This window comes from Erinaceus europaeus, unplaced genomic scaffold, assembly GCF_950295315.1.
Source record: "Erinaceus europaeus unplaced genomic scaffold, mEriEur2.1 scaffold_288, whole genome shotgun sequence".
Taxonomy (NCBI): domain Eukaryota; kingdom Metazoa; phylum Chordata; class Mammalia; order Eulipotyphla; family Erinaceidae; genus Erinaceus; species Erinaceus europaeus.
In genome coordinates, this window is record NW_026647501.1 from 52292 (window position 1) to 123946 (window position 71655).

Genomic DNA, 71655 nt, shown 5'->3' on the forward strand with positions numbered 1-71655 from the left:
TCCAGGGCTTTGTTCTACAGAATCAGTGTTGTTTTCTCAGGGAGACTATATAAGGATATGTATATACATACCCATGTATGCATGTATAGTGTGTATTTGCTTCTGTTTCAGTTGTGCTATTTTTACTTCAGTGGCACTGGTATGGGGTGTATAGTGAATTTATTTTATCAAAGAATATCGAACAGGCCATGGCCGGTGCGCCACTATGTTCCATCGCTGGGGAGCCAGAGACGACCCGAACTGCCCCTGCGGCTACAGACAGACTATGACCCACATAGTCAATGACTGCCACCTCTCCAGATTCAAAGGAGGTCTCGAAACTTTACATCAGGCTCAACCTGACGCTGTTGACTGGCTACGGAAGAAGGGCAAATGCTAGAAGAAGATCAAAGAATATCTGTCACCCCTACTTGTTTACATTATTTATTTATTTTTGGAGAGAGGCAGAAAAATTGAGGGGGAAGAGGGAGAGAGGAAGAGATGAAGAAAGACTGCTGTAGCACTGTTCTACCCTCCTGAAGCTTTGTCCCAGCAGGTGGGAGTCAGAGGCTTGAACACTGGGTCCTTACACACTGTAATGTGTGCACTCAACCAGGTTCTCCAGCACCCAGCCTGGCCCTGCACATTTTATTCTCCTTTCATCTTTAGTAATAGTGGATTTACTCCTGCCATATAAATGCTACTGTTCACATTTGAGTTTTGCTTTTATTATTGTTGCCTTCATCTTCTCTGTATTATTTTCTATCACTGGTCCTTTTTTGTTGTTCAGTTAATTCTATTTATAAATTAATAACTGAATTATTTTACTTTTTCAAGATTGGTTTATTTTATGAGAGAGAAAAACCAGAACACCACCCTGCTCTGGCATGTACAGTGGCAGATCACCCCAGGACTTGCAGAGCATGTGTTATACCCACTGAGCAATTTTCCTGGCCACATTGAGTGGAATGTTAAAAATCTAAAACATAGGGTCAGATAGTGGTGCACCCAGTTGACTGCACACATTAACATGCAGAAGGACTCAGGTTCAAGTCCCTGGCCCCCACCTTCATGGGGGGAGAAGCTTCAGGAGCAGGAAAGGTCTCACCTGAGTAATGAAGCTTAAGGGTGAACATTCCACGCTTGACGTCTCTGGACACAGTCTGAAGTGAAGCATGCTGAGGTGGTACTCGCTGAGTTGATTAGGTTGGGATCAGCAGATGCAATATCATTTGGTATGAATTGAGAAAAACATGCAAGAAAGTGAGCCCACCCTAGAGATTCCAAACCTGGGGGAAATACAGGCTCTAAGGAGGAAGAAGGAGGTTCCTGCTGTCTTAGAGTTTAAGAAGACAATAGATAGTTATTACTGTAATCAAACTATTTGGCAATTGGGTTAACTTTGAAAATTCTTTTTGTTAGGATTTGCTGTATCATACACAACATCACAATAATTTATGTCCTTTGACATTATTTGTATATATAATACAAATATATAGCTGTGTCTTATAGAGTGATGCCACCAGTTGCTTCTGTTCTCCCTGGTCTAAGCTTTTAAGAGAGTCAACATTTCAAAGACTCAGCCTATGTTCTGTGCATTAAAAATTTTGAGACATTCAATCAATTTTCCCCTCTCATATTAATTAAATAGTGATTCATATGACTACAAGTTAATAGGAGTGTACATAAACACCATTCCCACCACCGAAAGACTGTGTCCCATTCCATCCCTCACACCCACCCCCACAGTAAAGCCGAACATCCACCTTCACCCTCAATCCAGAGATGTTTACTTTGGTGCCCTGCTCCGAACTCAGTCAAATCCTGCTTTGAGTTTCCCTTTCTGTTCTTCTTTCTCAGCTTCTGTTTATGAGTGGGATCATCCCATACTTGTCTTTGTATTTCTGACTTAGCTCACTTAACACAATTCCTTCTAGCTTCATCCAAGATGGGTCAGAGAAGGTGGGTTCATTGTTCTTAATGGCTGCGTAGTATTCCATTGTGTATATATATTACAGCTTTCTCAGCCATTCATTAGTTGTTGGGCACCTGGGTTGCTTCCAGGTTTTAGCTATTACTTTCTATTACACTTCCCTCACTCACTCCAAAGCTAACCTTATCAAAGTAAGGACTGCAAAAGCTGAATAAAGGCAAGAGACTGGTATACTTTAATGATGACTCTTTAGTCACTATCAGGCCACCCCATCAGCTGGGGCCCTAGTCGGGGAGTCCTGAGATTCCCAAACAGACATGATGGGCCTAGACCTCAAATAAATCCCTTTGTCCATTGTTAACTTGTCATCTCTATCAGGAACAACACAATAGACCTCTTTATGGCCCCCCATAGGACCTTGCCCTCAACGTGAATCAACAACTGCAGAGAATGTTCCATCCTCTGAAGGGAGGCTAGACATCATACTCTATGTTCCATCTGAGGAAGATGGGTCCTGAAATTGGGCAGCTTGGACCGTTCCTATTCATGACCACAGAATATGAGCTCAGATCTATAGGGATGCAGAGGTCACATAGGCTCCTTAGCTGAATATGGGCCCCAGATCATATCAAATTGATGGGGTTTACAGTCAACAATATTATACACCTTTCCCATATTTGGGAGCTACTCTCTTCTCTGATCCAGCTTTTTGGTCCGTTTTCCAGCCATGACATCATCTACTCAGACAATAACTTGGATCCACCTGTGGCTTATCAGATGTTAGGTTCAGGAAAAAAAAAAACTTATATAGTCGTGGGCCCTTTGGAATATAACTAAAATAAGCTTACTAACTATCTACAAAATGGAGACCCCCCAACTCTTCATCTGAACTATTCCAGCCTTTAGGTTCATGATTAGTCAACAATTTCTTTGCCTTTATATGTTAACTCTTTTTTAGCCAGCAGGTTCCATATGCTACCATGACTTCCATATACAGGTTCCATATGCTACCAACCAGACTTCCTTGGGCAGACAACACCACCATTGTGCCCTGGAGCTCTGCTTCCCCAGGACCCTGTCCCTCTAGGGAAAAAGAGAGGCAGGCTGGGAGTATGAATCGACCTGACAATGCTCATGTTCAGAAGGGAAGCAATTATGGAAGCCAGACCTTCCACCTTCTGCATATCATAATGACCCTGGGTCCATACTCCCAGAGGGTTAAGTAACAGGAAAGCTACCAGAAGAGGGGGTGGGATACAGAGTTCTGGTGGTGGGAATTGTATGGACTTGTACCCCTCTTATCCGATAGTTTTTCTTCAGCTCCATCAGCACCCAGAGAGAGAGAGAACGAAAAGTAAAGGGACATATGGAGGTAATTATGATGTCATAAATGGCTTAGAGAAAGAAAGGAGTTAATCAGAAAAAGAAGGGGACAACTATGTATAAATGTGGACAGATAGTTGTAGAGAAGATGGTTGGCCCATGTCTAAAACTTTAGGGGAGCAGTGGTGGATTGCAGTGGGGAGCATGAGATTCAGAATTCTGGTGGTGGGAATGTTGTGAATTCAAACCCCCACCAACATGTAATTCTGTAATATAAAAATATAATAAATAAATTTAAAAAATAATTAATTAATTAATTAAAAAGAAAGAGAAATAATATGGAACAATTGACCACTGTTATGTCAATAGTTGTCCTGTCATATCCAAATAGCTGGCAAACGCTAGAAGAAGAAGATCCAAATAGCTCTAGGACTTGAGTGAATTTATTTCTTGTGCAAATTTTAGGTGTGACACTGCTCTAAATAGCAACTCATAGAAACAAGACTGATAGAGAATTAACTCTTGTGTAGCAACACCAAAAAGAACACAGGCAATCAGTTGTCACCATGAAAGAGGTAAGTGAACTTGATATTTGCATGTGGTGCATAAAAAGGCTTAGAGGGGTGTGGCAGTCCAGCTCTGCAAGGGTTCGAAGGAGGGGAAGGAAATGAAAACACACAGAGGCAATGAACCTTGGAGCCTTTCAAGGCATGGCCTTAGATGGAATGCTGAACACATTTATTGGGACATATATAAACAGCAAATTTTGGCAAACTTCCTCATGAATTGAATCCTTCACCCAATTATGAAATTATCTGTCTTACTGAATTTCAGACATTCTCTAATCTAGTAAGCAAATGGTGATGGCCTCTTCTGCATGTAACCTCGGAGATCTGTATGAGTTTCAGCACATAGCACACTGAATATTTCCTCAGAAAGCTGTTTCAACAGCACATATCCCCACGACACGTAGTGCATGGAGGTTTTGCCTCTGATAGCTGCACAGCTGTGCCACAGATTTGCCTCTGAAAGCTGATTCACAGTGTTCTCCTATGAGGCTTGTCTCAGTAAAGGTTTTCCACCATTTCTTCCTTAGGTTAGTATGACCTATCTCCTACAGAGGTGACTTATATCATCTCTATTGGGGTCCCATTGCTCATAACAGAGGACTATGTTAGGCTGAGAATGTGGACCCCCCCACCACTGTGAGCTCAGGAACTGGAAAACAGCAAGAATTTGACAATCATAGCGTGGTCTCTGACATCACTGGAATAGTAACTTTCCTGCATTAGCATTTTCAGACTTGATAAAAGAAGCACGTGGGGGGCCAGTCATTGATGCATGTGGTAGAGCAAACATGCTACAATGTGGAAGGACACAGATTCAATCCTCTATCCTCACTTGAAAAGGGACATTTTATGAGTGGTGAAGCAGTGCCACAAATGTTTCTCTTCCCTCTATCTTCCCCCTCCCTATGGATTTCTGTCTCTTTCAAATGAATAAGTAAATAAATAAATAAGAAGTTGTGATTTTTTTTTTAATATTGGGAAGGTATGGTGCTGCTGGGATATTCCCTAGCTCCCATTTTCTAGAAAAAGAGAGACAGACAAAAAGGAAGTTGTTCTAAAATGATGAAGCCCCAGCAATAGCAATAAATAAAATAAACACACACAAATACAGACATGTACATGTATGTTTAATATATGCATTTTAAACACCACAGACTTCTATCTGTCTGGGAAATTTAGAGAATAAATAGGGACTGAGCACTATTTCCCATAACTACCAAAACTTTCAGAACAGTTAAACAAAATTAGATGGAGCTAGATGGTGGCACAACTAGTAAGAGTGTACATGTGACCATGCCCGAAGACCCAGGCTCATTCACTGGGACTCAACCTACAGGTGTCTTTTTGTCTTTCTCCCCACTCCAATCTCTCTGTCTCACCATCTACTAAAAGAGAAATGAAAAAAATTCTGTGTGTTTGTCTTCTTTCTCTCTCCTTACTATGTAAGACAACAGAGAAATCATGTTCATCTACAAACAGAGTATTTCCTCAGGAACTGAATCTTTTGGCACTTTGATATTACACTTTCCAGCTGGTCAAAGTAAAAAAATATATGTAAAACTCACCTAGATTATAGAGTTTTTCAATGACAGTCTAAATAGAGTAAACACATGGTTTTGTCTCTCAACTCTAAGCAAACATCCCAGGGATTAGGCTACTAACAGCTTCTGCAAACTGGCAACCCACTACATAACCTTAAGGAGCAATTAGGAGATAGGTATAAGTGAGAGTTTCAAAAGGCATTCCACAGAAACTTTTCAATGAACTGAACTTATAGAAACAACTCCTTTTCACCATTCTTCAAAATTTACATAGAGCTCTAATTAGAGGTTGCTAGTATCTTTTTTTTTTTTTTTTTTTTTACATTTTCCTAATTACATTCAGCCCTGGCTGTTAATAGTACCCAGGTTGAGGCCTGCACAAAACAAAGGCAAAAGTATATGAATAGATAACCATTTTCTCCATGTCCCACAACTTAATTATACTTATAAAAAATACTCACAGACAAATCATGAGTGAAGACTGGCATATTTATCTCAGGAACCCTAGTACTAGTCTCAGTGTAAAAAGGAGAAAGAAATCAGAGGAAATAAAACAGAGGAGTCAATGAATGTCAGCAACAATCAACTACAATTTATTAAGATGAAATGTCTCCAAGTTTATGACTGGGTTAAGAAAGCTATAGACTACAACAGGCAATTTTAAAACACTGGAGATGAACGAGAATGAGTAAAACCAACAGGGCTCTCTGGGTTGTGGCTGCCTCCTTGCCATCATCTAACTTTTCTTATTTTTCCCATCATCTAACTTTGTGATTGTGGGGCTTTCTCAGGTGCCCAGGTAGAAGGAGCCTGGAGGGGCCTCTTGGAACTGGACCAGAACCCCTACTTCACCAGGCATGGCACTAGCCTGTCAGGGCTTGGGCCTTGGCCCTGGAGCCGGCTGCCCCTGCGCCTTGGCCCTGGAGCCAGCTGCGCCCTGTGCCTTGGCCCTGGAGCCAGCTGCACTCTGCGCCTTGCCCCTGGAGCCAGCTGCGCCCTGCGCCTTGGCCTTGGAGCCAGCTGCGCCCTGCGCCTTGGCCTTGGAGCCAGCTGCGCCCTGCGCCTTGGCCTTGGAGCCAGCTGCGCCCTGCGCCTTGGCCTTGGAGCCAGCTGCGCCCTGCGCCTTGGCCTTGGAGCCAGCTGCGCCCTGCACCTTGGCCCTGGAGCCAGCTGCGCCCTGGGCCTTGGCCTTGGAGCCAGCTGCGCCCTGCACCTTGGCCCTGGAGCCAGCTACTCTCCGGGCCAGGGCTCTCTCTGCCTGCTCACGCAGAGCCTCTTGGTACTGGGGTGAGAAGGAGCTGGGCACCGTGCCCTTGATCTTGGCCATGAACTGCAGCACGCTCATCTTGCTGGTCTCGGCATGGGCTTTGGGACCCCACAGGAACTGGTAGCGGGGGGGCTGAGTATGGGGCACCGGGCAGTACTCCAGGTACTGCAGCCTCACAAGATCCTTGGTGAGGAGCTTGCGGGGCTCCCCGTAGATGTTGTGCTTCCTGCCTGGGTACACCTGCATGGTGCCCAGCAGCTTCCAGATGTCGTCCTCGCTGGCGCAGTTGCCCTTCAGGAAGATCATGCCCAAGACATGCATGAGGAGCCCGGACTTGGGCAGCCCTCTGCCAGGGCACACCCTGCCCTGGTTGGGGAGCTTGAGATCGCCCACCAGGTCATAAGCTTGGGTCACTGAGTCCACTTCTTGCACGCGCACTGCAAACAGGGTCTCAATGCGCTCAGAGGCTTTCTTCAGCATCTCCAGGAAGTGGCTTTGGTACCTGAGGCCCAAGACCTTCAGCATTTCTGCCTTCAGGATGGGCTGCTTCATCTTGAACTTGTACAGCAGGAACTGCTCCAGCACAACCACCCTCTTGTTCATGGCGTCGGGGTCTGTGTGCAGAGGGCCATACTCAAACTTCTCCTCCACTTCCAACTTTGGGGCAGCTTCCTCAGTTCCACAGCTGGGTCTGCCCACAGGGGTGGTTTTGGGCTGTGGCTCTGCCTCATCTCCTTTGGGGCCAGAGGCTGCCCTGGCATCACTGGAGGTCTTGGTGCCAGCATTGCCCTGAGCATCCTGGGCATCATTGCCTTTTGCTGCTGTTGCTTCTGCAGCTGCTGCCTCTGCCATAGCCACTGCTGCTGCTGGGGTGTGCCCAGTGGCGCCATGACAAGTGTCAGCCTGGGCCTGGACCTGGGGCTGGTCCTGGGCCTTGGCCTTGGTCTTAGCTTGGGTCTTGTTCTGGGCTTTGGCCTTGGCCTGGGCCTCTGTGCTGGCCTGGGCCTGGTCCTGGTCCTGGGTATGGCGGGACTTCCCAGAGGAATGGCGCTTATTCTTGCGTCTGGGCATGATGTCACAACTCAGGGCACAGCTGGCCCACTGTACAAGGCTCGGGAGTTGCTGGGACCTGGAGGAATGAGAAGAACCTGAGTAAGCGCCTTCAGCAGGGTCTTCCTCTGGGCTTTACCCAAGACCCATTCTGACCATTCCTCAGGGCCCTGACCCAGGACCCTCCAGCCTCCTGTGCCCCCTGCTACATGGGCCCCCTAGAATGTTTGCCATCTGGGACAGGTCTTCCAGCTGCCAGCTGCCAGGCCTGGAGACAGCAGGCTTTAGTGAGAGGCTCTGTTCTGGGGGTTGTGCCCCTTTGCTCTCAAGCAGGACCATGGTGTGCACCCAGAGGAGGTCCTGGGCCCTCTGGCTGCTTCCCTGACTATTGTGAGCCCAACAGGAGTTCAGGACTATTAGCATATGAGTGAAGTCAGCCTGAGGCAGGACACACAGAGAAGGGAATGTATAAAAGGCATGAACTTGGAGCAGGTCACTCTCTTTGGCTTCTGCTTCTTCCCCTGGTCAGAAGCAACTCACAGAGGTGCTCCAGGTTTCCGCCATGGCTACTTCTCCTGGGAACTGAACACATGTGACTGTACTACCTGGTAAACTTTTAGACCTCTCTACAGCCGTGAGCAACTTTTACCAGAGCTGATAATTGTTTATCTTATGGGAGTAAACTTTTGATAGCTATACTCAGATTTTATGGACGTAGCATACCCTTAACCCTTGAATAATTGCTTATTTTGCCTTTTACTTGTTTCACCCTAATCAACCTTGTATTATTTAAACCAGTTCCCAGCTCTCCGCTGTGAATCCTTAAGCTCCAAGCCCCTACAACCCCCTTTTAAGTAAAGTTTCAACACCTGCCAGTACCAGTCCCACCAGAGCCAAGTACCTTCCCAAACCCCAGAGGGGAATGCAGAGATGCCTTTGGCTCTGTCCCACAGAGAGATCTGGAGATACCTCTTTCCTGAGTAGCTTGAGTCTTTCTTTCTCATTCAGGGCCCTGCTGGCATCCAGGAGGTGCCTGTGTCCCTCTGCTGAGCAGAAGTGAAGCTGCCCTTCACCTCAAGTTTGCCCCTCTTGGGTGAACAACAGTGAGGACTGGTTCCACCTAAGAGCTCAGCACACCCAGGGAAGCTCAGCCCTGTGGGACTCTTCAGTGGGGAGTGAGCTATCCTTGCCCTTAGGCTTGGACTCCTCACTTCCTGCTGCTTCTTCTGAGACTATCTGAGAGCCACCAGGGGTTTCCTCACCTGCTCATGGTCACCCAGGACTGAGATTGTGGGAGGGACTATTAACTTAGGCTGTTTACTGAACATCACCATTGTGATTTACACAGTGGGGAGCTTCACACACACATGTAATCAGGAGGGCTGCCTAGGACCTCAGGCATGTGAATGTGTCTGTCCAAGAACCTCTTCCCACTGCTCAGCCTGGGGCCCATTCGAAATGAGCTGACCCTGGGGCTCCACAGAGCAGTGGAGGTGCTATGCCTCCACAGTGGGCCTATGGGGATCTCCTTGGTACTCCCTGGGGGGGAGGGGGATTAACTGTCCTCTTATGAGTTAACAGAATAATCTCCAATCCTAGAGGGTCAGCAGTGCCTTTAGTTGAACTCAGACTCACTCCCTTCCATACCTGCAATGTACTTTAGTGACACCAAAAGTTGTCAAAATTAGACATTTTGCTTTTACAAGATACCATATTAAGAGGGGAAAAAAACCAACAAATTAGAGACTGGAAAACATTATTTACATACCATGTATAAAAATACTCTGGATGGGGGAAGAGGATAGATTTTTAGCTTCACTATAGGGAGTGAGGGTGGGGGTGGGGACACAGACCTTTGGTGGTGGGAAAGGTGTTAATATACACTCCTACTAACTTATAAATTAATTCTTAAAAGACTGTTTTTAAATATCAAACTTCATAGTTCATAAAAATAAAAGAAATGATCTGGGGCCAGGTGGTGGTGCACCCAGGTGAATGCACATGTTACAATGTGCAAGGGCCTGGTTTCAAGCCCCTGCTCCCCACATGCAGTGCTCCAGGTGTCTCCCCTTCACTCTCCATTTCTATATTTCTGTCCCCTCTCAATTATTCTCTGTCCTATCAAAGAAAAAGAACAAATGTAACCTGCAGGAGCAGTGAATTTGTTGTGAAAGCAAAAATTTCCAGCAATAATCTTGCAGGCAGTCAAAGAAAATAAGAAAAAAATAATGATCTCATTAGAAAACTGGCAAAATATGTAGAGCAATTTGACCAAAAACCATATGCAGATAATATTTAAGCATGTGGGCAGATGTCCAATAACAGAAACAATTAGAGAAATGCAACTTAAGACTATTATGTGTTCCTACACACTTAGGAGAATGTTTATTTTCAGGAAAAAATTAAGTTATAAGAAAAACAAATGCTGATAAGACTAGAAAAGGAACTGTGTCACTCATACTATAATTGTGACAATGTCAAATGTCACATCATTATTAAAAACTCTTTGATGCTTGTTTTAAAAAGTTAAATATATGGAGTTGGGCAGTAGCACAGCAGGTTAAGTGCACATGGCGCGAAGCACAAGGACCGGCATAAGGATCCTGGTTCGAGCCCCAGGCTCCCCACCTGCAGGGGAGTCGCTTCACAGGCAGTGAAGCAGATCTGCAGGTATCTATCTTTCTCTCCCCCTCTCTGTCTTCCCCTGCTCTCTCCATTTCTCTGTCTGTCCAACAAGGACAACAATAACAACGACATCAATAACAACAAGAATAACTAAAACAATAAGAAACAGCAAGGGCAACAAAAGGAAAGATAAATAAATAAATATAAATAATTTTTAAGTTAAATCTATAACTGTCATACAGTCCACAGTTGTACACCTGGGCATTCCCCAGCCAAATGATAACTTGTGTTCAAACAAGCATGTGCTCATGAATGTGACAGCAGGTTTATTGCTACTAGACAAAAATTTCAAACAACTCTGATATTCTTGAAGAAGCCAGCCAATGGAGAAATAAATACAGGTTCTCCACACCATGGAAATCTATACAACAATGTAAGGCACTTGGAATGAGCTCTATAGAAACACAATGGGCGACCCAAGAGGTTGTACAGTGGAAAAAACCTTAGGACTCTCATGCATGAGGTCCCAAGTTCAATCCCTGGCTTTGCACATGTCTCGGTGATGCTCTAGGTCTGACTCTGACTCTCTCTCTCTCTCTCTCTCTCTTTCTCTTTCTCTCTGTCTCTCACTGATAAGTATAATAAAAATAAAATTACAAAACAGAATCACACTGGAAAAAGTCTAAGCCAAAATTTACATAGAAATATATGGCTCTATTTATATGGTGTTATGACATCTTAGAAATGACAAACTTATAGAAATGGAGACCATATTAATAGCTTGAAGGGAACGGAAAGGGAATAGGATAGGCAGAAGCAGACATGGAGCTATTAAAGGGTAACAAGATGAATTCTTGAGATTGAAGTGAACTTTTTGGATGATATCAAAGTCCAGATCCTGTATGTGATATTATATTAAAATTTGGGTTTATTTATTTATTTATTTTTGCACCCAAGGTTATGGCTGGGGCTTGGTGTCTGCACTGAGTCCACTGTTTTTGTGGCCATTTTTTGATTAATTTGGATAGTATAGAGAGAAATTGAGGGTGGAAGGGAAAATAGAGAGGGAGAGAGAAAGAGAGACACCTGAAGACCTGCTTCACCGCTTGTGAAGTGTCCCCAACCCCACCTGCGCAGATGCTGGTAGGGAGCTGGGGGCTGGAACCCAGATCCTTGTGTGGGTCTTTGTGCTACACAGTCTGTGTGCTTAACCCCATGCACCAACGCTGGGACCTAAGTGTTTATTTTCTGTATTATAAGTTTGATGGTGTTATCTATATAATGTCTTTGCAAGATACTACTTATTAATTAATTCTTTTAACCAGAGCACTGACTAACTCTGGCTTATGGTGGTGAGAGGGACTGAACCTGAGACTTTGAAGCCTCAGCATCAGAGTCTGTTTGCATAGCCATTATGCTATCTACCATGCAAGATACTGCTTTTGAGGAGAATTAGGTAAAACTAGGGGCTGGGTGGTGGGTACAGGTAGAGAACATACATAACCATGCATGAGGATCCTGGTTTAAGCCCCAAGTCTACACTGTAGGGGAGGAACCTTCACGACTGATGGAGTAGTGCTGAGAATGTCTTCTCTCCCATTTCTCCCCTTTCTCTTACTTTCAGTCTATTACCCTCTGTAAAAACTATGGCCACAGGAGTTAATTAGATCCCTGCAGGCACTGAGCCCCAGATAATTCTGACAGACAAAAAAGAAGGAAAGGGAAGGGAAGGGAAGGGAAGGGAAGGGAAGGGAAGGGAAGGGAAGGGAAGGGAAGGGAAGGGAAGGGAAGGGAAGGGAAAGGAAGGGAAAGGAAGGGAAAGGAAGGGAAAGGAAGGGAAAGGAAGGGAAAGGAAGGGAAGGGGCAGGAGTTGTGGTATATAAACTCAATGGGATACCATTCAGCTATTAAGAATAATGAACTCGGGAGTTGGGTGGTGGCGCAGAGGTTTAAGCGCAAGTGGCACAAAGCGCAAGGACCACCATAAGGATCTCGGTTGGAGCCCCGGGCTCCCCACCTGCAGGGGAGTCATTTCACAGGTGGTGAAGCAGGTAGGCAGGTGTCTGTCTTTCTCTCCCCCTTTCTGTCTTCCCCTCCTCTCTCCATTTCTCTCTGTCCTATCCAACAACGAACTATAACTACAACAATAAAACAACAAGGGCAACAAAAGGGAATAAATAAATAAATATTTATAAAAAAAGAATAATGAACTCAGCTTCTCTGACCCATCTTGTATGGAGCTAGAAGGAATCATATTAAGTGAGGTAAGTCAGAGAAAGACAAGTATGGGATGATCCCACTCATGAACAGATATTGAGAGAGAAGAACAGACAGGGAAAAATAATGTAGAAATTTACTAAGTTTGGAGTATCTCAACAAAGTAAAAAAATTCTGGGTGGTGTGAGAGGGTAGATTTATAGCTTCACTACAAGGGTGTGGAGGTTGGGGGACAGCCCTTTGGTGGTGGGAACGGTGTTAATATACACTCCTAATAACTTATAAATCACTATTTAATCAATTTAAAAAAGATTAGGACAAGAAAGGAAGGAAGGAAGAAAGAAAGAAAGAAAGAAAGAAAAAGGGTGACCAGGTGTCTTTCTCTCTCTCTCTCTTCCCTTACTCTCTTGATTTCTCTCTGTCCTGTCCAACAACAGCAATAACAATAATAACAACAAGGGCAATAAAAATGGAAAAAAAGTCCTCCAGAAGCAGTGGATTTGTAGTGCAGGCACCCAGCCCCAGCTATAACCCTGGAGGCAAAATAATAATAATAAAAGAAATAATGAAGGAAAGAAAGAAAAAGAAAGAGAGAAAGAAAGAAAAATTGGGGCCAGAGGTGGCACACGGAATGAAGGGCACATAGTATGAATTGCAAGGCACTGCTTAAGAATAGTGGTTCAAGGCCCGGGGATGCCATGTCTATGTGTGTTTGGAGTAGGGGTTGCTTCACAAGCCGTGAAGCAAGTCTGCGGCTGTCTCTCTTTCTCTCCCTCCTCTCAACCTCTCTCTCTCTCTCTCTCTCTCTCCATATATATATATATATATATATATATATATATATATATATATATATATATATATATATGAAAAAGGCTGCCAGGATCAGTGGACTCTTAGTGCTGACACCAAGCCACAACCATAACCCTGGAGGGGAAAAAAGGAAAAAGGAGAAAAAGAAAACTGGGTAGTCAGTTGTACCATAAGAAGAACAGGACCCTAGGCTGGCAGCAGGCTGGCCTTTCCTCCTGACTTCTACAGAGTCCTTCCTAGAGTCCGGGGTGCCAGGACCTCAGTCCTTTGAACATTTGAGGCTCCTTCCATCCCAACAAGAGCCTCAGAGCCCTGAGCCTCTCCTTGCAGAAGCCAGCCTGAATGCCCCCCACAATGCAATGGCCAGGTAGCAGGTGCAAGCCTGGTGCCCGTAACCCTTCTGGAGGGTTGGAGCCCCTCAGCTCTGTCCCAGTATTGACCTCGATTTCCTCCCAGACAGACATGGTTTCCTGCCCCTGATCCAGGCCTGAGTTTGCTGATGGATCTCAGAGGAAAGGAGGCTCCCTGCCCCCTTCCCGGCCTCCATGTTTGGGGCATCAAAGTACAAGCACTGCCTTGGTGGCTCCATCATCCTCTGCCTCTTCCCCTGACGCCTTTGAAGGGGCTTCCTGGCCCCTCTCTGAGACACTTAGGATCACCTCCAAATATCTCAGACCTAGGGCTCATCCTGAGCAGAGTTGGCTTGTGAGGAGGGTTCCCGGATTGGGGGAAAGAGAAAGTAGCACTAGGGGCTCCATTCAGAGGAAGGGGAGGAGAACAATGATGAGGGAAGTGGGGAGAGAGGAAGAGAGAACAGGGTTAGGGGTCTGAGGGCCCAGGGGCTTCCATGGCGGCAATGAGGCAGCAGGAAAGTGAGGGGAACGAGACTGAGGGAGGTCTTAGGTTCTCTTAGAGCTACTAAGAATTGTCTAGGTCTAACTTGGGGTCCTCACCCAGACTCTGGTGGGCTCAGAGCCTACCTCTGGTTGCCCTCAGGCCGCACACTTTCAGCTTCACACCTCGTGAGACCTGGATTCTCAGCGAAAAAGGAAGGCTCCTCCCACTCGCGCAAAGAAGGGGTCTCTTGGAAGTAGAGCAAGGGCGCATGTCTGGCGCCCCCTCTGTGCAGGGGTGGAGCCGCCCTTGGGGTTCACTCAGTGAACCTCAGTCTCACTCCTTTAGAGCCTTGGTCCCTGATGGTTCTTCAAGGCCCTCCCTTCCTGAAAGCTCCCTGAGCCCTGGTCTGGACTGTCTCAGTGGTCAGAGGGCTTGGGGAGGCCATGCAGGATGCCTAGTGGACCAGGGCGTGGCTTTGCTCTCAGCTGTCAATCATTCTGTCTCCACCCCTCCTGTCCCTATAAGGAATGGCTTGGGGGAAAATGCCATTTGCCTGCCAACCTGCTGTGGTCATTCTGCAAATCAAACACAGAAAGTGTCTGGGTCCCACTGCCCTGACAGATTGGCAGGATGAAAGTAAGAGGTCTGATGTTTCAAGGGAGACAACAAAGACAAAAAAACACTGATCAAATGCTTCTTTACCACCTAAGCTTACAGTCTTAAGTAACTCCCATTTGAAGTGATTTTATACCTGTGGAAACTGACTCACATCTCATTGAAGGAAGCCTTTTTCCTCTGATGTGTTTACATGTCCATATCTGTTTCTCGTGTCTCTTTCTCTCTGCCCTCTCTGCAAAGGCCAACCTGAGAGGTGATGCCTCAGAAATAACATTAGGAAAAGGTCACCTCTGAGGGCTGGCTGGCAGCACACCTGGTTAAGCCCCCATCGTATGAGACAAAAGGACCTGAACCCTTGGCTCCCCACCTGCGGGAAGGAAATTTCTCAAGCACTGAAGTGGGTCTGCAGGTTTCTACCTTTCTTTCCCCCTCTAACTACCCCTCCCCCTTCATTTCTCTCTGTGCCAGCCAATTAAAAAAAAAAAAGGAGAAATGGCTGCAAGGAGCAGTGGATTCCTAGTGCAGGCACCAGCGCCAGTGATAACCCTGTAGGCGAAAGAAAAAAAGAAAAGAAAAAGGTCATCATCGCTGTTTCACCATTTACTATCCATCTCTTCCTCCTCTGACTTTGTTTCCCAAATAGCATTTCATTGCTTCAGGGAATGGACATGGTTTGTCTCGCTCCTGGAGCACCCCTTTCTCACTGGAGCTGTCCCCATTCCTTCCTTCCTGTTTGCAGCTCCTCAGTTCCCTGGTTCTGTGCACAGAGGCCCGTTCTATTTCTCAGCCCCCTGTTATAAGCTGAGCCCTCCACCTAGCAGGTGCTCCAGAGGAGTTTGGAGAAGTAATATGGGCGTGAGGGCGAGTCTGACCTGCTCAGGTTTAGTATCTCATGCTCTGTAGGAGGCTAAGTATATGATTATTGTGAAAGACTAAAACGGTGAACAGCAAAGTTTGCTTATGAAATTTTAATTTCATTATCACCATCAAATTGAGTGTTTGGGTTGAATGACATTTCTTGAGCACTAGAGAGAACCCGGTGACATGACCAGTGTGGTAGCAGGTTGTGCCCAGGCATAGGGACACATCCTGGTGTTAGATGTGCAGGCAGCCCTGGCGGCAACTTGAGCCTGGGTTCTGGCCTGCTCATCTTGGACAGCTTCTTGGTATTGGGCCAGGTAATCGGTTGGCTCTTTGCCATTAACCTTTGCGATAAACTCCAGGACCCTCATTTTGCGGATCTCAGCCTGGGCTTTGGGGCCCCCCAGGAACTGGTAGCGGCGGGGCTGGGTGTGGGGCACGGGGGGTGGTACTCCAGGTACTGCAGCTGCACCAGGTCTTGTGTGAGGAGCTTGTGGGGCTCCCCATAAATGTGGTGTTTCTGGCCGGGGTAGATGCTCATCATGCTCAGAAACGCCCATATCTCCTCTTCGGTGGCATGACTACCCTTGGTGAAGATGAGCCCCAGGACGTACATGAGCAGTCCGGTCTTGGGCAGTCCGCAGCCGGGGTGCACCCTGCCGTTATATGGAAGCTGCAGCTGAGTCACCAGGTCATAGGCATGGAGCACAGGATCTATCTCCTCAACGTGCATGGCAAAATGCGTCTCAGTGTGTTCAGAGGCTATCATTAAGATGTCATCAAAGTAAGCTGCAAAAGCTGGGTTCACCATTCTCTGCATGTCTTCCAGCATGCTGTGCTGTTTCAGCTGATAACTGTGTAGCATGAACTGCTCTAACAGCTTAGCCTCCATTTCCATAGCTTCACTGAATGACCTGCCCTGGTTGGAACTGTACTCAGTGTCGGACTCTATGGGGTCATCGCCATCATCGGCATAGTCATCCTCATCCTCTTCCTCATCCTGCTCTTCCTCCCCCTCCTCCTCATCATCAGAGATGACTAAATCGTCTGACAGAAAGGAAGCAAGTGTAATTACAGATGCTGATGATGAAGAGGCATACTGGACCTCTGAGGGTGACCCATTCGATGGAGAGTTTGGGGGCGTGTCCTCCACTGGTGACAGGAGGGAGTCTTCCTCCTCTTCAGCCAGTATCATCTGCTCATTCCGATGTTTCTTGTGCTCACCGTGGGCACGGTGATGTTTCTTGTGACTGTGAGTTTTTTTATTTTTATGGCTTCGAGGCATGGAGGCCTGGTGGCCAGCTGTTGTTAGATGCTGTGCAGGTGGCCCTCAGCACTGGAGGGGAACAGGAATGCCATGAGCACTTCAGCCTGGAAACACCTGCCTGGCTCTGAGGCAGGCATACTGCATTCCTACATTCCTACAAGGCTGGGGGGGGGGGCTTGCAAGGGCAGGGCACTGCTCTAGGGACCCACAGGGAGCCTGCTGTCCTGTTCACCCCTCCCCCCCCAGCCCCAGCCCTGAGCCTATGACCTCATAGTGTGAGCATAAGCTCATCCAGCCAGCCCTGCCTTGGGCATTCTGGGATGGCAGCAGGCCTGATAGTCATCCAGGCTGAGGAGTCTCATTTCACACTCAAGAGTATCAAGCTAGCTGGAGGGGGTCCCTGGTCCCTCCCCTGCTGCTGTCAAGTGACTCACAAAACTCCCTGCACATGAGATACCATGATGGGGTTTCTCAGTCTATCAAGCTGTGCAGGTGCCCTGGACTAATGGCTTAGTGGGGAGTTTTCAGTCCGGCCTCTTTGGGTCCTCAGACCTCTCTTAGGGTCCTTAGTGAGATGTCCACAAGGCTGACACTCCCACCCTTTCCAGGAATAGTTTGTGGCCCTTCAGATTAAGGCTCTCTCCTCCCATGGGCCCTCTGGATGCCAGTGTGGGCTGCAGGCTTGCTATCCTACTCTGGGTCTTTGAGACTGAAAGCTGGCCAGGCTCCTCTCTCTCTCTCTCTCTCTCTCTCTCTCTCTCTCTCTCTCCCCTCCCTCCCTCTCCACAGTGGTGGATGTTCCCTCCATCCTTTCTTTGTTCCCCTGTCACTGTCTGACATTCCTCCCTCCCTGCCCCACAGGTCTGCCTCTCCCAGAAACCCAGCTACACCCTGGGGTCCCGGTCATCTAATTTACCTTCTCTTGGTCTCCTGGAGTCAGCAGTGAGTAATGAATCCTCTGATGCTCACAGAGTTATGGGGTGAGTGTCTCTTGTACTCAGGGTAACAGCTTTTCCTGGGACAAATGCCTTCTGCTCCCCACAGGCCCAAGTGCAGTGGCCCAAGTCCCTCACTGCCTTGTGATACCATAGGTGGATCTGATGATGGCATGTCATGGCAACCATGCCCAGCTGTCTTGGTGATGCCAGGGTGGGCAGGGCTTTCACACCTGAACTTTCCACTCTTTGCCATACCATGTCGAGAAATATTGGAGCCTCTAAAATGACAATGCTCAGTAAATGACAGTGGAATGATATATGAATTCAACAGGATGTCAAGATTTATTATCAGCACTACTGATTCTTACACAGTTTGTTGAACCTATGTAAATATGGGTATATGCCATGGATTGTGACAAACACAGTCAAAGGAATAAGAGAACATTTGAGTTAATAAGACTATACTGTATTCAACACTTTGTATTCTAAACTATTTCCCAGTGTGTTTCTTCACTATTGGTTGAGAAATCCTATTCCAAACCATGTTAATTGGTTTTGTAGAACAAGAAAATAGTGCAGATTTTTCACAAAGTTTATTATGGAGACAATTTATTTATTTATTATCTACGTTTTTATATCATGAAACTACATCTTGACCGGGGTTTCAATCCACACCATTCCCACCACCAGAGTGCTGAATCTTCACTCTCCCCACTGCAATCCACCAGTTCCCCTAAAGTTTTAGACATGAGCCAACCATCATCTCTACAGCTATCTGTCCACATTTACACATAGTTGCCCCTTCTTTTCCTGATTCACTCCTCTCTTCCCCTCTAAGCCACACATGACATCATAGCTACCTCCATTTGTCCCTCTCCTTTTCCTTCTCTCTCTCTCTCTCTCTCTCTCTCTCTCTCTCTCTCTCTCTCTCTCTCTCTCTCCTTATGGAGCTGGAATGCAGAGCCCTCTTATCTTCATCCTATCACTTCTCCCCCGCTGGGAGTATGGATCAAGGTTGTTTATGGGGAGCAGAAGGTAGGAGTTCTGGCTTCTGTAGCTGCTTCTCTGCTTAACATGGATGTTGACAGGCTGATCCTTACCCCAAGCCTGTTTCTGTCTATCCCTAGTGGACCAGAGCTCTGGAGATGGCAAGGGTCCAGGACACACTGGTGAGGTCATCTGCCCAGAGAAGTCAGGGTGGAGTATCTGTAACTTGGTGTCTGGAAGGTGGCATGACCTAAGTTGAGACAAGATGGTTAATGTACAGGAACCAAAACATAGGGTCAGAGTGATGAGATTAGGGATTTTAGGGTAGAAGAAAGCTAGGAGAACCATTTCAGACCTGTTCCTGGGAGCACACTACAATAGTAGTTTTGCTTGAATTTGGCAGCTAGCCTGAGGTTGGATGACAATATTGTCTGAGAGAATGGTGTCAGAGTAGAGGAAAGGGCTAGAAAGTTGGATTAGGGCAGGGAGTAGCTCCCATTTTTATTAAAAAAAAATCTGTAACTAAAATTAACTATTTACCTCCATCCACTTGTTCCAGGGCCCTGATGTAAATGCATATTCACATTTAGCATCAGAGCCTGTGTAACTTCTAAGTCCCTATTGGTCTGAGCTTATAGCTCACAGTCACACCTGAGGAACATTGCAGGCTTCACTCACTTCAGGACCAGTCTTTTCAAGTGGAAGGGCAGGATACCCCCAGCCTCCCTTCAGAAACTGGGGCTCTCCCTGCTGTCGTTGCGTATGGTAGAGCCAAGATCCTGAGAGGGGCCCCCAAATGCTGTTCCTTATGGAAGCGACCAGTGGTAGTGGAGAGAGGGACTCTTTAGAGGTCAAGGCCCATCAAATGTGTATGGGAATCCAAGGATTCCCTAACTAGAGCCCCAGATGATCAAGTGATGTGATATTAATCAAACAGGCCTTCATTAGGTGGGCCAGCCTCTTGCCCTTATCCAACTTTTGTAGTCCTTTCTTTATCTGATTATCTGAGATTTTTCTCTCAGTTGTTTAGGCATTGCTTATCATTTGTTGAGCCCAACCAGGGTTAGGTTTTGGGCATCTGTCTTCTGGGGGCCTTTCTGCTAGGCCGTCCTGCTAATTTGGTCTAAATCCAATCAATTACAGAATTTATGATGCCTTCTTTAGACACTTCAAACATTATTGAGCACTTTGACTTTGAATTATATGATTGCCCCTTGTTCATGGATACGTGTACTCCTGTATCCAGTACCCTAAACCTCTAGCCTAATCTGGTATCTGCTACTTAGTTAAATGACGTACCCTCTACCTGGGATGTAGGTAGTCCCATGTGTTAGGAAAGGTCTCACCAGATTTCAAGAGTTACAAGGTTGACTTCTCAGGCTGGTCTCTCTGGTTACAGTCCACAGTCGGATTTCAATAACAGCATAATGTGGGATGGAAGCACCAGTAGCAGTTTGGTTGAAGTCAAGGAATCACAGAGAAGAATTGCTGGGGATTAGTGCTTCTCCATGAATCCACTGTTCCTGGAAGCTATCTTTTTTTCCTTTTTGTTGCCCTTATTTTTGTAATCACTGTTGTGGTTATTATTCCTGTTGTCATTGATGTAGTTGTTGTTGGATAGGATAGAGAGAAATGGAGAGAGGAGGGGAAGACAGAAGGGGAGAGAAAGATAGACAACTGCAGACTTGCTTCACAGCTTCTAAAGTGACCTCCCTGCTGGTGGGGAGCCCAGGGTTCCAACCAGTATCCTTACAGCAGTCTGTGCTTCGTGCCATATGTGCTCAACCCGCTGCACTACTGTCTGACCCCCTTAAACATTTTGTCTGGCTTTATATCTCATAGCCTTTCAGCCAACAAATCCAGGTGCTACTATGCTTCCATCCTAACTTCCCTGGGAAGACGACCTCCCCCATGTATCCTGGAACTTCACCTCTCCAGGGCCCTACCCCACTAGGGAAACATAGAAACTGGTTGGAAGTATGGATCGACCTGCCAACAGCCATGTCTAGCGGAGAAGCAATTATAGAAGCCAGAAATCTCACCTTCTGCACTCCATATAGAATTTTGGTCCATACTCTCAGAGGAAGAGATATATTAGGGGAAGATCACCAGAGGGGTCTGAAATCCAATTCCATCAGGACCCAGAGAGAAAAGAGGATACAAGAAAGGACATTCAGAAATAATAACAGGTGTTGGTATGACTTAGAAAGGAAAAGAAGGGAGGACTATAGCAAACATAGGCAAATATATATAAATATAGACAGTTATAGAGATAATAGTCAACCCAAGTCTGTGCCCTTGAGAAAACTACTGCAGGGAACTAATGGAGGGAATGGGGATGCAGAGCTCCGGTGGTGGGGGTGTGCAGAATTGTACCTGTGTTATCTCATAGTTCTGTAAATAAATATTCAATCACTAATAAAGAAAGCTAAAAAATATTCTTTGGGTTTTTTTTTTTTACGTGGATTTCTTGTTTAGGTGGTATTTCTCCTTGCCTGACATTTTTTTCTTTGATACATTGGTAATTCTTTTTCATAATTTTCGAATCTTCCTCATACAGCTACATTTTCCACACTTTTAAAACTTTTTTTAAAAATATTTATTTATTCCCTTTTTGTTACACTTGTTGTTTTTTAATATTATACTTATTGTTTTTATTACTGTCATTGTTGCATAGGAAAGAGAGAAATGGAGATAGGAGGGGAAGACAGAGGGGGGAGAGAAAGATAGACACCTGCAGACCTGCTTCATCGCTTGTGAAGCAGCTCCCCTTCAGGTGGGGAGCCGGGGTCTTGAACCCGGATCCTTCCGCCAGTCCTTGTGTTTTGTGCTGCCTGCCGTTAACCCGCTGTGCTACCGCTCGACTCCCTCTCCACACTTTTATTTAATGAGAATTGTTTTTTCTTGCCTCTAGCATTATTTTGTTTACATTTTTAAAAAAATTATTTATTCATGAAATAGATAAGGGAGAGAGAGAAAGAACCATACATCACTGTGGTACATGTACTGCCAGGGATTGAACTCAAGACCTCATGGTGCCACTTCCTGGACCAAGCATCTAGCATTATTGCTGGGGCTCCATGCCTGCACTATGAATCCATTGCTACTGGCTCTATGAATCCACTGTTTTTGGCAGCCTTCTTTTTTCATTTTATTGGAAAGAGCAGAGGGAAATCAAGAGAGGAGGGTAGATAGAGAAGGAGAGAGAAAGATAGACACCTGCAGACCTGCTTCACCACTTGTCAAGCTGACCCCTGGAGGTGAGGATCCAGGGGCTCGAACCAAAATCCTTTCATAGGCTTTTGTGCTTGGTACTATGTGCAGTTAATCATGTGTATCACCACCCGACCCCGAGAACCCGAGAATCGCTAATTTCTGATTGTCATTCTCTCTCTCTTTCTCTCTCTTTCTCTCTCTCTCTCTCTCTCTCTCTCTCTCTCTCTCTCTCTCTCTCTTCCACCAGGGTTATTTCAGTGGCGGGTTTGAGTAATATGAAGTCACTCCTCCTGTCAGCCATTCTTTTTTTTATTTCTCTCTTTTAATAGATAGGACAGAGAGATACTGAGATGTGAGCAGGAGAGAGAGAGAGACAGGAGCCTGCAACCTTACTTCAGTGCTCCTGAATCTTCCCCCCAACAGGTGCTATGTAGGGAGCTAAAAGCCAGGTCCTGGAGCATGGTCACCTGGACATTCAGCAGGATGCACCAATCCCTGTCCCTCTATTCTCTCTTTTTTTATTTCAAAGTCACCAGGTTTTCACTCAGGCTCCTGTTTGTGGGACACCACCACTTTCATTGAACTCCTCTCTCTCTCTCTCTGTCTCTTTTATTCTAAACTTAAAGTGAGAGATTTATTTATTTCTGAGGAGGTCAGGCTGGAACCTGGGTTGTGTGCATAACAAAGAGGGCACAGTATCTCAGTCATTTGTATCATAAACATGTGCCATTAAAATATTTTATGTTTATATATCACAAATGAGAGAGATAGAGGAAGAGAGAGAGAGAGGGAGAGAGAGATAGGGAGAGAGATATGGAGGCAGAGAGAGGGAGAAGGAGAGGGAGAGGGTGAGGGAGAGGGAGAGGGAGAGGGGGAGGGAGAGGGGAGGAGAGAGAGAGAGAGAGAGAGAGAGAGAGAGAGAGAGAGGATTGGAGAATATGTATCCAGAGCACTGTTCCAGTACATACAATGATACAATGCTGGGGTTGAACTGGGAATCTTAGGCACATAAATCTGATGCCCTACCACCGGGACCACTGCCCCATACACTTTTTGTTTGTTTATATTGGTCAGTGTTGTCTCTCCTTATTTTAACTGGCTAAGTGTTTATCAGCTTTCTTATGTTTTCAAAGATTTGGATTTTGATCTTGCTGATTATTTTTCTATTGATATTTTCAAGGCCATTGTTTTTTGGTCTATGAGTTACTATTTCTTTACTTGGCATTAAATTTCATATTCTCTTTCTAGGTCAAAGTTAGAAGCATAGCTAAAATGAAAAATATTCCATATTTTTATTGCTAATATAATCAGCTAATGGTATCAATGCCACAACTTTTGCAGAACTGCACACAGCTCATTTTCGTTTCATTTAGTCCAGAATCTTTATGATTTCTTTTGAGAGCACTTTTTTTTCTCCATATGTTGTTGATAAAGACGTGCACCAATGCCTAATTATTTTGAGATTTCCATGAATTATCCTGTTACTGGTTTCCACTTTAATTCCACTGTGGTCAGAGATCATACTTTGTGTGAGTTTTGTCCTTTCATTTTGATTCTGTGTGTTTCGTGGTGCAGAATTTGGACCTACTGGATGTATGTTCTAGGTGACCATAGAGAAGTCATTTCCAATATAATTATGTTCTCTAAAAATGCCATTTAGATCTAGTTAATGAGTGGTGATGTTCAGCTATACCCTTCCTGATTTTCTGCCTTCTGCATTTGGTGAGAGAGGTGTGCTGAAGTCTCCAGCTAGTTACACTGGATTCATCCACTGCCTTCTGCTTGTGAGCTGAGCTTCTGTGTCCACCAGCCTAGCTCTCCAGTTTCACAGGTAGCAGTTAACCTGGTGTCTCAATTCTCAGATAGATCTAAGAGGGGTTGGCAAGTTTCCATTCGTTCAACTATTTTTGTTGGTAGGTGTGTGTGTGTGTGTGTGTGTGTGTGTGTGTGTGTGTGTGTGTGTGTGTGTGTATGTGTCAAAGTGTAAGCTCCTTATATGCCAGACTGGAAATGGGAGTGAACAAGAAAAACTCCAGTTTTCTCCACATGTGCTAGGATCCAGGTTTGAGCCCTGATCCCAGCTACCCTACAGAGGAGACACTTCAGGGTCAGGGAAGCAGGTCTCTTTCTCTCTTTCTCTCTCTCACACACACACTATCGCCTACAACCCTCTCAATTCATATCTGTCCTTTCTAAAGAAAATAGAAAAGAAAACAAAGTAAAGAATGTCTACTGGGAATGGATGTATAGTGCCAGCACGGGGCCCCGACAATCCTGGTGGTGATGAAAAAAATAAGTAAAAGAGAAATATATGAAATAAAGGCATGTATGATGGCTTTTCATTTGGGCATGGTTAAATTCATGTGTCAGTTTCACCTGTCATGGGATGCACAAGATACTTTGCTGAGCATTTCACTGAGATGGGACTTGAATGGGGTTCTCATAGATGGAGGTGCCTTTTCAAATGTGAGTGCAGCTTCTCTAGTCTAATAAATGCCTGCAGAGAGCAGAAACACTGGCTGCCTTTGAGTAAGGATGTCTTATGCCTGAGGCCCCAGTGGCCCCAGAGACCCCAGAGGCCCCAGGTTAAATTCCCAGCACTTCCATATGGCAGTGGGGAATGGAACTCTGAACTCACACACTCTGTCTTTTCAATTCCATTAAAAGGAGAAGTCAATTGATGAAAATAAATGTAGATATGACACATATAATAAATGAGTAGACAGTGGCATCAAACAAGTTATTATAGCTACATCCACTTGTTCAAGAAACTAGAAGGAAAGTGGAACATGCTAAATAGAGCGACACATCAAGTATAAGGAAATACTAACAAACTTTGTAGTGCAGACTGCAATGTCCAAGGGACAATGCTCAAAGGTTTGGATCACGACAGATTAGTTACAGAAGAAGCAATGACTAGTGAACCCATAGATGTTGAGAATCACACTTAATTTTTATGGCAATCTATGTCTGCAAAGAACCATGGAATCAACCTAAAATATCACCCACCTCATCATGATTTAGTTCAGCAATGAGAAGGTCCTTAATTTTATTTGGAGACCGGCAGACAGGTAATAATGATCTCTGTTTTTAAAAGTATTTTTTAAATTTTTATTTTATTTATTTTCCCTTTTGTTTCCCTTGTTTTTATTGTTATCGTCTTTGTTAGATAGGACAGAGAGAAATGGAGAGAGGAGGGGAAAACAGAGGGGGAGAGAAGGACACCTGCAGACCTGCTTCACCGCCTGTAAAGTGACGCCCCTGCAGGTGGGGAGCTGGGGGCTCGAACCGTGATCCTTTTGCCTGTCTTTGTGCTTTGTGCCACATGCACTTAACCTGCTGTGCACTTAACCCAACTCCCTTTTAAAAGTATTTTGCTACAAGAATGTGTGTATCATTATCTTTGTAATTAAGTTATGAAAGTATGTGGACAAAGTATTAGCAAATGCTATTAGATGAAATACCTGCTAGCTGAGGCAACAGACACAACATAGCAGCATCACCTACCAGAATGACAAGAGATGTGGGTAAGAAAAGATATGGATGAACACTGTTGCCTTGCATTCACTGTCACATAGTAGATGCTCAATAAAAGAGCAGTTATCAGGCCACATTATAGAAACCTTCCCTGGCACTCTGCTGGAATTTCTTAGAGGCTTAAAATGTCTTTCAGTGCAACAACTATATTGAGACCCTACCATATGACAGGAAAATCAAAAATGGCAACATATTAGCTTACTTTAAAGACTTTACGGTAAGGAGGCTTCTCTCAAACACACCTTTGTGGGGCAGCCTTGCCAGGAATGTCCAGAGAGGCTGTAGGATAAGGATGTTCTGCCTCTGTTGAAACACAGCGAAAACCCTGCCCTGTCAGACCTGAACCCTCAATATTATTGAGCCTGCAGGACACTGTGTAAGCTCCCTCAAAACAGAAAAAACAAGGATTTCTCTCTGGGGAAAGTACTGGAATAAGACAGTAAAAGCTAGGGCAGACACTAGTGTACAGAAGACTCAGTGTATGCCAGGGACAATCAACTTCAATTTATTAAGATGGAATGTCTCCAGGTTTAAGATTGGGTTAAGAAAGCTATAGAATACAACAGGCAATTTTAAAACACGGAAGATGAACGAGAATGAGTAAAACCAACAGGGCTCTCTGGGTTGTGGCTACCTCTATGCCATCATCTAACTTTTATTATTTTTTTCCATCATCTAACTTTGTGATTGTGGGGCTTTCTCAGGTGCCCAGGTAGAAGGAGCTTGGAGGGGCCTCTTGGAACTGAACCAGCACCCCTACTTCACCAGGCATGGCACTAGCCTGTCAGGGCTCGGGCCTTGGCGCTGGAGCCAGCTGCACCCTGTGCCTTGTCGCTGGAGCCAGGTGCACCCTGTGCCTTGGCCCTGGAGCCAGCTGTGCCCTGTGCCTTGGCCCTGGAGCCAGCTATGCCCCAGATCTTGGCCCTGGAGCCAGCTAAGCTCCGGGCCAGGGCTCTCTCTGCCTGCTCACGCAGAGCCTCTTGGTACTGGGGTGAGAAGGAGCTGGGCACCGTGCCCTTGATCTTGGCCATGAACTGCAGCACGCTCATCTTGCTGGTCTCAGCATGGGCTTTGGGGCCCCACAGGAACTGGTAGCGGGGGGGCTGAGTGTTGGGCACCGGGCGGTACTCCAGGTACTGCAGCCTCACCAGATCCTTGGTGAGGAGCTTGCGGGGCTCCCCGTAGATGTTGTGCTTCCTGCCCGGGTACACCTGCATGGTGCCCAGCACCCTCCAGATGTCTTCCTCGCTGGCGCAGTTGCCCTTCAGGAAGATCATGCCCAGGACATGCATGAGGAGCCCGGACTTGGGCAGCCCTCTGCCAGGGCACACCCTGCCGTGGTTGGGGAGCTTGAGCTCACTCACTAGGTCATAGGCTTGGGTCACTGAGTCCACTTCTTGCACGCGCACTGCAAACAGGGTCTCAATGCGCTCAGAGGCTTTCTTCAGCATCTCCAGGAAGCGGTTTTGGTACCTGTAGCCCAAGATCTTCAGCATTTCTGCCTTCAGGATGGGCTGCTTCAGCTGGAACTTGTACAGCAGGAACTGCTCCAGCACAACCACCCTCTTGCTCATGGCGTCAGGGTCTGTGTACAGCGGGCCGTACTCGAACTTCTCCTCCACTTCCAACTTGGGGGCAGCTCCCTCAGCTCCTCCACAGCTGGGTCTGCCCACAGGGGTGGTTTTGGGCTGTGGCCCTGCCTCAGCTCCTTTGGGGCCAGAGGCTGCCCTGGCATCACTGGAGGTCTTGGTGCCAGCATTGCCCTGAGCATCCTGGGCATCATTGCCTTTTGCTGCTGTTGCTTCTGCAGCTGCTGCCTCTGCCACAGCCACTGCTGCTGCTGGGGTGCGCCCAGTGGTGCCATGACGAGCTTCAGCCTGGGTCTGGGCCTGGGGCTGGTCCTGGGCCTTGGCCTTGGTCTTAGCTTGGGTCTTGTTCTGGGCTTTGGCCTTGGCCTGGGCCTCTGTGCTGGCCTGGGCCTGGTCCTGGTCCTGGGTATGGCGGGACTTCCCAGAGGAATGGCGCTTATTCTTGCGTCTGGGCATGATGTCACAACTCAGGGCACAGCTGGCCCACTGTACAAGGCTCAGGAGGTGCTGGGACCTGGAGGAATGAGAAGAACTTGAGTGAGCGCATTTAGCAGGGGCTTCATCTGGGCTTTTTCATATGAAAAAGGCTGCCAGCATCAGTGGACTCTAAGTGCTGACAAACAAGCCAAAGCCATAATCCTGGAGGGGATAAAAAGAAGAAGAAAAAGAAAACTGGGTAGTCAGTTGTACCATAAGAAGAACAGGACCCTAGGCTGGCAGCAGGCTGGCCTTTCCTCCTGACTTCTACAGAGTCCTTCCTAGAGTCCGGGGTGCCAGGACCTCAGTCCTTTGAACATTTGAGGCTCCTTCCATCCCAACAAGAGCCTCAGAGCCCTGAGCCTCTCCTTGCAGAAGCCAGCCTGAATGCCCCCCACAATGCAATGGCCAGGTAGCAGGTGCAAGCCTGGCGCCCGTAACCCTTCTGGAGGGTTGGAACCCCTCAGCTCTGTCCCAGTACTGGCCTCGACTTCCTCCCGGAAAAACATGGTTTCCTGCACCTGATCCAGGCCTGAGTTTGCTGATGGCTCCCAGAGAAAATGAGGCTCCCTACCCCCTTCCTGGCCTCCACGTTTGGGGCATCAGGGTACAAGCACTGCCTTGGTGGCTCCATCGTCCTGTGCCTCCTCCCCTGATGTGTTTTCAGGGGCTTCCTGGCCCCTCTCTGAGACACTTGGGCTCACCTCCAAATACCTCAGACCTAGGGCTCTTCCTGAGCAGAGCAGGCCTGCGAGGATGACTCCAGGATTGGGGGGAAGAGAAAGTGGCACTAGGCGCTGTTTTCAGAGGAAGGGGAGGAGAACAGTGATGAGGGAGGTGGGGAGAGAGGAAGAGAGAACAGGGTTAGGGGTCTGAGGGCCCAGGAGCTTCTAGAACGGCAATGAGGCAGCAGGAAGGTGAGGGGAACGAGACTGAGGGAGGCCCTGGGTCCTCTTAGAGCTGCTAAGACTTGTCTAGGTCTAACTTGAGGTCCTCACCCAGACTCTGGTGGGCTCAGAGCCTACCTCTGATTGCCCTCAGGCCACACACTTTCAGCTTCTCTCCTCCTGAGACCTGGCTTCTCAGGGAGAAAGGGAGGCTCCTCCCCCTAGCGCAAAGAAGGGATCTCTTGGAACCAGAGCAAGGGCACATGTTTGGCGCCCCCTCTGTGCAGGGGTGGAGCCTCCCCTGGGGTTCACTCAGTGAACCTCAGTCTCACTCCTTTAGAGCCTTGGTCCCTGATGGTTCTTCAAGGCCCTCCCTTCCTGACAGCTCCCTGAGACCTGATCTGGACTGGCTCAGTGGTCAGAGGGCATGGGGAGGCCATGCAACATGCCTAGTGGACCTGGGCATGGCTTTGCTCTCAGCTGTCAATCATTCTGTCTCCACCCCTCCTGTCTCTATAAGGAATGGCTTGGTGGGAAATGCCATTTGCCTGCCAACCTGCTGTGGTCATTCTGCAAATCAAGCACAGAAAGTGTCTGGGTCCCAGTGCCCTGACAGATTGGCAGGATGAAAGTAAGAGGTCTGATGATTCAAGGGAGACAACAAAGACAAAAAAACACTGATCAAATGCTTCTTTTACCACCTAAGCTTACAGTCTTAAGTAACTCCCATTTGAAGTGATTTTATACCTGTGGAAACTGACTCACATCTCATTGAAGGAAGCCTTTTTCCTCTGATGTGTTTACATGTCCATATCTGTTTCTCGTGTCTCTTTCTCTCTGTCCTCTCTGCAAAGGCCAACCTGAGAGGTGATGCCTCAGAAATAACATTAGGAAAAGGTCACCTCTGAGGGCTGGCTGGCAGCACACCTGGTTAAGCCCCCATCGTATGAGACAAAAGGACCTGAACCCTTGGCTCCCCACCTGCGGGAAGGAAATTTCTCAAGCACTGAAGTGGGTCTGCAGGTTTCTACCTTTCTTTCCCCCTCTAACTACCCCTCCCCCTTCATTTCTCTCTGTGCCAGCCAATTAAAAAAAAAAAGGAGAAATGGCTGCAAGGAGCAGTGGATTCCTAGTGCAGGCACCAGCGCCAGTGATAACCCTGTAGGCGAAAGAAAAAAAGAAAAGAAAAAGGTCATCATCGCTGTTTCACCATTTACTATCCATCTCTTCCTCCTCTGACTTTGTTTCCCAAATAGCATTTCATTGCTTCAGGGAATGGACATGGTTTGTCTCGCTCCTGGAGCACCCCTTTCTCACTGGAGCTGTCCCCATTCCTTCCTTCCTGTTTGCAGCTCCTCAGTTCCCTGGTTCTGTGCACAGAGGCCCGTTCTATTTCTCAGCCCCCTGTTATAAGCTGAGCCCTCCACCTAGCAGGTGCTCCAGAGGAGTTTGGAGAAGTAATATGGGCGTGAGGGCGAGTCTGACCTGCTCAGGTTTAGTATCTCATGCTCTGTAGGAGGCTAAGTATATGATTATTGTGAAAGACTAAAACGGTGAACAGCAAAGTTTGCTTATGAAATTTTAATTTCATTATCACCATCAAATTGAGTGTTTGGGTTGAATGACATTTCTTGAGCACTAGAGAGAACCCGGTGACATGACCAGTGTGGTAGCAGGTTGTGCCCAGGCATAGGGACACATCCTGGTGTTAGATGTGCAGGCAGCCCTGGCGGCAACTTGAGCCTGGGTTCTGGCCTGCTCATCTTGGACAGCTTCTTGGTATTGGGCCAGGTAATCGGTTGGCTCTTTGCCATTAACCTTTGCGATAAACTCCAGGACCCTCATTTTGCGGATCTCAGCCTGGGCTTTGGGGCCCCCCAGGAACTGGTAGCGGCGGGGCTGGGTGTGGGGCACGGGGGGTGGTACTCCAGGTACTGCAGCTGCACCAGGTCTTGTGTGAGGAGCTTGTGGGGCTCCCCATAAATGTGGTGTTTCTGGCCGGGGTAGATGCTCATCATGCTCAGAAACGCCCATATCTCCTCTTCGGTGGCATGACTGCCCTTGGTGAAGATGAGCCCCAGGACGTACATGAGCAGTCCGGTCTTGGGCAGTCCGCAGCCGGGGTGCACCCTGCTGTTATATGGAAGCTGCAGCTGAGTCACCAGGTCATAGGCATGGAGCACAGGATCTATCTCCTCAACGTGCATGGCAAAATGCGTCTCAATGTGTTCAGAGGCTATCATTAAGATGTCATCAAAGTAAGCTGCAAAAGCTGGGTTCACCATTCTCTGCATGTCTTCCAGCATGCTGTGCTGTTTCAGCTGATAACTGTGTAGCATGAACTGCTCTAACAGCTTAGCCTCCATTTCCATAGCTTCACTGAATGACCTGCCCTGGTTGGAACTGTACTCAGTGTCGGACTCTATGGGGTCATCGCCATCATCGGCATAGTCATCCTCATCCTCTTCCTCATCCTGCTCTTCCTCCCCCTCCTCCTCATCATCAGAGATGACTAAATCGTCTGACAGAAAGGAAGCAAGTGTAATTACAGATGCTGATGATGAAGAGGCATACTGGACCTCTGAGGGTGACCCATTCGATGGAGAGTTTGGGGGCGTGTCCTCCACTGGTGACAGGAGGGAGTCTTCCTCCTCTTCAGCCAGTATCATCTGCTCATTCCGATGTTTCTTGTGCTCACCGTGGGCACGGTGATGTTTCTTGTGACTGTGAGTTTTTTTATTTTTATGGCTTCGAGGCATGGAGGCCTGGTGGCCAGCTGTTGTTAGATGCTGTGCAGGTGGCCCTCAGCACTGGAGGGGAACAGGAATGCCATGAGCACTTCAGCCTGGAAACACCTGCCTGGCTCTGAGGCAGGCATACTGCATTCCTACATTCCTACAAGGCTGGGGGGGGGGGCTTGCAAGGGCAGGGCACTGCTCTAGGGACCCACAGGGAGCCTGCTGTCCTGTTCACCCCTCCCCCCCCAGCCCCAGCCCTGAGCCTATGACCTCATAGTGTGAGCATAAGCTCATCCAGCCAGCCCTGCCTTGGGCATTCTGGGATGGCAGCAGGCCTGATAGTCATCCAGGCTGAGGAGTCTCATTTCACACTCAAGAGTATCAAGCTAGCTGGAGGGGGTCCCTGGTCCCTCCCCTGCTGCTGTCAAGTGACTCACAAAACTCCCTGCACATGAGATACCATGATGGGGTTTCTCAGTCTATCAAGCTGTGCAGGTGCCCTGGACTAATGGCTTAGTGGGGAGTTTTCAGTCCGGCCTCTTTGGGTCCTCAGACCTCTCTTAGGGTCCTTAGTGAGATGTCCACAAGGCTGACACTCCCACCCTTTCCAGGAATAGTTTGTGGCCCTTCAGATTAAGGCTCTCTCCTCCCATGGGCCCTCTGGATGCCAGTGTGGGCTGCAGGCTTGCTATCCTACTCTGGGTCTTTGAGACTGAAAGCTGGCCAGGCTCCTCTCTCTCTCTCTCTCTCTCTCTCTCTCTCTCTCTCTCTCTCTCCCCTCCCTCCCTCTCCACAGTGGTGGATGTTCCCTCCATCCTTTCTTTGTTCCCCTGTCACTGTCTGACATTCCTCCCTCCCTGCCCCACAGGTCTGCCTCTCCCAGAAACCCAGCTACACCCTGGGGTCCCGGTCATCTAATTTACCTTCTCTTGGTCTCCTGGAGTCAGCAGTGAGTAATGAATCCTCTGATGCTCACAGAGTTATGGGGTGAGTGTCTCTTGTACTCAGGGTAACAGCTTTTCCTGGGACAAATGCCTTCTGCTCCCCACAGGCCCAAGTGCAGTGGCCCAAGTCCCTCACTGCCTTGTGATACCATAGGTGGATCTGATGATGGCATGTCATGGCAACCATGCCCAGCTGTCTTGGTGATGCCAGGGTGGGCAGGGCTTTCACACCTGAACTTTCCACTCTTTGCCATACCATGTCGAGAAATATTGGAGCCTCTAAAATGACAATGCTCAGTAAATGACAGTGGAATGATATATGAATTCAACAGGATGTCAAGATTTATTATCAGCACTACTGATTCTTACACAGTTTGTTGAACCTATGTAAATATGGGTATATGCCATGGATTGTGACAAACACAGTCAAAGGAATAAGAGAACATTTGAGTTAATAAGACTATACTATATTCAACACTTTGTATTCTAAACTATTTCCCAGTGTGTTTCTTCACTATTGGTTGAGAAATCCTATTCCAAACCATGTTAATTGGTTTTGTAGAACAAGAAAATAGTGCAGATTTTTCACAAAGCTTATTATGGAGACAATTTATTTATTTATTATCTACGTTTTTATATCATGAAACTACATCTTGACCGGGGTTTCAATCCACACCATTCCCACCACCAGAGTGCTGAATCTTCACTCTCCCCACTGCAATCCACCAGTTCCCCTAAAGTTTTAGACATGAGCCAACCATCATCTCTACAGCTATCTGTCCACATTTACACATAGTTGCCCCTTCTTTTCCTGATTCACTCCTCTCTTCCCCTCTAAGCCACACATGACATCATAGCTACCTCCATTTGTCCCTCTCCTTTTCCTTCTCTCTCTCTCTCTCTCTCTCTCTCTCTCTCTCTCTCTCTCTCTCTCTCCTTATGGAGCTGGAATGCAGAGCCCTCTTATCTTCATCCTATCACTTCTCCCCCGCTGGGAGTATGGATCAAGGTTGTTTATGGGGAGCAGAAGGTAGGAGTTCTGGCTTCTGTAGCTGCTTCTCTGCTGAACATGGATGTTGACAGGCTGATCCTTACCCCAAGCCTGTTTCTGTCTATCCCTAGTGGACCAGAGCTCTGGAGATGGCAAGGGTCCAGGACACACTGGTGAGGTCATCTGCCCAGAGAAGTCAGGGTGGAGTATCTGTAACTTGGTGTCTGGAAGGTGGCATGACCTAAGTTGAGACAAGATGGTTAATGTACAGGAACCAAAACATAGGGTCAGAGTGATGAGATTAGGGATTTTAGGGTAGAAGAAAGCTAGGAGAACCATTTCAGACCTGTTCCTGGGAGCACACTACAATAGTAGTTTTGCTTGAATTTGGCAGCTAGCCTGAGGTTGGATGACAATATTGTCTGAGAGAATGGTGTCAGAGTAGAGGAAAGGGCTAGAAAGTTGGATTAGGGCAGGGAGTAGCTCCCATTTTTATTAAAAAAAAATCTGTAACTAAAATTAACTATTTACCTCCATCCACTTGTTCCAGGGCCCTGATGTAAATGCATATTCACATTTAGCATCAGAGCCTGTGTAACTTCTAAGTCCCTATTGGTCTGAGCTTATAGCTCACAGTCACACCTGAGGAACATTGCAGGCTTCACTCACTTCAGGACCAGTCTTTTCAAGTGGAAGGGCAGGATACCCCCAGCCTCCCTTCAGAAACTGGGGCTCTCCCTGCTGTCGTTGCGTATGGTAGAGCCAAGATCCTGAGAGGGGCCCCCAAATGCTGTTCCTTATGGAAGCGACCAGTGGTAGTGGAGAGAGGGACTTTTTAGAGGTCAAGGCCCATCAAATGTGTATGGGAATCCAAGGATTCCCTAACTAGAGCCCCAGATGATCAAGTGATGTGATATTAATCAAACAGGCCTTCATTAGGTGGGCCAGCCTCTTGCCCTTATCCAACTTTTGTAGTCCTTTCTTTATCTGATTATCTGAGATTTTTCTCTCAGTTGTTTAGGCATTGCTTATCATTTGTTGAGCCCAACCAGGGTTAGGTTTTGGGCATCTGTCTTCTGGGGGCCTTTCTGCTAGGCCGTCCTGCTAATTTGGTCTAAATCCAATCAATTACAGAATTTATGATGCCTTCTTTAGACACTTCAAACATTATTGAGCACTTTGACTTTGAATTATATGATTGCCCCTTGTTCATGGATACGTGTACTCCTGTATCCAGTACCCTAAACCTCTAGCCTAATCTGGTATCTGCTACTTAGTTAAATGACGTACCCTCTACCTGGGATGTAGGTAGTCCCATGTGTTAGGAAAGGTCTCACCAGATTTCAAGAGTTACAAGGTTGACTTCTCAGGCTGGTCTCTCTGGTTACAGTCCACAGTCGCATTTCAATAACAGCATAATGTGGGATGGAAGCACCAGTAGCAGTTTGGTTGAAGTCAAGGAATCACAGAGAAGAATTGCTGGGGATTAGTGCTTCTCCATGAATCCACTGTTCCTGGAAGCTATCTTTTTTTCCTTTTTGTTGCCCTTATTTTTGTAATCACTGTTGTGGTTATTATTCCTGTTGTCATTGATGTAGTTGTTGTTGGATAGGATAGAGAGAAATGGAGAGAGGAGGGGAAGACAGAAGGGGAGAGAAAGATAGACAACTGCAGACTTGCTTCACAGCTTCTAAAGTGACCTCCCTGCTGGTGGGGAGCCCAGGGTTCCAACCAGTATCCTTACAGCAGTCTGTGCTTCGTGCCATATGTGCTCAACCCGCTGCACTACTGTCTGACCCCCTTAAACATTTTGTCTGGCTTTATATCTCATAGCCTTTCAGCCAACAAATCCAGGTGCTACTATGCTTCCATCCTAACTTCCCTGGGAAGACGACCTCCCCCATGTATCCTGGAACTTCACCTCTCCAGGGCCCTACCCCACTAGGGAAACATAGAAACTGGTTGGAAGTATGGATCGACCTGCCAACAGCCATGTCTAGCGGAGAAGCAATTATAGAAGCCAGAAATCTCACCTTCTGCACTCCATATAGAATTTTGGTCCATACTCTCAGAGGAAGAGATATATTAGGGGAAGATCACCAGAGGGGTCTGAAATCCAATTCCATCAGGACCCAGAGAGAAAAGAGGATACAAGAAAGGACATTCAGAAATAATAACAGGTGTTGGTATGACTTAGAAAGGAAAAGAAGGGAGGACTATAGCAAACATAGGCAAATATATATAAATATAGACAGTTATAGAGATAATAGTCAACCCAAGTCTGTGCCCTTGAGAAAACTACTGCAGGGAACTAATGGAGGGAATGGGGATGCAGAGCTCCGGTGGTGGGGGTGTGTAGAATTGTACCTGTGTTATCTCATAGTTCTGTAAATAAATATTCAATCACTAATAAAGAAAGCTAAAAAATATTCTTTGGGTTTTTTTTTTTTACGTGGATTTCTTGTTTAGGTGGTATTTCTCCTTGCCTGACATTTTTTTCTTTGATACATTGGTAATTCTTTTTCATAATTTTCGAATCTTCCTCATACAGCTACATTTTCCACACTTTTAAAACTTTTTTTAAAAATATTTATTTATTCCCTTTTTGTTACACTTGTTGTTTTTTAATATTATACTTATTGTTTTTATTACTGTCATTGTTGCATAGGAAAGAGAGAAATGGAGATAGGAGGGGAAGACAGAGGGGGGAGAGAAAGATAGACACCTGCAGACCTGCTTCATCGCTTGTGAAGCAGCTCCCCTTCAGGTGGGGAGCCGGGGTCTTGAACCCGGATCCTTCCGCCAGTCCTTGTGTTTTGTGCTGCCTGCCGTTAACCCGCTGTGCTACCGCTCGACTCCCTCTCCACACTTTTATTTAATGAGAATTGTTTTTTCTTGCCTCTAGCATTATTTTGTTTACATTTTTAAAAAAATTATTTATTCATGAAATAGATAAGGGAGAGAGAGAAAGAACCATACATCACTGTGGTACATGTACTGCCAGGGATTGAACTCAAGACCTCATGGTGCCACTTCCTGGACCAAGCATCTAGCATTATTGCTGGGGCTCCATGCCTGCACTATGAATCCATTGCTACTGGCTCTATGAATCCACTGTTTTTGGCAGCCTTCTTTTTTCATTTTATTGGAAAGAGCAGAGGGAAATCAAGAGAGGAGGGTAGATAGAGAAGGAGAGAGAAAGATAGACACCTGCAGACCTGCTTCACCACTTGTCAAGCTGACCCCTGGAGGTGAGGATCCAGGGGCTCGAACCAAAATCCTTTCATAGGCTTTTGTGCTTGGTACTATGTGCAGTTAATCATGTGTATCACCACCCGACCCCGAGAACCCGAGAATCGCTAATTTCTGATTGTCATTCTCTCTCTCTTTCTCTCTCTCTCTCTCTCTCTCTCTCTCTCTCTCTCTCTCTCTTCCACCAGGGTTATTTCAGTGGCGGCTTTGAGCAATATGAAGTCACTCCTCCTGTCAGCCATTCTTTTTTTTATTTCTCTCTTTTAATAGATAGGACAGAGAGATACTGAGATGTGAGCAGGAGAGAGAGAGAGACAGGAGCCTGCAACCTTACTTCAGTGCTCCTGAATCTTCCCCCCAACAGGTGCTATGTAGGGAGCTAAAAGCCAGGTCCTGGAGCATGGTCACCTGGACATTCAGCAGGATGCACCAATCCCTGTCCCTCTATTCTCTCTTTTTTTATTTCAAAGTCACCAGGTTTTCACTCAGGCTCCTGTTTGTGGGACACCACCACTTTCATTGAACTCCTCTCTCTCTCTCTCTCTGTCTCTTTTATTCTAAACTTAAAGTGAGAGATTTATTTATTTCTGAGGAGGTCAGGCTGGAACCTGGGTTGTGTGCATAACAAAGAGGGCACAGTATCTCAGTCATTTGTATCATAAACATGTGCCATTAAAATATTTTATGTTTATATATCACAAATGAGAGAGATAGAGGAAGAGAGAGAGAGAGGGAGAGAGAGATAGGGAGAGAGATATGGAGGCAGAGAGAGGGAGAAGGAGAGGGAGAGGGTGAGGGAGAGGGAGAGGGAGAGGGGGAGGGAGAGGGGAGGAGAGAGAGAGAGAGAGAGAGAGAGAGAGAGAGAGAGAGAGAATTGGAGAATATGTATCCAGAGCACTGTTCCAGTACATACAATGATACAATGCTGGGGTTGAACTGGGAATCTTAGGCACATAAATCTGATGCCCTACCACCGGGACCACTGCCCCATACACTTTTTGTTTGTTTATATTGGTCAGTGTTGTCTCTCCTTATTTTAACTGGCTAAGTGTTTATCAGCTTTCTTATGTTTTCAAAGATTTGGATTTTGATCTTGCTGATTATTTTTCTATTGATATTTTCAAGGCCATTGTTTTTTGGTCTATGAGTTACTATTTCTTTACTTGGCATTAAATTTCATATTCTCTTTCTAGGTCAAAGTTAGAAGCATAGCTAAAATGAAAAATATTCCATATTTTTATTGCTAATATAATCAGCTAATGGTATCAATGCCACAACTTTTGCAGAACTGCACACAGCTCATTTTCGTTTCATTTAGTCCAGAATCTTTATGATTTCTTTTGAGAGCACTTTTTTTTCTCCATATGTTGTTGATAAAGACATGCACCAATGCCTAATTATTTTGAGATTTCCATGAATTATCCTGTTACTGGTTTCCACTTTAATTCCACTGTGGTCAGAGATCATACTTTGTGTGAGTTTTGTCCTTTCATTTTGATTCTGTGTGTTTCGTGGTGCAGAATTTGGACCTACTGGATGTATGTTCTAGGTGACCATAGAGAAGTCATTTCCAATATAATTATGTTCTCTAAAAATGCCATTTAGATCTAGTTAATGAGTGGTGATGTTCAGCTATACCCTTCCTGATTTTCTGCCTTCTGCATTTGGTGAGAGAGGTGTGCTGAAGTCTCCAGCTAGTTACACTGGATTCATCCACTGCCTTCTGCTTGTGAGCTGAGCTTCTGTGTCCACCAGCCTAGCTCTCCAGTTTCACAGGTAGCAGTTAACCTGGTGTCTCAATTCTCAGATAGATCTAAGAGGGGTTGGCAAGTTTCCATTCGTTCAACTATTTTTGTTGGTAGGTGTGTGTGTGTGTGTGTGTGTGTGTGTGTGTGTGTGTGTGTGTGTGTGTGTGTGTGTGTGTGTGTGTGTATGTGTCAAAGTGTAAGCTCCTTATATGCCAGACTGGAAATGGGAGTGAACAAGAAAAACTCCAGTTTTCTCCACATGTGCTAGGATCCAGGTTTGAGCCCTGATCCCAGCTACCCTACAGAGGAGACACTTCAGGGTCAGGGAAGCAGGTCTCTTTCTCTCTCTCTCTCACACACACACTATCGCCTACAACCCTCTCAATTCATATCTGTCCTTTCTAAAGAAAATAGAAAAGAAAACAAAGTAAAGAATGTCTACTGGGAATGGATGTATAGTGCCAGCACGGGGCCCCGACAATCCTGGTGGTGATGAAAAAAATAAGTAAAAGAGAAATATATGAAATAAAGGCATGTATGATGGCTTTTCATTTGGGCATGGTTAAATTCATGTGTCAGTTTCACCTGTCATGGGATGCACAAGATACTTTGCTGAGCATTTCACTGAGATGGGACTTGAATGGGGTTCTCATAGATGGAGGTGCCTTTTCAAATGTGAGTGCAGCTTCTCTAGTCTAATAAATGCCTGCAGAGAGCAGAAACACTGGCTGCCTTTGAGTAAGGATGTCTTATGCCTGAGGCCCCAGTGGCCCCAGAGACCCCAGAGGCCCCAGGTTAAATTCCCAGCACTTCCATATGGCAGTGGGGAATGGAACTCTGAACTCACACACTCTGTCTTTTCAATTCCATTAAAAGGAGAAGTCAATTGATGAAAATAAATGTAGATATGACACATATAATAAATGAGTAGACAGTGGCATCAAACAAGTTATTATAGCTACATCCACTTGTTCAAGAAACTAGAAGGAAAGTGGAACATGCTAAATAGAGCGACACATCAAGTATAAGGAAATACTAACAAACTTTGTAGTGCAGACTGCAATGTCCAAGGGACAATGCTCAAAGGTTTGGATCACGACAGATTAGTTACAGAAGAAGCAATGACTAGTGAACCCATAGATGTTGAGAATCACACTTAATTTTTATGGCAATCTATGTCTGCAAAGAACCATGGAATCAACCTAAAATATCACCCACCTCATCATGATTTAGTTCAGCAATGAGAAGGTCCTTAATTTTATTTGGAGACCGGCAGACAGGTAATAATGATCTCTGTTTTTAAAAGTATTTTTTAAATTTTTATTTTATTTATTTTCCCTTTTGTTTCCCTTGTTTTTATTGTTGTTGTTGTTGTTATTGTTATCGTCTTTGTTAGATAGGACAGAGAGAAATGGAGAGAGGAGGGGAAAACAGAGGGGGAGAGAAAGACACCTGCAGACCTGCTTCACCGCCTGTAAAGTGACGCCCCTGCAGGTGGGGAGCTGGGGGCTCGAACCGTGATCCTTTTGCCTGTCTTTGTGCTTTGTGCCACATGCACTTAACCTGCTGTGCACTTAACCCAACTCCCTTTTAAAAGTATTTTGCTACAAGAATGTGTGTATCATTATCTTTGTAATTAAGTTATGAAAGTATGTGGACAAAGTATTAGCAAATGCTATTAGATGAAATACCTGCTAGCTGAGGCAACAGACACAACATAGCAGCATCACCTACCAGAATGACAAGAGATGTGGGTAAGAAAAGATATGGATGAACACTGTTGCCTTGCATTCACTGTCACATAGTAGATGCTCAATAAAAGAGCAGTTATCAGGCCACATTATAGAAACCTTCCCTGGCACTCTGCTGGAATTTCTTAGAGGCTTAAAATGTCTTTCAGTGCAACAACTATATTGAGACCCTACCATATGACAGGAAAATCAAAAATGGCAACATATTAGCTTACTTTAAAGACTTTACGGTAAGGAGGCTTCTCTCAAACACACCTTTGTGGGGCAGCCTTGCCAGGAATGTCCAGAGAGGCTGTAGGATAAGGATGTTCTGCCTCTGTTGAAACACAGCGAAAACCCTGCCCTGTCAGACCTGAACCCTCAATATTATTGAGCCTGCAGGACACTGTGTAAGCTCCCTCAAAACAGAAAAAACAAGGATTTCTCTCTGGGGAAAGTACTGGAATAAGACAGTAAAAGCTAGGGCAGACACTAGTGTACAGAAGACTCAGTGTATGCCAGGGACAATCAACTTCAATTTATTAAGATGGAATGTCTCCAGGTTTAAGATTGGGTTAAGAAAGCTATAGAATACAACAGGCAATTTTAAAACACGGAAGATGAACGAGAATGAGTAAAACCAACAGGGCTCTCTGGGTTGTGGCTACCTCTATGCCATCATCTAACTTTTATTATTTTTTTCCATCATCTAACTTTGTGATTGTGGGGCTTTCTCAGGTGCCCAGGTAGAAGGAGCTTGGAGGGGCCTCTTGGAACTGAACCAGCACCCCTACTTCACCAGGCATGGCACTAGCCTGTCAGGGCTCGGGCCTTGGCGCTGGAGCCAGCTGCACCCTGTGCCTTGTCGCTGGAGCCAGGTGCACCCTGTGCCTTGGCCCTGGAGCCAGCTGTGCCCTGTGCCTTGGCCCTGGAGCCAGCTATGCCCCAGATCTTGGCCCTGGAGCCAGCTAAGCTCCGGGCCAGGGCTCTCTCTGCCTGCTCACGCAGAGCCTCTTGGTACTGGGGTGAGAAGGAGCTGGGCACCGTGCCCTTGATCTTGGCCATGAACTGCAGCACGCTCATCTTGCTGGTCTCAGCATGGGCTTTGGGGCCCCACAGGAACTGGTAGCGAGGGGGCTGAGTGTTGGGCACCGGGCGGTACTCCAGGTACTGCAGCCTCACCAGATCCTTGGTGAGGAGCTTGCGGGGCTCCCCGTAGATGTTGTGCTTCCTGCCCGGGAACACCTGCATGGTGCCCAGCACCCTCCAGATGTCTTCCTCGCTGGCGCAGTTGCCCTTCAGGAAGATCATGCCCAGGACATGCATGAGGAGCCCGGACTTGGGCAGCCCTCTGCCAGGGCACACCCTGCCGTGGTTGGGGAGCTTGAGCTCACTCACTAGGTCATAGGCTTGGGTCACTGAGTCCACTTCTTGCACGCGCACTGCAAACAGGGTCTCAATGCGCTCAGAGGCTTTCTTCAGCATCTCCAGGAAGCGGTTTTGGTACCTGTAGCCCAAGATCTTCAGCATTTCTGCCTTCAGGATGGGCTGCTTCAGCTGGAACTTGTACAGCAGGAACTGCTCCAGCACAACCACCCTCTTGCTCATGGCGTCAGGGTCTGTGTGCAGCGGGCCATACTCGAACTTCTCCTCCACTTCCAACTTGGGGGCAGCTCCCTCAGCTCCTCCACAGCTGGGTCTGCCCACAGGGGTGGTTTTGGGCTGTGGCCCTGCCTCAGCTCCTTTGGGGCCAGAGGCTGCCCTGGCATCACTGGAGGTTTTGGTGCCAGCATTGCCCTGAGCATCCTGGGCATCATTGCCTTTTGCTGCTGTTGCTTCTGCAGCTGCTGCCTCTGTCACAGCCACTGCTGCTGCTGGGGTGCGCCCAGTGGTGCCATGACAAGCTTCAGCCTGGGTCTGGGCCTGGGGCTGGTCCTGGGCCTTGGCCTTGGTCTTAGCTTGGGTCTTGTTCTGGGCTTTGGCCTTGGCCTGGGCCTGGGGCTGGTCCTGGGCCTTGGCCTTGGTCTTAGCTTGGGTCTTGTTCTGGGCTTTGGCCTTGGCCTGGGCCTCTGTGCTGGCCTGGGCCTGGTCCTGGTCCTGGGTATGGCGGGACTTCCCAGAGGAATGGCGCTTATTCTTGCGTCTGGGCATGGTGTCACAACTCAGGGCACAGCTGGCCCACTGTACAAGGCTCAGGAGGTTCTGGTACCTGGAAGAGTGAGAAGAACCTGAGTTAGCCCCTTCAGCATGGGATTCCTCTGGGCTTTACCCAAGACCCATTCTGATCATTCTTCAGGGCCCTGACCCAGGACCCTCCAGCCTCCTGTGCCCCCTGCTACATTGCCCCCCTAGAATGTTTGCCATATTGGGACAGGGCTTCCAGCTGCCAGCTGCCAGGCCTGGAGACAGCAGGCTTTAGAGAGAGGCTCTGTTCTGGGGGTTGTGCCCCTCTGCTCTCAAGCTGGACCAGGGTGTGCTCCTGAGCAGGTTCTGGACCCTCTGGCTGCTTCTCTGCCAGTCCCAGCCCCACCAGACCCACCAACTTCCCACACCCAGAGGGGCAATGCAGAGGCGCCTTCGGGTCTGTCCCACAGATAGATCTGGAACACCTCCTTCCTGAGTAGCTTGAGTCCTTCTTTCTCACTCAGGGCCCTGCTGGCATCCAGGAGGTGCTTGTGTCCCTCTCCTGAGCAGAAGTGAAGCTGCCCTTCACCTAAATATTGACTTTTTGGGTGAACAACACTGAAGGCTGGCTCAGGCTTGCAGCTCACCTAAGAGCTCAGCACACCCAGGGAAGCTCACTCTGTGGGACTCTTGAGTGGGGAGTGACCCTATCCTTGCTATTGAGCCTGTTATGGGCTTGGACTCCTGACTTCCTGCAGCTTTTCCTGAGACCCTCTGATAGCCACCAGGGTTTCCTCACCTGCTCATGGTCACCCAAGACTGAGACTGTGGTAAGGAATGTTAAATTATGTTGCTTACTGAATATCATCTTTGTAATTTACACAGTAGGGAGCTTCATACACATGTGATCAGGACGGGCACCTGGGACTTAAGGCAAGTGAATGTCTCTGTTCAAGAAACTCATCCCACTGCTCAGCCTGGGGCCCACTGGAAACAAGCTGACCCTGGGGGTCCATAAAGTAGTGGAGTTGATTTTGCTCAGGTCTATTGGGATCTCCATGGTGCTCTCTGCAATGTAGGTTCCTCACGTAAGTCACAAAATGATCATAATGCCCTTTAACCCCCGAGGACCAGCAGTGCCTTTATCTGAACTCTGAGCCACTCTGCACCGTCACCTGCAGCACCCCCTGGTGAGACGAAAAGAATACTGGGAAGTCAGGTGGGCAGTGAGAAGAACAAAGGATGCTGAGCTGGCAGCAGGCCAGCCTTTCTTTAGGTCTCCTCCAGTGTCCTTCCAAGACTCTGGGATGCCAAGACCACTGTCCTATTATAATTTTAGGCTTCTTCCATCCAAAAAGACCCTCAGACATGTGAGCCCCTCCTTGCAGAAGACAGCTTGAATGCCCCCATAATGCAATGCATTGGTAGCACTGCAAGTCTGGCGCTCTTCATATCTCTGTCTCAGTATTGGCTTCGATTTCCTCCGGGACATGGTGTCCTGTCCCTAATCCAAGCCCCGAATTTGCTGATGGATCTCAGAGGAAAGGAGGCTCCCTGCCCCCTTCCTGGCTTCCATGTTTGGGGCATCAGGGTACAAGCATGGCCTAGGTGGCTCCATCAGCCTCTGCCTCCTCCCCTGATGCCTTTTAAGGGGCTTCCTGGCCCCTCTCTGAGACACTAAGGATCACCACCAAATATCTCAAACCTAGGGCTCTTCCTGAGCAGAGTATGACTAAAAGGATAGCCCTGGTGTTGGGGGGTGGGGAAGATAAATCGGTACATTGAACTTTTTTTCAGAGGAAGAGGAGGAGAACAATGATGAGGGAGGTGGGGAGAGAGGAAGAGAGAACAGGGCTTGGAGGTCTGAGGGCCCAGGGGCTTCTATGGTGGCAATGAGGCAGCAGGAAGGTGAGAGGAACGAGTCTGAGGGAAGCCCTGGGTCCTCTTAGAGCTACTAAGACTTGTCTAGGTCTAACTTGAGGTCCTCACCCAGACTCTGGTGGGCTCAGAGCCTACCTCTGATTGCCCTCAGGCCACACACTTTCAGCTTCTCACCTCCTGAGACCTGGCTTCTCAGGGAGAAAGGGAGGCTCCTCCCCCTCACGCAAAGAAGGGGTCTCTTGAAACCAGAGCAAGAGCACATGTTTGGCGCCCCCTCTGTGCAGGGGTGGAGCCTCCCCTGGGGTTCACTCAGTGAACCTCAGTCTCACTCCTTTAGAGCCTTGGTCCCTGATGGTTCTCCAAGGCCCTCCCTTCTAGACAGCTCCCTGAGCCCTGGTCTGGACTGGCTCAGTGGTCAAAGGGCTTGGGGAGACCATGCAGGCTGCCTAGTGGACCTGGGCGTGGCTTTTCCCTTAGCTGTCAATCATTCTGTCTCCACCCCTCCTGTCTCTACAAGGAATGGCTTGGTGGGAAAAGCCATATGCCGGCCAACCTGCTGTGGTCATTCTACAAATGGAGCACAGAAAGTGCCAGGGTCCCAGTGCCATGAGGTATTGTGAAGTAGAACTAATCGTAGTGAATTAGTTTAAAAACTGTGAGTAAAAAGAAAGTTCCAGTCAAGTTTTTCCTTTACCTTTTGGACTTGGATTCAGATGAATTTTTTCCTAAAAGGCACACACACACACACACACACACACACACACACACACACACACACTTATACTTACTTTGCTAGGAGAGAGTCAGATTAATTGGAGAGGGGGAGATATAGATGAAGACAGATCGAGAGACACCTACAGCCCTGCTTTACTGTTCCTGTCACTTTCACACTGCTGGTGGACACGGGGTTCAACCTGTGTCCTCACACATGGTAAAATGCATGCACAAAAGGTATTTCATTTCTTACCTCCAAAAGATTTACTTTTTTTAAATTATCACCAGAGTTTTGGTGGGTCTCAGTGCTCACAAGGCATCTACTACCCCATGGGCCTGTCCCCTCCTGAGCCACTGACCTCAGTTAGAGGGAGCCTAGGCTCATCCAGCCAGCCCTGCCTTGGGCATTCTGGGATGGCAGCAGGCCTGATAGTCATCCAGGCTGAGGAGTCTCATTTCACACTCAAGAGCATCACGCTAGCTGGAGGGGATCCCTGGTCCCTCCCCTGCTGTTGTCAAGTGATTCACAAAACTCCCTGCACATGAGATACCATGATGGGGTTTCTCAGTCTATCAAGCTGTGCAGGTGCCCTGGACTGATGGCTCAGTGGGGAGTTTTCAGTCTGGCCTCTTTGGGTCCTCAGACTCCTCTTAGGGTCCTTAGTGAGATGTCCACATGGCTGGCACTCCCACCCTTTCATGAATGCTTTGTGACCCTTCAGATTAAGACTCTCTCCTCCCATGGGCCCTCTGGATGCCAGTGTGGGGTGCAGATTTGCTTGCTTGTTCTCTCTGCTCTGGATCTTTGAGGCTGAAAGCAGGTCAGGCACATCTATATCTCTCTCCTTCTACACAGTGGTGGATGGCCCCTCAGACCTTGCTTTCTCCCCCTATCAGTGCCTGACATTCCTCCCACCCTGCCCCACAAGCCTGCCCCCTCACAGAAGCCCAACTATACCCTGGAGTCCCCCAGTAGGCAGTGAAGGTCTCCGGGAGGCATCAGTGAGCAATGAATCCTGGGGTGCCTTGAGAGTTTGGGTGAGTGATGCCCTTAGTCCTCAGTTACCTCTGCAAGTCTTTCATATGCTGCCCCCTTACCCCAAACCACCCTTTGCCTTGCCACAGCATAGAAGGGGCCGATGATTTCCCCATCCAGGCAGCCATGCTCAGTTATGCCAGCGCTAGCAGGATGGCAGGGTGCTCTCGCCTGAGCTCAGTAGTGTTTTTCATACTGTCCCCAGACATAATGGTACCTTATAAGGAACAGTTGCTCAATGAATGCTTGGCAAGTAAAAGTTGAAATGAATAAAAAGCCAAATTTATCATCATTAAATCCTCACACAGCTTGAACTCTGCATTGAGGTATACATCATCCGTTGCACAATCACAGAGCAAGAGGATAACTCAAACCCTGACTCACTGATCCTTTATTTTTGATTCATCAGTTTCACATCCCAAGTATTTCCCTTGGGATTTGCTGCCATTTGATGAAAAACCAATTTCTACTGCCATGTTATATGTACACTAAGAAAAAATTAAGGAATTTTCATTGTTTCCTGGTAGAACCTATAGTTTTCAATAGGCATTAATGTTTTATCTATGACAACAATAGTAGATTATGAACAAGGTAAATCTTCATTTGAAAGAAGTAACTTTTTTAAAAATCAGAACTACAAGTCGCTATTATAACAGGAAAGGATGATACACAAACACACATTTTATTCCCTCCACCCCCTTCTGCTTTCCACTGTTGACGGACAGGAAGAGAAACATCTGTGTCAGGTCACCTTGATGTGTGTCGAGGGACAGACCTTGGCCCCGGAAGGTGCACTGGCTGTGGCAGCAGTAGCTGCCTTGGTTGAGGGTCTCGCTCTTGCTGTGTCTTCCTCATCCCTAAAGCCTCCTCATACTGATTGGGGAAGGAAGTGGTCTCCACAGCATCGATCTTGGCTAGAACCTTTGGCACCTTCACCGTGCTGGTTAAGGAGGGTCTTGGGCCCCACGAGCTCATAGGTCAGAGGATCTCTGTGGGCACTTAGTGGTACTCCGGGAACTGCTGTCCCACCAAATCTTGTGTGGGGAGCAAAGCCGAGGTGCCTCCTGCCAGCAGAGACCCCTAAGACACTGGAGAACTCCTAGTTGTTCTCTGAATTGGCCTGTCTGTCCCTCTTGAAGCTCAAGGCCAGCACCACCATCAAGAGCCTCCTTTGGGCAGCCTGCCCTCCCTTCCCTCCCCTGTCCACACCACCCATGGTGCTGACCAGGCCCAGCCTACACCCAAGGGTGTAGACCTGACTGCTGGGTGTGGCACCTTCCAGTGCAGCCCCCACGCCAGCTCCAGGTGTCAGAGGGTCTGCTGGGGGTCTCGGGGAAGTTGTTCCTGGCCTTCATGCTGACACTCCTCAGTGGTGCTGCTGAGTGTGGCTCCTCATTTTATGCCCCCACAGCACAGCACAAGTGCCCCCATGTGCTGGCCTCTTGCAGGAGAGCTCTGTGGTCTCTCTTGGTGGAGGCTTGTGCCTGGTGGTGCTGCCACCTTCTCCTCTTGGCTCTTGGCATCTTCATCAGGCCTTGGGCAGGAATCATCTATATTCATATAGCAGGTAGCCAGGGCCTTCTGAGCGTCCTTGGTGGTACCAGCAGCAGGGCACTGGGGGAGCACCCTCAGACATAGGACAGGGGCAGGAGGTGGTAGCTTCTCCCTCTCCTTTCATGGTTAAGCATCCTTAAACTCTGTGTCTCCTCTGTGCCTGGTGTCCTTTCTCCTTGTCTGACTCAGGATTATACAGTCTTTTGACCTTGGGCATGATGAAATGGCTCAGGGAAGAAGGAAGCAGTGTGGACAGTATGTAACAGATGCTGGCACCTGAGGAGGAAGGGAGAAGAAAGTAGATGAAAACCTTCAGCAGGGACTGTTGTTCCCCCTCGACCTTAGCTGAGGTTGTTTCAGTGAGGCCCTTAAGAGTACACAGTCCTGGGGGTCGGGCGGATGCACAGGGGTTTGAGCACACGTGGCACAAGGCGCAGGGACCGGCATAAAGATCCTGGTTTGAGTCCCCAGCTCCCCACCTGCATGGGAGTCACTTCACAGGTGGTGAAGCAGGTCTGCAGGTGTCTATCTTTCTCTCCCCCTCTCTGTCTTCCCCAGCTCTCTCCATTTCTTTGTCCTGTCCAACAACGAACAACATCAACAATAACAACCACAACAAGGCTAGAACAACAAGGGCAACAAAAGGGGTAAAGGGTGGCCTCCAGGAGAAGTGGGTTTGTGGTACAGGCACTGAGCCCCAGCAATAACCCTGGAGGCAAAAAAAAAAAAAAAGTACACAGTCCTAGGTCCCCTTCCAGTCTCTTGTTTGCCTGTCATCCTGTCCCCTTTGTGCTCTGTGAAGGAAGCTAGTGATAAGCCCAAACCACATTCAGACAGGTTTTAGTGGAGTGACAGTATCATTGTGGTCTGCTTAGTTGGTTTGGGATTTTCTGTCAGTTTACATTCAAGATCCTTTTGTTAATTTTTCCCCTGAGCCACCCCTACTCTCCTCTTCTTTTCTGACTTTAGCCTTCAAATATTCATGATACCAGAATGATGTGAGATGTTAGACTCTGTTATCCTGGCAGAGTGAATGCAGATTTGATAGCTTTCCTGTTTTATTCTTTTAAAAAATATTTATTTATATTTATTTTTTCCATTTTTGTTGCCCTTGTTTTTATTGTTGTTGTAGTTATTATTGTTGATATTGATGTGGTCCTTGTTAGATAGGACAGAGAGAAATGGAGAGAGGAGGGGAAGACAGAGGGGGAGAGAAAGATAGACACCTGCAGACCTGCTTCACTGCTTGTTAAGCGACTCCCCTGTAGGTGGGGAGCCTGGGGCTCCAAAAGGGATCCTTTGGCCAGTCCTTGCGCTTTGTGCCACGTGCATTTAACCCACTGCGCTACTGCCTGACTCCCAGCTTTCTGGTTTTCTATTCCTCTCTGTGACTGTTCAGGTGCTCTGTTGTCATTCCGAATTGTCACTTGGCCCCAAGGAATCTCATGAGAACTTCCCCAGCTCCCCATTTTTCACTGTTGGGATTTTGTCTTTCTTTTACCCTTGCTTCTGAATTTAGGCATCTCAGTCTGCTGTACCTTCCCTGGGCTTCAACGCTGGAGATTGGGAGGATGTCATTTTGTTTCCTCTTCTATTCAGAGGTGCATGGTTCCTCAATCCTTGCTGAGATTCCTTCCCTGACTCTTCTGAAACCTTTCTCCTCCTCACTTTTTGCTTGTTGTGAAACTCCTCCAACTAAAGTAAGCATGTACCTGAGAACGAATAGGCGGGGCTGAGTATAGTCTTCACCTGCATACATCACCAGCCTGGTTCTCCCCAAGGAAGGACTCAGGCACGAGGTGCTCTCCGAATGCTTCCAGAAGTTCTGTCTGAAGGTTCCATTTGCCTCCAGGATGTAGCTGGGATTCTTCTCCCAGTGGAGGGACATTTTTGCCTGACATAAATACTTGAGCCGTCTGAATGATAGTTTTAGGGGTTCTGAGGTGCCCCTGTATTATGTGGTGACTGTTCCTGGCCCCCACGGTACCTGTCCTTCTACTGCCCCTTCAATGCCTTGGTGATCTGCCCCCTGCAGACCAGCTAGGGACCTAAGAAATGGGGAGGAGATATCAGGTTTAGTCTTGGGGACCCTCTAGAGTGATGTGGTCAGGAGCCGGGTGCCTGGAGTCCTGGGTATAGAGCCCCACAGTGCCCTAGTGCTGGTCCTTGCTTGTGGGGAGGGGCGGGTGGTGTGTTCTAGTGCTGGAGGGTGAGGAATACACAACAAACAACGGGACGAGAATCGCAGGAATGAGAGACTAGGAGCACGAGGTGGAAAGGGGAGGGGATAATGTCAGGAACACAGCGCAAAGTGCAAGGGGGGAGGAGAACATCGCAGGCAAGGGCGGGGCTTGGGGCTGAGCGTGGGGCGGGGCTTGGGGGCTGAGCGTGGGGCGGGGCTTGGGGCTGAGCGCGGAAGAGGCCGACTAAAGCAGGGATGGAGCGCAGGAAGATGACTTTGCTTGTGGGGCGGGGCTCCGAGCTGAGTGCCGAAGGAGGAGTACAGGTGCTGGGGGTGAGGAGAATGTGGGGCGGAGCGGGCTAGCCCATCATCCAGGCTGAGGCACAAATTGGAGGTTCTCACTTGGATCATTCACACCTCTGGCCCACAAGTCCCAGGAGTCTCTGCTGAGCACCGGACTCCTAGGCAGCTCTGAGAGGAGGTCCCCCCCAGCAGCCCGGAAGTGGGGCTATTTCTGGTCTGACCTCAGGGCTCCAGGCTGAGGAGAGGGGGGGTGTCTCTGGGGCACAAAGGGGCTTTATGGGGATGAGTCCTGAAGGCAGAATTCCACACAGTCACCAAGAACATCATCCGAGTCTTAGCAGGTTCTAGGCTTCTCTCTCTGCAAAGCCATTCTGCAGCCTCAAACCAAGGCTCTCATCCCCTCAACACCCCCCCAGTAGGTCGTATGTGGGGTCCTGAGTCCTGGCTGGAGGTCTCAACACTAGCCACAGGGTGGGGCTCATTTGGGCCTTCTCTTTTGCGGTGAGCTCTGCTTGCAATCCTTTCTCTGCATGGTAGCTTGACTCCTTGTAGGTGCTGAAGGCCATCCCTTCTACTGATGTTAACCCAGCCCCTCACACCAAATGCATAAACTCCCTGAAACATAGTGAAGTAGAGGTCACCTCATCTGACCACCCCTGCCTGGTGCCTCCCACAGGCAGATACAGGGAGCTGAAAATCGGTTGGGGTCCTGTTGTCTGCTTTTGGGAAGTCAATCTGCCATCAGGAAATCTGTACTAAGTTTTGGTAGGACTTATGTGTCTCCTTTTTCTTACTTGCTATCCCCCAATTCCTACAAGATCCCAGAGAATATCTTGGCAAGGTGAGGCACTCCTGAGCCTAACAGTTCTGCCAGGGATCTCACTTCATTGACATCCATGTTAACCGTTCAAATTTTTCTAGCTTGAATTTCAGGTCTTTATATGTGTTTGGTACAATGGGTTTTGTAGTTAGTGGAGCCATATATTCTGTTAAGATTATCTGTTATTTATTTATTTACTTATTTATTTTACTGCCACCAGGCTTATCACTGGGGCACAGTGAATGCTCTGCTTGAGGTAGCCATTTGACCTTTTTTCTTTCTTTCTTTTGATTTGCTAGGACAGAGAAATGGAGAGTGGTTGAGGACAGAGAAAAATAAACACCTGCACACCTGATTCAACACTTGTGAAGTGTTCCCCCCTGCAGGTGTGGAGCTAGGGCTTGAACCCTGATCCTTGAACATGGTAAGGTGTGAGCTCTAACAGTTCTGCCACGGATCTCCCTTCACTGACATCCATGTCATCCACTCAAAATTTTGTGGCTTGAATCTCATTCTTTCTTTTTTTTTTTTTTAAACCAGAACTCTCTGGCTCAAGGTGGTACAAGGGATAGAAGCTGGAACTTCAGAGCCTCAGGCATGAGAGTCTCTTTGCATAACCATTATGCCATCTACCCTGTTACCCCCCACCCCTGAATTTCAGTCTTTATACATACCACCTGGGCTCAAGATGATCTGTTGTTAAGTCCGGTCTTCATCTACATAGTCTCTGCACTCATTCTGTCTCAGCTAACACTGACTTTGCAGCTGTTCTGAATTTACCTTATGAGCCATGGGTTCAGATTCCTTCAGTGACAAGAGTGGAATTTTATTGTCCAGGGCACAAGTAGGAATCAAGGTCTGAATACAACCTTTCTTCCAGCTAGTGTTGTCATCTGCCTTTCCTGCAGGGTACAGACTAGTCTCAGCCTCAGGGCATGCCCTCAGCTGTCCTCACAGAGGTTCCAGTTCAATTGAAACCAAGTGTCCCCCAGGGGGTTGTCATTTTTTGTTGTTAATATTGGTTTTCTTACTCCTTTTTAAAATGTCCAGGGTTGGTTTTGAGCATGGGAGCATCAGTGTGCATTTAGTTGCCATCTCTGCAGTTATAGGTAAGCCAGTACATCTGTACATGTATCCAGGAGAAACGACTTCCCTTTAACCTGAGTAAAAATAGTGCTCTAATTGAGAGTTCATTCTCATATATTTATCGGTAAAGTTTTTTTTTTTTATTTAAGAAAGGATTAATTAACAAAACCATAGGGTAGGAGGGGTACAACTCCACACAATTCCCACCGCCCAATCTCCATATCCCACCCCCTCCCCCGATAGCTTTCCCATTCTCTATCCCTCTGGGAGCATGGACCCAGGGTCATTGTGGGTTGCAGAAGGTAGAAGGTCTGGCTTCTGTAATTGCTTCCTCGCTGAACATGGGCGTTGACTGGTCGGTCCATACTCCCAGTCTGCCTCTCTCTTTCCCTAGTAGGGTGGGTCTCTGGGGAAGTGGAGCTCCAGGACACATTGGTGGTGTCTTCAATCCAGGGAAGTCTGGCCGGCATCCTGATGATACCTGGAACCTGGTGACTGAAAAGAGAGTTAACATACAAAGCCAAACAAATTGTTGAGCAATCATGGACCCAAAGCTTGGAAAAGTGGAGAGGAAGTATTAGGGGAGGTACTCACTGCAAACTCTAGTATACTTCTGCTTTCTTACTTTGGTGCCATACTCCAAACTCAGTCAATTTCTGCTTTGCGTTTCTACTTCTTTTTTTTTTTTTTACATGCATAACATTCCCCAGATTCCCATTTAGCAATAAAACCCCCACTATTTCATTCATCATTTTTCATGGACCTGTATTCTCCCCACCCACCCACCCACCCCAGAGAGTCTTTTACTTTGCTGTAATACTCCAATTCCATTTCAGGTTCGACTTGTGTTTTCTTTTCTAATCTTGTTTTTCAACTTCGGCCTGAGAGTGAGATCATCCCATATTCATCCTTCTGTTTCTGACTTATTTCACTCAACATGATTTTTTCAAGGTCCATCCAAGATCGGCTGAAAACGGTGAAGTCACCATTTTTTTACAGCTGAGTAGTATTCCATTGTGTATATATACCACAACTTGCTCTGAATGACTCTGAAAATGTCCAATAGTTCTAGGTTATCTATCTCTTCATTTAGCTCCCTTATGTCTTTACTGATTTTCTTCCTGGATGATCTGTCAAGTTGAGATAGTGGGGTGTTGAAGTCCCCTACTATGATTGTGTTACTGTTAATATATTGCTGTAGCTCTTTCAGTAGAAGTTTGATGTATTTAGATGGCTTCTCATTGGGTGCATAGATATTAATAATTGTTAAGTCCTCTTGATTGACTGATCCTCTGAGCATTAAGTAGTGTCCATTCCTATCTTTTTTAATCTTATGTATTTTAAAGTCTATCATGTCAGATATGAGAATAGCTGTTCCTGCCCTTTTTTGTGGGCCATTGGCTTGAATGATAGTTTTCCATCCTTTCACTTTAAGTCTGTGTTTGTCTTGTTGCATTAGGTGAGTTTCCGGTAGACAACATATTGTTGGGTTGTGTTTTCTGATCCATCTTCCTACTCTGTGTCTTTTAATAGGTGAATTCAGGCCATTCACATTTATTGATATCAAAGATTGAAGATATTTTAACGCCATTCTTGTAGAGTTTTAGAGTGTTTTGATATATGTTCTATTTGTGGTGGTCTGGTTGTTTATAGGAAACCTTTCAGAACTTCTTTCAAGGCAGGCTTGGTGATGGTTGCTTCCTTCAACTGTTGCTTGTCTGAGAAGGTTTTGATGCTTCCATCTAGTCTGAATGACAGTCTAGCAGGATATAGTATTCTTGGCTGAAAGCCTTTCTCATTGAGCACTCGATAGATATCTTGCCATTCTCTTCTGGCCTGTAGTGTTTGTATGGAGAAGTCTGCTGCTAATCTTATGGGTTTTCCTTTGTAGGTGACTCTTTGTTTTTCTCTTGCAGCCTTGAGGATCCTTTCTTTATCCTTATTCCTTTCCAATCTAAGTATGACATGTCTTGGTGTCTTTAGGTCTGGGTTAATTCTGTTTGGGACCCTTGGGCTTCTTGAATCTTTATGTCTTTGGTGTTGTCTAGACTAGAGAAATTTTCAGCTATTATGGCCTGGAGAACACTTTCTTCCTCCCCTTCTCTTTCTTCCTCTGGTAAGCCAATAATGTGTATATTGTTTCTTTTTTTTTTTTTTTTTTTTTTTTTGTGATGTGAGGTTTTTCGTTTATTTATTTTTAGGAAAAAGGGTAAAAGCAGCATTCCTTTATAAAATAAACATATCATTCTCTCAAGACCCTTCCTTGTGTATGCCAAACTTATTTTCTTTTTTTTTTTTTTTATTTAAATTTTTAATTTAAGAAAGGATTAGTGAACAAAAGCATAAGGTAGGAGGGGTACAACTCCACACAATTCCCACCACCCAATCCCCATAACCCACCCTCTCCCATGATAGCCTTCCCATTCTCTAGCCCTCTGGGAGCATGGACCCAGGGTCGTTGAGGGTTGCAGAAGGTAGAGGGTCTGGCTTCTGTAATTGCTTCCCCGCTGAACATGGGCGTTGACTGGTCGGTCCATACTCCCAGTCTGCCTCTCTCTTTCCCTAGTAAGGTGTGTGAAGTCATCCCATAGGACTCTGTTGTTGTTTTCAGCATCTCTTAATCTCTTTTTGAGATCTCTTACTTCTTCTTTAGTTGTCTCTAATTCATCCTCAGTCTTGCTAATTCTGTCTTCAGCCTCATTGATTCTGTTCTCTCTGCCCTCTACTGCTTTCTGGAGTTCATCTATTTTGTTGCCCTGCTCTGATACTGTTTTAGCTTGTTCAGCTAGTTGCCTTCTTAGCTCAGCAATTTCAGCTTTCAGCTCTCTAATAACCATGAGATAATTAGAATTTTCTTCCATATTCTCATTTGTTGTTCCTGCAGTTCTGATTACAATTTTTTCAAATTCTTTACTCACTCCTGTTATTATTTCCTTAGCTAATGTTTGGATGTTGAACTCGTTGTTTTGTGCTTTGCCCTCTGGAGGACTTTTAGCTGGACTCTTGTCCTGGTTCGAGTCTCCATTATTTTTTCTTGTTGTTTTAACCATTTTATATAAGTTAAGAGGTTTTTCAATCCCTGAGTTGGAGTTCAGTGGTGTAAAAGCCTTTTTTTTTTTCCCCTGTAGGCTATGGTAGCCTGAGGGCTTTTAAACTATCAATAGGCTTCTTGGCTTAATCAATGACTCCTGACCAAGAGATAAAGCAGGGTGTGGCAGAGATAATCCAGTGGTTATGCAAAGAGACTTTCACAGCCCTTCAGCTATGCCACCGAGGTATAGGTCTTCTCCTGAGTTTCCCGGTTAGATCTCTGTGCCCTGGTGTCCCTCCCTGTTGCTGCTCCAGATTCTGAGGGTAGTAGCAATGGAGACTCAGAGTTGTACTTGGTGAGTCTCTGGGGAGTCCTTTCCTCCCTTTAGCTGTCCCCTTGTTGGTGGAGCAGACTGGAGGTGGTGTCTCCACTGACAAACTGTTGAACTGTTAGCAGTCATTTAATCTCTCCTTAGGCCCCTCTCTCCTCTCTGTCACCAGCCACGCGTGTTTGTACTCACGGGTGATTTACTGGGTTTCTGTGGTCATTCTAGTCCTGTCTTGTTTCGGTGGACTCCTTTGGTATTCCTAGTTGATCCGGGAGAGGAGAGGAGAGAAAGCCTCGGTAAAGTTTTTATAGTTGTTTCCTAAATAAGTTGTATAAATTTGTTCAGTTTTCTTTTTAAAAAAATCTTATTTACTTATCAATGAGAAAGATAGGAGGGGAAAGAACCAGTCATTACTCTGGTACATGTGATACTGGGGATTGAACTCTGGACCTCGTACTTGAGAGACCAGTGTTTTAACTACTGCACCATCTCCTGGACCACCAGTTTTCTACTAGATATATTTTGAACATAATTTTTGTGAATGCTGTATTTTACACTATTTGTTCTAATTTGTCAGAGAGTTTTGGCTATAAACTTTTATACATCAGCTTTCCGGAGTTCTTTATACACCTGAATATTATCTACCTCAATTAATTTGTTATTTTGACTAGAAGATTATATTGTTACCAATGTTATCTTTTTACTTGCATACACTTCTACATTTTGGTGCTCATAATTGTATACTCTATTTTCAACAATAGAATATTTTTCTTTTTATCATTTTATGAGGCGTTAGTAGTTTACAGTATGGTTTTTGGCACAGGGGTACAGTTTCTCACTGCTCCCAAGGTGATAGGTGTTTGCAGAACATTTCACCCCCATCTTAGGTCCTTGTAGTGTGTGTTAGAGGCAGTAACTCTAGAATAGTTATAAGTATAGTTGCTTTTGAGTTTGAGTTTTAAGAATAGTTTAAATATAGTTGCTTTTTGCCTTCCTGCCCAGTGAGGTGGAAAATTCCTTGCCCTTTTCCCCTCAACAGAACCTAAACAGTGAAGGCCATCAATTATTTTGAATGACCCTGCAGCGGACAGGCCTCCTCATGACCTCTGCATAGGAATACTGTTACCAGATAGTTAAAACAGATGGCCTGATAAAATTGCAAACAGATGGCCGGGTGGTCCCAACAGAGAAAAAAATGTGGTGACCCCCACTTTGGCCGGGACCTATTGGTCTGGTGTGATGTTTAAAACTAGCCCATGCTTTGCTCTGAATAGATCAGGCTTTTGCTAAATTTTAAATGATTGGATATAGGCTGATAAGGTGATGTGTTCCCCCTCCCTGAGTGTAGTCTGAATTCCTATAAATTGTATGGTTTGAGCTTTGTTCAGGGTCGAGCTTGGTAGACTAACACCAGTCACCATCTCGGCCCGGATTGCTATTCGTGAATAAACATCTTTTGCTTCCTTGCAGTGGATGGTGGTTTGATTTCGCTCTTTAACAGTGTGGATCTGTGATTTCCCTCGCCTTGTTCACACTTACTCTAAAATAAATGAATAAGAAAGTTGGCCTAGGGAAGGCTTCTGAACCATGGAATCACACATGAGTGAGATAAGGTACTGCATGAAAAAAAAAGAGAGAAGAAACAAATTTATTTAGTATATTCATCTTTATTTAGTCAGCATGGCTTAGTTGTTGTTTTTTTGTTGCCACCAAGGTTATCACCAGGGTTCAGTGCCTGCACTAGGAATCTACTGCTCCTGGTGGCCATGCTCCTGGTTTTCTTCTTTCTATTTTATTTGATAAGACAGAGAAATGTTTCGGAGGGAGAGAGAGATAAAGAGGAACAGTGGTCTGGGATGTGGTGCAGTGGATAAAGCGCTGGACTCTCAAGCATGAGGTCCAGAGTTCAATCCCTGCTAGCACATGTACCAGAGTGATGTCTGGTTATTTCTCTCTCCTCCTATCTTTCTCATTAATAAATTAAATCTTTAAAGAGAGATACAGAAAGAGAGAGACACTGGGGCCAGGTGGTGGCGTACCCGGTTAAGTGCACACGTACTCTTCATGAGTGGTGAAGCAGGGCTCTAGGTGTTTCTCTATCTCTTTCCTTCTCTATCTCCCCCTTTCATCTCAAGTTCTCTGTCTCAATCCAGTAATAAATAAACAAACAAATAAAATATTAAAAAGAAAGAGAGATAGACACACCTATAGTTCTTGCTACACTGCTCATGAAGCATCCCCCTCCAGGTAGGGAACAGGGGTTTGAACCTGAGCCCTTAGATTTTGTTTTACTGAGGGGTTTTCATCTGGTATTTGTATCAAGGAGAAATGGCCTATAAAAAAAGGGTGAATCACAAGGGGCCAACTGGTGGCTTACTCAGCCCAGTGCATAAATTACCATGTTCGAGGATCTGGGTTGAAGCCTCAGGTCCCTACTGTGGGGGTGCAGGAGGTACAGTGGTGCAACTGTCTTTCCTTTGTCTTTCTCTCTCTCTTTCCCTCTATAAAAAAAAGAAGAAACCAATAGAAAATAATAAAGGAAAAGGCCACTGGGCACTGAAACCTAATGATAACCCTAATGGCAAAATAATAATAATAATAATAATAATAATGTAACTCACTTCCACTATTTTATTTTTTTTAGGGTTTTGAAGAGTTTACATGGAATATTGATTAGATTTTGCTTTACCATTTGGTGGAACATAACTCCAAACCTAGCTAGTCTTGGAGTGTTTTGATAGTGCCTTAGATTGAATACAGTTTCAGTTTGTATTGTGCAATTAAAACTTCTATACTTTTATGAACCCATTGGATCATATTTTGCTGAAAATTGCTTGATTCTACTTTCATTTCATATTTAAATAAAATTTTTTATCATAAAAAGTTCAAACTGGGGCCCTGTGGTGGCGCACCTGGTTGAGTGCACATATCACAATGCATAAGGAACCAAGTTTGATCCCCGGTCCCCACCTGCAGGGGGAAAGCTTTGCAAGTGGTGAAGCAGGGCTGCAGGTGTCGCTGTGTCTCTCTTCCTCTCTATCTCCCCCTTCCCTCTCAATTTCTGGTTGTCTCTATCCCATTAATAAATAAAGATAATAATTTTTTTTTTAAAAGTTCAAACTTACACAACAGTATGGAGAATAGAATAATGAACCCAATACCTGATAGTCATTGCCAACAATTCTCTGGTTTGTATGTAGAGTCTTGTTCTTACTAAAATTTAGGATGAGGGGCTGGGTAGCTGTGCACCTGGTAGAGTGCACATATTACCATAAACAAGGGCCTGGGTTCAACCCCCAGTCCCCACCCACTGGGGTAGAACTTCATGAGTGGTGAAGTAGTGTTGCAGGTGTCTCTCTCTTGCTTGCTATCTCTCCTTTCCCTCTCAAGTTCTCTCTGTCTCTAATAGGTGATGTCTTTAAAAATTAAAGTTTAGGACATTGATTTTAACATACATATATTCCTTAGGAGATGTCTGCTGTCTTTTGTTTACTTTCTGATGATGCTGCAGCCATGATTTTTACCCACTGATTCATTAGAGGCTAGAAGATGGTAGTTCTCTAGTTATAAAATTCCTCTGAGTTGATTACCTGAATTTCTAGATTAGGTGGAACTTTTCTTCGTCCATTGTTTGTCCTCTTGAGATTTTAGTAATGGTTGTTTATAGAATGCTTTTATAATTGCCGACTCTCTCCTGCACCTAAGTTGTGCACAGTTTTCCTTCCTTAGTATCACTGATTTCTGCTTCTTTCCTTTGAGATTGTAATGTTTATAAGATTTGTTATATACATCCTTCAAAGAACAGGTTTCAATACTTGACTTATCTGTCTTATACTTTTCACTGTTAATTGCATTTATTGTCACTATGTTCTACCTTTTACTTCATTGTGTTTAACATGTGATTACTTTTCTAACTTCTTGAATTGTTTTGCTGTTTAAAACATTCTTCTTGTGGGTAGATAGCATAATGGTTATGCAAAAATACTCTTATGCCTGAAGCTCTGAAATTCCAGGTTCAATCCCCCACACCATCATAAACCAGAGCTGAACAGTGCTCTGGTTAAATAAATAAATAAATAAATACATTTTTTTAATTGCCACCAGGGTTACCATTGGGGCTCAGTGCCAGCACTATGAATTCACTGCTCCCAGTGGCTATATTTTCCTTTTCCTCCCTCCTCCCTCCCTTCTCCCTCCACCATCTCTCTCCTTCCTCCTCCCTTCTCTCTCTCTCTCTCCTCCCTCCTTCCTCCTCCCTCCTTCTCCTTCCTTTGTTGTTTTCTTTCTATTTTATAGGACAGAGAAACATTGAGAGGGGGAACATATTGAGAAAGAGAAACCTGCAAATGTGCTTTACCACTTGAGAGTCTTCCCCCCTGTAGGTGTTGCTTATTAATCACAGGAGGCATTTGAACAAATTTTACTGCTATTGATAAGAGTTGTTTTTCATTTACCAGAAGGGAAAGGAAGGTTTAACAACATTTTAAAAAAGTCAATAAAGATAAAGAAATAAAGGGGGCTGGGTGGTGGCACACTTGGTTAAGTGCACATATCACCATGCTCAATGATCCCGGTCTGAGCCCCCATTCCCCACCTGCAGGGAGGACACTTCATGAGTAGGGAAGCAGGTCTGCATGTGGCTATCTTTATCTCTCCCTCTCCTCTCTCAATTTCTCTCTGTCCTGTCAAATAAAAAAATCAAGTAGAAAGCAAAAAAAAAAGAAAAAGAAAAGAAAAGGAAAAAGAAAAGAAAGAAAAAATGGCTACCAGAAGCCATGGCTCATAGTACTAGCCCTGAGCCTCAGCAATAACCCTGGTGGCAAAAAGAAAAGAATATAAATTTAAAAAATAGCTGGCCAATTGAAAAATTCAGGGATTACTCAGGAAAGTTAAAACTAAATATTTAACTTTGAGGGAATTTACTTTATTCATAGATTTTCTTATCAAGCAATTTCAGGGTTACAGAAAAATTGGGAGAAGTTACAAAGAATTCCCTTACACCCTGTATCCCCTCTAGTGCAGTGTCTCCTGTTTTTAACATCTTATCTTTTATTAGTATAGTTTATTTGTTACCATGAGTGAGCCAATGCTGCTGTTTTATTATTAACCAAAGTTTGTATCTTAACTTAGGGTTCACTATGGGTTTTGACAAATGTATATAACATGTATTTTTTAACTTATTATTTTTTCTTTTTTTCTTAGTAGATAGAAGTAGAAAGGGAGAGACTGAAAGAACATAACACCAAAGCTTCCTTCAGTATGGTGGAGACTGTTCTTGAACCTGAGTTGTGCACATGGTAAAGTAGCACACTATATAGGTGAGCTATCAGTTCAGTTAGCTTAATTTTCCATTGTTAGAACCTGTTTCTTGTTGGTAGGTGTGAGAGACAAATGTTATGTTCTTTACACTCCAGGCTGCAAACCGTAAGTGATCAAGAAAAAAAAATTTTATGCTTATGTGTGGGTCTAAGAATACAGCCAAGGGATAGTGGTGGGACAGGCATAGAAAAACAGCTCTAGACATGTGTTAAAATGGACATAATAAGAGATGGTGAAAGTCATTAGATGAGAGCAATGAAATCCCAGTTAGTAAAGGGTGTTAGTTCTTTGATTAGATTTTAGAGATTGAGAATAATTCTCCTGGCTGTCAGCTTTATTCTCTGGACCCCCAAGTCCAACCTTTGTACTGTCTTTACATTATTATTATTATTAAACGATGTCTTTGTTTGCAGTTGAGAATACAAAATAATGATTTTGCAAACAGTTATCAAATGCAGTAAGACCAGGACCCCAACCACTTACCTTACTGCCTCCAGTAGAGACATTCTTCCAAGAAGCTCCCAGAAGCCATGAACAACTGCTAAGAGGCATTTTACATTCCACACTTGAGTCTCTCAACGCTGAGACAGGCCTGAGGCTGGTGCCAGTTCACCAATCCCATAGCCTTTTCTCACCAGCCACAGGGCTAAATTGAAACTTCCAAAACCAGGAAAGATTAGCAGTTTCCCAATCCCCTAAGCAAACTAAAGTCATTTTCACTCATTACCCTCAACCAGCATCCCGCCTCCTTCCTATTTCTTTTTAAAATCTCTCTGGGCTACCCTACCAACTTCCAACTACTCCTCCACAGAGAGTCTATTGCAGTACATCCCTGGGGATAGCATGGTGTGTTTCAAAGTGCAGAGAATTCAGTTAGTGTTATTTATATTCTTTTATATTTGCATCTCTTTACTCTTGTACTGAAAAATTTGGTTCCTAATTTCACATTACTATAATTATATATCTGTTTTCTTCTACAATTGAATAAAAAAATCCAAGAGTTCAATAGGAACATAGGAAAATAAAAATGAAATATTTTCCTATAGTCGGTGTATCTTTAAACATGTGAAATATGCTTTAGCTGTACTCTAAAGCTATAGAGAGAAATAAAGATCTTACTACACTGTGACAGAGTGGTAATTAATAAAGTAAATTTTCAAATTTCAGTAGCACGATTCAGCACAGCATAAGAAATAAGAAAGGGGGGGGGGAGTCAGACGGTAGCACAGCTGCTTAAGCACAGGTGGCACAAAGCTCAAGGACCGGCATAAGGATCTCGCTTCGAGCCCCTGGCTCCCCACCTGCAGGGGAGTCGCTTCACAGGTGGTGAAGCAGGTCTGCAGGTGTCTATCTTTCTCTTCCCCTCTCTGTCTTCCTCTCCTCTCTCCATTTCTCTCTGTCCTATCCAACAACGACATCAATAACAACAACAATAATAACTACAACAATAAAACAACAAGGGCAACGAAAGGGAATAAATAAGTAAATATTTTTAGAAAAGAAATAAGAAAGGGTGACTGACACGCTCCAGCCACTCCCTTGTCTTCCACTTCCCTTCCCATTTTCTTTCTCTCCAACTGGAAGAGAGGATAAGAATGGAAGTGGATCCTGTGACTATGATTTGAATATAGTTAGACTAAAGAATCGTATAATATTTCCATAATTAAGTCTTAAAACAAATCAAGCAAATGTACCTAATTGGATGTGGTTGTAGGATAGCCAGAAGGAGAAAAGAATTCATTCGGTGATTTGGGAACACAAAATGCTGACATACATTCTTATTAGGTAGGATACTTTCTAATGGTAATGAAATAAAGCATAAAGATCTTTTCAATCTCATTTGGTGCTTGTGCTATTATCAAAAGATTCAATATTGTTATTTTGAATGTATTATAATCATATTATGACTAGAACCTTAGATTAAAATCAGAAAATCATTATGAATTCAGGATTTGTTTCTCTTTAAAAAAAATACATTTATCCTAAACCCATCATGGAAAAACCCATGAGAAATGACAAACTAGCTGAGATGATTACTATTGGGACCAAGATTGCAAGTTTCAAAAATCACTTTCCATTTAACAGTATCTGAGACTCTTAGAGGAATTCTTTTCTTCTCTCCCTGTTTTATTTAAACTGAGGAAATATTACTTTACAGGATGTTGTCTCAGGGATACAATTTCACATCTCCCCAAAATGTGTGCCAGCATGCCTCACTCCCACCATAGTGCCATCTCCCTCCATCATAGGGCACTGGGCCTCAACCTCCCTTCTAATCCCCTCCTGCTTCCCCCTTGCAACTCTTTAGATCTGATGAAATAGACTATGGGTTTATTAACATTTCACTGTGTCTTTTCCCTAGGAAGTATTCTCCTTTTTGTACTCTCATAAAATAGATAAGATAAATATTTTTAAAATAAAGAATGATATTCTTTAAAAAGAAGGGAACTGACAAAATTGAAGAAGGCAGGAATATCTCCAACATACCTAGAAAACAGTAGTATGGAGATGGTATAGATTGTGTTCTCTACTGCCCAACAGCAACTATTCAGTGGGAACATGAAGAACCTGCCTCAGACTTCACTAGCAGTGCCAAAGGCAGCTGGACATGGCTCTGTGACATAATGCCAGTCATAGCAGACATTCCAACCCTAACTCTCTCCTCTCCTATTGTTTTCACAAGTGCAAGAATAAATGCTCAAACATGGGTTGTGTACATGGCAAAGCAGTCACCTTCCCAACTGAGATATCTCACTGGTCCATGGAGAAATTCTTAAAATTTAAACAAAGCACTGCCCAACTATGGGGGTTGAACTTAGGACCTCTGCTGCTTCAGGCATGAAGGTCTGTTGCTATTTCCCCAGCCCAGAGGGATTCTTCATTATAGATATAGTTCAAGAAATATTCAGGATGACTCCGGTATATACTGTTGTGCCAGAAAATAAAGAGAACCTAAAAGACTAAGTAAGGTAGCTATATAGAAAAGATACATATCAGCTTCAGAATGCTTCCACAGGTAGCAATAGGTAAAGAATAAAAGCAAATATTTGAAATACATAAAAATCCTTGATTTACTAATATTGCTCACAGTATCTTTCTACTCCCCAGTGGGTTGCTTTTAAAACTAGCTAATTTCTTTTAAAAAAATATTTATATAAGTAGTGGGGTAGAATCAAATATTTTTCTGACTTTCCTGTACCTGTTGTGTTTCAAGATGAGCACAGAATTGATAAAGTTCTTTGTATACTACATCCAGTTAATAAAAGCAGTAGTAAATAAAGAATTAGAATGTCAATGTTTTCTAAATTTAATAATGGACCCAGATGGGGACAAAGAACTCTGGTGGTGGGTATGGTGTGGAAATATAACCTTGTAATCTTATAATCTTGTGAACCACTATTAAATCACTAAGAAACAATTACAAAGGAAGCAAAATGGGGACCAGGTGGTGGTGCACAAGGACCCAGGTTCAAGCCCCTAATCCCCACCTGTAGGGGGAAAACTTTATGAGTGGTGAAGCAGGTGTCTCTCTGTCTCTTCTCTACCTCCTCTCTCTCTCTCTCTCTCTCTCTCAATTTTTCTGTCTCTATCCAATAATAAATAAATAAAAGTATTTTTTGAAAAGAAACAAAATTGACTCAGATAACTATCATCAGTGAATTTTAAGAATTTTATAGAAATAATAATCAACCTGTATCTGTGACCTTGGGAGAACTACTGTAGCTTCCAATGGAGGGAATGGGAATACAGAACTCTAGGGTGGGAATGGTGTGGAATTATACCTGTTATTTTATAATTTTGTAAGTCAACATTAAATTACTAATAAAATTAAAATAAATTGGGGGTCAGGTGGTAGCACAGTGGATTAAGTGCACATGGCACAAAGTGCAAGGACCAGTCTAAAGATCCCAGTTCGAGCCTCCAGCTCCCCACTTACAGGGGAGTCACTTCACAAGTGGTAAAGCAGGTCTGCAGGTGTCTCTTTCTCTCCTCCTCTGTCTTTCCCTCCTCTCTCCATTTCTCTCTGTCCTATCCAATAACAACAACATTAATAACTATATCAACAATAAAACAACAAGTGCAACAAAAGGGAAAATAAATAATAATAAAAATAAAATAAATAACAAAATAATTTCATGTAAATTATTGATATGAAAATCTAGAATGGAGGAGGCATCAGGCTGACAGCATGTGAATTCACTGCAGTTGGACAACTAGACTTTGTATGTCTCATAATGTGGTACAATAAGAAGTAAATAGCATTGGGACAAAGGCTTGCTTTCCCCTAAAAATTAAACCTGGATAAAAATTAAGCCTCTAAATTGTGGGACTAATCCCCAAAATGTGAGATAGACTTTTTTCCATAAGAAAAGGATAATAAAAGGGCAAAGATAGAGGGAAGTGGTCAACTAAGAGCCCTCATGTTGGGTATAGCCCTTTATTTGCACAAATCTACATCTGTACCAAGCCACAGCTAGCTCACTGCTAAAATAGGAATAATAGTAGTACTCAACTCCTGGTAACATTTGTGAATATGGAATGAATTTATATATGACAATTCTTTAAATTCTCCTGATCTTCATGACTGACAGGTAGCAAGTGCTCAGGGAAATTTCATCATTGTCTTATCCAGCTTCAAGCAGGTATTATTAGACAATTTTAGCATCACATAAATCATAGTAGGTCATTAATCTGCACTGATACAAGCATGCCATTTTCTCTCTTCTCCCAAGTCATTATCATGCTCTATTTGTGGGTGCTTTGTAGGGATAGAGGGGAACTTCCCCCTTTCTCTAGATTTTTTTTTTTGACTTGACAGAAACATCATATGGGTTAGCAGAAAGCATAGGCCAATGTAATGATGTGTGTAGGGGAGTGTACATATATGATAAGTATTTTCTTTTCTCTGGGGGAACCAGTAGTACGTATTGTGAGCTAAGGAATGAAATAGAGGCCTGGGGTTACAAGGAGCGAGCAACAGGGCTCATATCATAAGGAGAAAGGGACTCATGGCAGATACCAGTTGCCCTGTAATATTATGTTTGCCCTCTCAGGTAGAGCTGGTAGAGATAACTAAAGCTATGTAAGAGCTGCTCATTATTATTATTTTTAATCTTTTATTTACTTATTGGATAGAGACAGCCAGAAATCAAGAGGGAAGGAGGTGATAGAGAGGGACAGAGACAACTGCAACACTGCTTCACCACTTGCAAAGCTTTCCCCTTGCAGATGGGGACCGGGGCCTCAAACCTGGGTCCTTGCACATTGTAACACATGCACTCAACCAGGTGTGCCACTACCCGGCCCCCTCATTATTATTATTCTAAGAAGTTAAGTAGCAATAGTTTCTCCTGAGCCTGCAGGGCCCCGCCTGACCTAAATTGAAATAATCTGTGTTTCAGAGTAGACAGTGTTCTGAGCATCTTGGGGAGGCCTGTTCTGAGCACCTTCAGCTTTAAGTTGTTTGGGGGCTGTAGGCATATCAGACACTTCTGTTAAAACAATCATCTTAATTATGGGAACACACATACAATAGGGTTTCTAAAACTAAATTTGAAAAAACTCCAGTGCTTGGCAATGAGGTAAAATGAGATTTAAGTACTTCACCTTGTTAGTGGAGGTGAGTGTTGGGCGCGTGTATTCAAGAGCATAGTGGCAGCGAGGATGATTTGCAGTGTTGGTAATTCAAACAGGGTGCTTGGTAACCAATAGCTAAAATGTATTCAGTGTTCACTGTTTAGTTCTGAGTTGTGTGATTTTTTTTGTACATTTCCTTGTTTAACCCACACAGTAATCCTATAAAATAGCTACTGTTTTTAACCTCAACTTTTGAGATGAACCCATTGTAGTACAGAGAGATTTTGTAATAGGACTAAGGTTTCATACTGCATTGAAGTCAAACACAGCATATTAGTTTCTTTTTAAAATGTATTTATTTATTTACTATATAGAGACAGAAATTGAGAAGGAAAGGGAGAGAGAGACAAGAGAGATACCAGCAGCACTGTTTCACCCTTATAAAACATTCCCCACTGCAGGTGGGAACGGGAGGCTTGAACCCGGGTCCCTGCATGTTGGAACATGTGTGCTCAATGGAGTGCACTACCACCCGTACCACCACCTGGCCCCAGGAGATTGGTTTCTATGGCTTCCAAAGCTAATTATTACCACTTCTGATTCAAATATGCAGCTGCATTGTTTTCAGAGGTAGGAAAACTTATTCTGAAGCTATTTTGCAGTTCCTTGATAGGTTATTACATATTATATACTTACTACTCTATGAATTTCCTTGGAGATAGTCATTTTCAGGAATGAAAATTCCATTAGTATCTATAGGGGACAGTGCTACAGTTTAATTCAAAATTGTGAAATTCTGCAAAATAAGATAAAAATTTAATTTTGAGAACCTATCAACCAATAACATAGAATACATAGTGGAGCAATGAAAAGTGCTTATGCCAGAGACTGACTAGTTTTCACCAAATGATCTCTTCTTTTACCAACATGCTAGACTGCCCTGGCTGCCCTGGCAGTTAAATGTGTCCGTATGAATGAGTTCTAGCCACAGGCCTCTAAGAAGATACTAAGTATGCTACTTCTAACTTTGACTCACTCATAGTTTTCTGTGCTCCTTTTTGTTTATTCATTTTTGGGCACCCCCTGGCCTCACTCCAAGATGATTTTACAGCTTTTGTTTAGCAGACAGAGACAGACTAGACAGACAGAGACACCACACCACCGAAGCTTCCCCTGGTGTGGTGGTATTCTGTGGTATGCTGGGGCTCCAGCCTGGGCCATGCGTAAGGCAAAGCTCCCTACCAGATGAGCTATCTCACCAGCGCCTTCTATGCTCTTTGGCTCTCAGTCAGTGACCTAGGGAGTTGTCTTGACAGGAGAGCCACAAGAGAGAGTGAGTTTGGATCCTTGCTCACCATTGGAACAAAAGCCACCTGTAAGTCACAGACATTACTTGGACTTTATGTGTGAGATGACTTTACACTATAATAGACACAAAGGTTTTGGGATTCATCAATTGCTGAACCAACGAGAAAGTTGATTCTTTGCTGTGGGATGTTGTCTTCACAAACTCTTACAATATGTATGGAATGACTTAGTTGCTACACAGTGGGACAGTTAAATCAATATTGCACTGAGCAATGTTACAGTCATCTAGTGCAGGCAGAAAACATGTTTTCTGCAATAGCTTGACCGGTAGTGATAATGATGGGTTGATATTTACTTTCTGATTTTTTAAAGGTATTACTAGGGGATTTGATTGGAAAAAAGGACTGGAGAGATAGCTTAATGGTTATGCAAAAAGAAAAAAAACTTCCATGCCTGAGGCACCAAAAGTCCCAGGTTCAATCCCCAGTACTACCATAAGCCAGAGCTGAACAGTGGGGGGGGGGGGAAGGGGAGGAAAATAATTGGTTTGCAAACATAAATGTTTAGAAAGCGGAGAATTTTCACAAATTTAGGACCTTATAGGACTAGAAAGCTGATTTATTTTAAGTATAAGAGAGCAACCAGCAATAACTTAAGACTCAGTGAGTGAAAGCCCCAGTAAGACCTCTCATTTGAATAATATAACTTAGCTTTGCCATCATTGAGGATTCCAACTGACGTCTTCAGAGGGAGTCCGAATTAGCCTACATTGGATGGAGAAATAGAGACATAAAGGTCTCTGTGTCATTGCTTGGGTCTCAAAAATTCAAAAGGAAAAACATGATTTACAGTATTCGCCAACGTCTGTTGTATAACTCTTTCTACCATTGCCAGTTTCAAGCTATCAGTGTGATGTTAACTGGCTTACAAAATTCCTAAACATTTAACAACATGTTTTTGAAAGCAATATCAGCTGGTTCTACTTCACCACCCACACAGAACCAAAGAATACATCATATTCTAGCTCTGTCTGAAAAACAGTTTCAGTGTGGCAAATACATGGGAACTGCCTGTAATTAAATAGAAACCATGTCTATGTTTGGGTTTATTTATTTATTTATTTATTTGGTTTTTTGCTAGAGCACTGTTCAGCTTTGGATTGAACCAGAGACCTTTAGTGCCCCCAGCATGAAAGTCTTTTTGTATAACTATTATGCAATCTCCCTAGCCAGCCCCTGTTTATTTTTAATTTTCATTTTATTTTTTACCAGAGCACTGTTAGTGTGGGGGATTGAACCTGGGACCTGGGAGCCTCAGGCATGAGAGTCTGTTTGCATAAACATTATAATATCTCCCCCCCTTTTTCACCTTTAAAAACTATATTATGGGGGGGTGTTGGTTGGTAGCAAAGTGGGTTAAGCACACATAGTGTGAAGTGCAAGGACCGGCCTAAGGATCCTGGTATGAGCTCTGGCTCCCCACCTGCAGGGGAGTTGCTTCACAGGTGGTGAAGCAGGTCTGCAGGTGTCTATCTTTCTCTCCCCCTCTGTCTTCCCCTCCTCTCTTGATTTCTTTCTGTTCTTTCCAATAACAATAGCAATGACAACAACAATAATAACAACAACAATAAGGGCAACTAAATGAGAAAATTGGCCTCCAGGAGCAGTGGATTCATAGTCTTGGCATTAAGCCCCAGTGATAACCCTGAAGGCAAAAAAAAAAAAAAAAAAAAAAAAAACAACCAAAACACCTATATTATGGGGTTGTGTGATGGCACACCTGGTTGAGAGCACATGTTACAATGCACAAGGATCCAGATTTAAGCCCTCAGTCCCCACCTGCAGGAGGAAAGCTTTGTGAGTGGTGAAACAGTGCTGCAAGTGTCTGCCTGTCTCTCTCCCTATCTCCCCTACACTCTCAATTTCTGGCTGTCTCTGTCCAATAGAGGTAATTTTAAAAAAAATAAAAAGAAAAACAAAGTTTTAAAAAGCTATATTGCCAGAACTATCATGACATGTGATATGCATATGCAAGAAGCAGGTTGTAAAAATTACATAGTGCCTAAAGGAGATCCATAAAGGCCCAGTAATCCTCAAAGCCCCTTTCAAGTAGAAAATTACATCAGAGGGGAATCTTTCCAATTTGCAAAAATTGGGAATCTGAGATTCAGGGAGATAGACTGGCAATGCTCTGGAATCCCCCCATACACACACACACACACACACACACACACACACACACACCTCAATAAATCTTTACCAAAAATAATAATAATAATAATAAGGGTTTGCTTTGAAAAAAAATCAGCTGTAATCAAGGAACTCTCCTAATTACCAGGACAAAAAGGATTACAATAGAATGTCTCCCTAAGGGAGTCAGGCAGTAATGCAGCGGGTTAAGTGCAGGTGGTACAAAGTGCAAGGACCAGCATAAGGATCCCGGTTCAAGCCCCTGGATCCCCACCTGTAGGGGAGTGGCTTCACAGGTGGTGAAGCAGGTCTGCAGGTGTCTATCTTTCTCTCCCCCTCTGTCTTCCCCTTCTCTCTCCATTTCTCTCTGTCCTATCCAACAACAATGGCATCAATAACAATAACAATAAAACAACAATGGCAACAAAAGGGAATAAATAAATATTTTTTAAAAAGAATGTCTTCCAAAGGTTATAGCTGCTGTGAGTCAGTGCTGTTGGGGGTCTCTCCCATGTCTGTCTCAACTCTGGCATATGGTGGCGCTAGGGATTGAACCTGGGACCTTGAGAACTGCAGGTATGAAGTCCAGTGCACAACTTCTGTGATACCTCCCTGATCCTATCTTATTTTTTTATAATTGGGAATTTTTTCCCTTTTAATTGACACAAGGATTATCACTGGGACTTGGTGCTGGCACTGCAAATCCACCACTTATGTATTTTTCCGTATTTTTTCTTTCTATTTTTATTGAATATGACACAGAGAAATTGAAAGAGGAGGGGGAGAGAGATATAGAGAGAAAGACACCTGCAGACATTCTTCACCACTTGTGAAGCATCCCCCTTGCAGGTGGGGAGCTGTAGCTTGAACCCAGGTCCTTCACATGGTGGCAGGTGTGTTCAACTAAGTGCACCACCTCCTGGCCCTCAAATGGGAGTGTCATCACAGGTATCCTATTCCAGCAACCCCACTATTTGTTGAATATTAATGGTGGGAAATCGTTATATTAATTTCTTATTGATGATGTAACAAATTTAGTGTCTTAACAGAAGATAAATTTCTTATCTTTCAGTCTTGAGATTCAGAAATTCAATACAGGTAGCACAAGGGCAAAATCCAATTATTGGCAAAGCTGTATTCTTTTTGGATACCAGCCAGTAATCTATTTTCTTATATTTTTCACCTGCTAGTGGCTGCCCACTTTATTTGGCTCCTGGCCTTTTCCTCCATTTTCAAAGCTGGCAATGAATAAGATTGAGTCCTTTCATCATATCCCTCTGAAGTCTTTTCATAATTATATATCTTTTTCTGACTCTAACTTCTCTTCTGGAACCCTTTCCCACTGAAATGTCCCTTGCGGTTACTTTACACCTACATTCAAACAATCTAGAAGACTTTCCTTGTCTTAAAGTCAGCAGATTAGAAAGTGTAATTCCACCTGAAACATTAATGTTCTTGTGCCATTGTGAGTCAACACAGTCACTGGATGTGGGGCTTAGAAGTTGAGCATCTTCTAAGATGGTGGGTGGGTGATTGTGTTAATCATGCCTTTAACAGTGGTGAATTGTTTTAGTTTGTTGAACATCAGATGAAGAAGAATCACATTTGCTTGACAACGGATATTGCACATTTCTTGGAGGTGGTCAATAAGTGTATAGATGCTGTGACTTGATAAGGTTTGGGTGTTCTCTTTTGGGCATGTTCTGTGTGATAGTCAATGGCCAGAAGATTGGGCTGTTGCAGAGTCTGACTAGTTGCCCATGAGACAGCTTACAAACTTCCTTACAGTTAGGTGAATCCATGGGGTTTAATTATTTAAAATGCCTGCATAAAACTGAAGTTTGCAGTTTGCAGTTAAGAAACTCCATCTTACTACTCATGACTTCCTCCCCTTTGACTTCAGGTAAAGAAACACAAGTGATTTGGAAATCTCCCTCCCCCTCCCCATTTTTGTTAAAGGTAGTGCTGCAAACCAGAAGAGTATGAACTCTCTAAATATTACATTGAAGAAGCACCACTTACAGTTTTGGAACAGCTATATTAGCTTTATGTGTGGCTTATGAATAACATTTTAAAGAGTTGAGTTTTAATGCTTATCTTTCATTGCTACTAGTGATAATTTGACTTGAGTACTTAGAAAGTAACATTACAGGTATAGTGTAGTTATAATATTCTAGTGAATAGTGTAGTCAAAGAGGTATGCTATATAAATGTGGTATTTTTTCTTTGCTCCTTCCTTTTCCTGTCTGAAAGTTGTCTTGGAATAGTG

General features: G+C 45.2%; 2 protein-coding genes across 2 annotated transcripts; both read right to left on the reverse strand.

The window, feature by feature from the left end:
- Window positions 1-6216: 6216 nt before the first annotated feature.
- On the reverse strand, window positions 6217-32302 carry LOC103127160 (uncharacterized). The gene is made up of 5 exons (XM_060184078.1): window positions 32193-32302; window positions 26360-27681; window positions 16106-16581; window positions 15859-16058; window positions 6217-7741 (listed from the first exon to the last, which is right to left on the reverse strand). The coding sequence occupies exons 2-5, from the start codon at window positions 27621-27623 to the stop codon at window positions 6217-6219; spliced, it is 3465 nt and encodes a 1154-aa protein (XP_060040061.1). The 5' UTR covers window positions 27624-27681; window positions 32193-32302.
- On the reverse strand, window positions 30170-47044 carry LOC103122183 (melanoma-associated antigen B4-like). Its single transcript, XM_060184079.1, is given in 6 exon segments — window positions 30170-30448; window positions 30451-30953; window positions 40750-41515; window positions 44907-44973; window positions 46465-46644; window positions 46965-47044. Coding segments are annotated over 6 exon segments (1875 nt in total).
- Window positions 47045-71655: the final 24611 nt, after the last annotated feature.

Bases quoted from the DNA above. Each gene is read 5' to 3' on its own strand.
- LOC103127160 (XM_060184078.1), bottom strand. From the start codon at position 27,623: ATGCCCAGACGCAAGAATAAGCGCCATTCCTCTGGGAAGTCCCGCCAT. The intron at 16,059-16,105 runs GTGCAGCTGCAG...CCCCACACCCAG, and splicing joins AGCTCCTCACACAAGACCTG to CCCCGCCGCTACCAGTTCCT. The intron at 7,742-15,858 runs GTGTCCCTATGC...TCATTCCTCCAG, and splicing joins TGCACATCTAACACCAGGAT to GTCCCAGCAACTCCCGAGCC.